Source organism: Triticum aestivum, chromosome 6D (genome assembly GCF_018294505.1).
Source record: "Triticum aestivum cultivar Chinese Spring chromosome 6D, IWGSC CS RefSeq v2.1, whole genome shotgun sequence".
In the NCBI taxonomy this organism is placed as follows: domain Eukaryota; kingdom Viridiplantae; phylum Streptophyta; class Magnoliopsida; order Poales; family Poaceae; genus Triticum; species Triticum aestivum.
The window spans coordinates 470,650,216-470,721,793 of record NC_057811.1 but is presented as its reverse complement, the minus strand read 5'-3'; the positions used below and the strand labels follow the sequence as shown (position 1 = coordinate 470,721,793).

The 71,578-nt window shown below is 46.1% G+C and overlaps 3 protein-coding genes across 6 annotated transcripts; all 3 read right to left on the bottom strand.

Moving 5' to 3' along the window:
* Window positions 1–29,609: 29,609 nt before the first annotated feature.
* Window positions 29,610–32,802, bottom strand: LOC123142086 (uncharacterized). 4 transcript variants are annotated; one of them, XR_006470522.1, is made up of 6 exons: window positions 32,560–32,802; window positions 31,710–32,417; window positions 31,501–31,612; window positions 31,039–31,191; window positions 30,773–30,946; window positions 29,610–29,901 (listed from the first exon to the last, which is right to left on the bottom strand). XR_006470522.1 is itself a non-coding variant. In XM_044561106.1 (4 exons), the coding sequence occupies exons 1-3, from the start codon at window positions 31,768–31,770 to the stop codon at window positions 30,776–30,778; spliced, it is 594 nt and encodes a 197-aa protein (XP_044417041.1). In that variant the 5' UTR covers window positions 31,771–31,893; the 3' UTR covers window positions 29,610–29,901; window positions 30,773–30,775. The 4 variants fall into 4 exon arrangements, 1 of the variants encoding a protein (XP_044417041.1); XR_006470521.1 differs by having other exon boundaries at window positions 31,501–31,594; XR_006470520.1 differs by having other exon boundaries at window positions 31,501–32,417.
* A 5,130-nt stretch (window positions 32,803–37,932) lies between these two features.
* Window positions 37,933–41,026, bottom strand: LOC123142085 (FBD-associated F-box protein At5g18780-like). Its single transcript, XM_044561105.1, has 5 exons — window positions 40,734–41,026; window positions 39,757–40,636; window positions 39,282–39,434; window positions 38,949–39,167; window positions 37,933–38,246 (listed from the first exon to the last, which is right to left on the bottom strand). Exons 2-4 carry the CDS (start codon window positions 40,612–40,614, stop codon window positions 38,997–38,999), a joined length of 1,182 nt encoding a protein of 393 aa, XP_044417040.1. The 5' UTR covers window positions 40,615–40,636; window positions 40,734–41,026; the 3' UTR covers window positions 37,933–38,246; window positions 38,949–38,996.
* A 19,228-nt stretch (window positions 41,027–60,254) lies between these two features.
* Window positions 60,255–66,466, bottom strand: LOC123145991 (probable cinnamyl alcohol dehydrogenase 5). The gene is made up of 4 exons (XM_044565547.1): window positions 66,245–66,466; window positions 61,740–62,367; window positions 60,856–61,009; window positions 60,255–60,689 (listed from the first exon to the last, which is right to left on the bottom strand). Exons 1-4 carry the CDS (start codon window positions 66,340–66,342, stop codon window positions 60,469–60,471), a joined length of 1,101 nt encoding a protein of 366 aa, XP_044421482.1. The 5' UTR covers window positions 66,343–66,466; the 3' UTR covers window positions 60,255–60,468.
* Window positions 66,467–71,578: the final 5,112 nt, after the last annotated feature.

Sequence of the window (71,578 nt, the reverse complement as noted above, 5' to 3'; positions counted from 1 at the left end):
GCGCCGGTTCATCCTCCTCCGCTCCACCCAGTGGCTGGAAGTCAATGGTTGCCCAGTCAATCCCAGATAAGGCTTGGAAGACAGCTTCATCACTTATAAGGGTGGACGGTTCAACATCACGGGCGTAGGTATGCTTACGGATTGGCGGGATAAGATTTTGCACATCATAAGTTGGTGTGTTAACCCATTTGTTGTTGGCATCATAAATCGACTGGTAGTATGACAAATCAGTGTCTTCAGCCAATTTTCTTGCCAGTGGACGCATTTCCCTCATTAGGGCCCTGAGGTCGTCATTATCAAAATCTGACCCGTCCTCTTTTTGGCTTGGATAACCGTTTCCAATATCCTCTGGATCAAGGTCAGATATCCATGCCTTGGTCCGAGTCAATGCAGTAAGAGCGCCGGCACTAGCAGCTGATTTCTTCAATTCCTCAAACCGGGCAGGCATCATAGATAACCTTTCCAACGTTTCCTTGATTAAAGTTGGGGTGGTTTATTATGTGAAGCTGTGTAGATGACCCGCTGAGCGCCGGTATATAATTGCTCTATTAGTGTATAAGCAGCCTTCGTTTTTGCGCATGTTCGAGCCAAGATGAGTAACGCGGCTACCTGCAATGGTCAAAATATTGGTAAACCGACAGTTTCATGGATGTTGCTTATTAAAAGCTTATGAAGAGGATATTTATCGAAGACAGCAGTGGTCATAGCATTGATTTGCCGCTTCAAGCCAGTCAGTTCTTCTGCTACCGGATTAAGGGCTGCTTCGGCATCTTCCGCCCGCTTTAGTAGAGTTGCTTTTTCAGCGTCCCATCCTGCCCATTCGCTTTTAAAGCTTTCCTTCAGTTGTTCCATGGCTGTTAAAGCGCTGGTCAGCTCTTCTTTAGCCTTGGAAGTTTCTGCTTGCTGGGACTTGATATTTTCTTGAAGGTCGGTGATTTGAGATTCCTTTTTGCTCAGATCAGCCTGCAAGAGGCATTTAATGAGTTGGTAGTGCATATTTGAAGTCCCAAGCACATAACAAGTTATACACTTGGCACTTGGGGGCTAATGCATATTGCTTCTTATCCACTGTCATTTTAAGTCCCAAGCACATAACAAGTTGTACACTTGGCACTTGGGGGCTAATGCATATTTTCTCAAGTCAAGGTTATGGATTTTTCCTCCTCAATCGGATTACAAAGATGATTATCAAGAATTTTGGAAGCTTCATGACAAAAAGGTACTGGTTCATCCTAAAGGTATAAACCGGTCCCTGGGGGCTATGCAAGCAAAATTAAATATTGTTCTGCTACAAGTCCTGGTTCACATTAATATTATGAACCGGCCCTTGGGGGCTACTGGAATTGATAGTCTAAGCCGGTCATAAGGAAAGAAAGCTTATGCAGAGTGAGTGATATTTACCTCATACCGCTCCTTCATCAGGCCCACTAAACCGGCTTCGTAGTCGCGGCTTGTGTACGGGCGGTTTAAGAATCCAGAATGAGATATCTTGGGCGTTGAGGTGGGCATAGCTTGATAAATCTGTTTTCCACTTGCCCTTGTCCATAGCAGAAAATTCTTCCTTGGCACTATGCTTTGATAAAGCGATAGGATTGCCAGGGGTGGTGTGGCAGATGCCGGCAATCATAATAGTGTCCGTGTTGTCATTAGCAGCTTTGGATGGACTTGGCGGTTTATCAGCCGTTTTTGCTGGGCTTGGCGGATCAGCAGCCTGACTCGTCAGATCTGTCTCCACCGGCTCAACAAAAGTATCCTAATCTTGTGGTACTGGATCATCCAAGATAACATCAGCGTTTGGATCCAGTGGTTCTGGGGTCTTCTCCGGTTCACTGGCCGGGTTATCATCAGTCGGTTTATTCAGTTTGGCCTTTTTGCTGGGTCTGGCCTTGGCACTGAAAGGAACATACATAAAGGTTATTATAATAAACAAGTATTAGGCATAAAGGGCTAAGTTTAATATTCTCACCCAGGAACAGTCTTGAGGGGAGGTAGTTGTGTGGCCGTTGACTCGCCGGATGATGAATGAGGTGTTCCCTGATAGTTTGAATCACACGGATTAAGAGGTTGTCGGAAATAACCCGCCTTGGGATAAGAAGTATCAGAAATATATGAGACCTCTGATCGACGTTTCCAGACTGGAGTATTTGGTAAACCGGCTGAAGTAACTACATGGCCGCTGTGTCGGGTTGTGCGGCGAGCTTCGTGTTGCTGCTTCTTCAAAAGAAAGTTTGGGTCCAAGTGAGCTAGGGGGTGAGAAAATCTTACTTTCCGGTTTGCTTGACGGGTTTTCTGTGTTGGCAGAGGATCTGAACCGGAGGAAAGAATAATTACCTCTATATCATCAGCATGGCTGGCTTCAGTGTCATCCTGATAATAGTCATTGTCAATGAGGTGTATGAAAAAAGAGCCAAGAGAATCAAGTTCTACCTATGATTCCGGATTATCCAGATCATCATCAACGTTTAATTCGGAGAACTCAGCGGTTTTCTTCTTGGCAGGTTTTTTGGTAACCTTAGTCTTGGGGCGAGGCGTCTTGGCCGGTTTATCCTGTGGTTTCTTCTTCCAGAACGGATCATCACCCTGTCAAAGATTGACAAAATTTTGCGGGAATATTTAAAAGAATCGGATTAAAGCAAGAGTTATATGATTCTTACAGCTGGCGGTTTATTGGAAGCGCAGAAGGGACTTAGCCCTGTCTTGCTGCAGACAGCCTCCGGTTCATTCAATATCTTCTTGACAGATTCAGTAATTTCAGCTTCTGTTAGCTGAATGTCAATGTGTCGTTGAGGGTCTTTTAAGTCCTCTGTGTACTCACACATTAAACCAGGGTGTAGGCTTAAAGGCAGAATACTCCAGGAGATCCAGCAACGAACAAAATCAATGCATGTTAAACCGTTCGCAACAAAGGCCCGAAGCTTTGAAAGCTGTGGTGCATACTTGGATCGTTCTTTGGCGCTAAGTCGTTGGGGAAATGGATGTGTATTGGTAAGCCAGTGATGACGATAACCCGGCAGAGGGTTCTCATCAGTTGGAGACGTATCTCGGCAGTAAAACCAAGTCTGGTTCCAGTCCTTGGGGTGACTATGATGCTTGGCATGAGGGAAACTGACATCTTTCCTGTTCTGGATTGAAACCCCGCCAAGTTCAGTATTGGGCCCATCTATAAACTCAGTACGGCGGTTTAAATAGAAGAAGTCTCTGAACAGTTCAACAATGGGTTCTTCCTACAGATAAGCTTCGCAGAACACTTGAAAAATACAAACATTGGACATAGAGTTAGGTCCAATATCTTGAGGGTGGAGTTAGAAGCTAGCAAGCACATCACGGAAATTTTTTGATCCGGGAGGGCTAAACCCTCGACCCAGATGATCAGCGAACACGATTACTTCTCCATCCTTGGGCTCAGGAGGATTTTCTGGACTAGGGGCCCTCCAGTGGATAACTTCCTTTTTTGCTAAAGCGCCGGTCACGACATATCCGTTTAGTTGCTCTTCAGTAACCCGGGAGGGGACCCAGTTGCAAGCATAGAATTGTTTGGCCATTTCAATGAAAAGCTGAAAACAGATCAATGCCGGTTTAAGATTCATGACTGACAAGTATAACGCGTCGCAAGGTCAGAGGGAGAAGACGTTGAGGCATATATACATGTTAAACCGGATTCTGACATTGGCAGGGTTACAAAAATGACGAATCGGCGGTTTAAGAGAGGGCTAATGGTACCTGGCGGATTATAACTTACTAAAATTTAAACCGCCTACATTGGTATGGAAGGTACAGATCTGAAATAACTAAGTGATGGAAAAACAGGTTTCACAAATTGGCATTACAAATCTGGATCTACCGTGTGTCAGAAAATGGAAAAATATTCAGGGTTAAATGTTCTGGCATTGGAACAGTTGAAGGATCCAGATGGGGTTTCCTACTTAAATGAGATGCACTAATGGAAAGGAAGGATCATGGCTATCTCTATACAGTATAAACATCAAAGCTTAAATCAAGAACTGTTGTGCAGAAACGAACAATGACGAACACTGATAAACACCGATGGATACAGAAACCCTAATGACAGATCTAGGGTGGAAGGAAAGAGGACTTACGGGGGTCGCAGGAGCAGCAGAGAGGCGCCGCGATTCTCTGGTAAGCTCAGGGTGATGCAGCGGCCGGAGTTGAGGACGAGGACGAAGACTTGGCGGCGGCGGCTGAGCTCGAGCGCTAGGTCGACGCGAGGAAGAAGAGGAAGTGGAGAGGCACGAGGGGAAAAGGTGAAAATGACACTCGGCCTTATTTATAAGGCGAAGGGATAAACGACAGGCGCGATAGTCGAGGAGCCCTAAAAATGGATATGTGACAGAGCTATCGCCTCGATTTTCGGAGGCTCATTAATAAAAATGAGGTATATACGGTTTTTTAATAAACAGGTGACGTCATGATGGTTTACTATAATCTTTGGAAGATGACATCATGGCGGATTACAAGGTTTACGCGAAGCTGCTAAAGAGGAAATTTTCCTAAGTGTTGAAGATTGACATGAACAGGTTCAAATCAATCTGGGGCCTAATGTTGGGGATATAACTACTGAGTATAAACCGCCCAGGAGGGGCCAGGTTATACCCGTAATGAGTAATCCATATTGAAGCCTAGGAAGACAAGGAGTATGGCGCTTTACTGTAGAGATCTAAAGGCCCAGGGCCCAAAGGCGGATTAGGGCATGTAGACATAAACCGCCATATGATGTGTAACTTGTGTTGTAAGATAGGAAAGGGTAGAAACCGAGCCGGACACATTTATGAGCTGGCCGGGATTCTGTAAACCGCCGGGTGTCAACCTGTGTATATAAAGGGACGACCCGGCGGCGGTTCAAGGACAAGAAACAACAACTCGAGAGCCAGGTCAAGCGGATTCGCTCCCTGGTCATCGAAACCCTAGCAATTCCACATCAACTGGATTAGGCCTTTACCTTCACCGCAAGGGACCGAACCAGTATAAACTCCTTGCATCCTTTGTACCGCTTTAACCCCTTTAAGCTAACACGTCGTGATGGCTCCACGACTAAGTCCTCACACTAGGACATCTGCCGTGACTAACCCACGACACTCGCCCCATCGACCATCCTCTAAGAGCATCTCCAGCCGCAGCCCCAACATACCCCCAAGGCCTTTTTTCCTCGCCAGCGAGAAAAATTCGACCCAGTCGCGCCCACAGAATCCCACTTTTCGCCGGTTAGGGCCGATTTTGGCACCGGCGGACCCAGGCCGAACCCGGGGCGCCCGGGGGGCGCCGGGGAACGTTTTTTGGCGTGAAAAGGAGTGGGTCCGCCGAGTCAGAGACTCGCCGCCTTCGTCGCCTTCACCGCCTCGGTTCCCGCGGGAATCAATGCCAAAGTTGCCGCGCTGCCACGTCGGTCAGCCTTCCATTGATGCCTCACGGGCGGCGCAGTGAAGGCGCGGCAACGCGCGCCCCTCCTGTTCCCGCCACGCGGCACACGGCGGCAGCTCTCTCACCGCCCATCTGCGGCTATAAAAAGGCGTCTTCCCTCGCCGGTGAATGCACAAGCTCCCGCCAGCAACGCCCTTCTCTCTACCTCTCGCCACCGACGCCTCTCTCCTGCCCTCGTCCCACGCCGACGACAAATGATCGAGCGGTTCCCAGGAGATGGCGCAGCGACGAACGGCTTCGGTCGCCGCCATCTAAATGAGGATGAGGCGCGCCTCCTCTACGAGGCCGACTACCCGGCGCCCCCAGGCATGCGGGTGACGGGCACTTGGAGGCTCAGCGCCGGCGGCATCCCGGTGCCGCCCGCGCCGACCGGAGTGGCCTGACGAGCCGAAATCGCGCATATCCGGTCTTCACTGCCGGAGCCGCAGCGGAACCAGCCGATGTTCGCCCCCGACAACAACGCGCTGTGGATGGCGTACTTCGAGCGGCGCCACGAGGAGCAGATCACCGCCACCAACGGCGTCGAGCCGCGCGGCCGCCACAACTCAGAGGGGAGGCACCAATGGTGGGGCTCCCACGCCGCACCCTCGAGGCCGTCCTCGAGCACATCGAGGCCGGCAACACGCCGCGCCTAGAGTACCCGCCCCCACCTCCTTCTCTCGCCGTCGCGGCAGCTCCTGGATATCACGCCGAATGGAGACGGCGACATCGTCGTCGTCGGGCTTTGGCTCTCTGTCCTCCGTCTCGCCAGTGCTTCGCCCCGTCGAGCCGAAGCCGCAAGAGACGCCACTGGGGCGCCGCACCCGCGGCGCGGCGGCGCCCATGTCATCAACGAGGGCCGCCCCTCTCCTTCTTCCTACCGCCTCATCCGGCTAAAGGCCGAGCCGGGTTTGCTCCCCGTGAAGATGGACCATGAGGCCATGCATGGCCGCCACCGACGAGACCGCTCTCAAGTGGGCGAAGGCCGACTACGTCCGCGAGAAGATGGAGCGCCAGCGCCGAGCCTTCGAGGAGATCATCGCGCGTTGCCGTGGACGCGAGGTGTAGTGACCCGACCTCAAACGGTCAAGTCTCTGTGCTTCAGTGTCATCCCTGGATCGGTAATGCTGACACACACAGTACTCGAAGGATTTATAATAGAGTGGCAATCACACACTTATTACATCGAATGTCTCAAAAGAGAACTTATTACAATAAATATGGCTTCAGGCCATCTAATACGATAAAAGCGGAAGGCTTGGAAGATAAAGTGAGTCCATCAACTCCAACGGCATAGCTGAGCTGCACGGCAACGACCTAATGAACCTTACTCCTCGTCTGAAAAGTCTGCAACATAATACGTTGCAGCCGAAAATGGGTCAGCATATGGAATATGCTCGCAATATAACACAGTAGAGCAAGAACAGAATAATGCTATCACTACATGCATATTTGGCTGGTGGAAAGCCCTATGGTTATAGTTTTGCGAAAAGCCAATTTTTTCCTACAACAAAGGAATAAGTTTTATTTAACTATCATGGTAGTTGAAACATCATTGAGAAGGTTCCTCCAACTCAATCCCAATTAAAGTGATTATCAACCCAACAATATTAATTAAGAGTGATGAGATACTTAGGATACTCCAAGTACTAGATACTCAAGATTGTCCATAACCGGGGACACGGCTAACCATGATTAGATTGTACACTCTGCAGAGGTTTGCGCACTTTTCCCCACAAGACTCGATCTCCTCCGTTGGATTTCTCGCACTACATGGTGTTTGAGAAATGGATGACCGAGACACAGTCTTTCAGAAACATTAACTCTTTACTCCGGGCAGACCATACCAAACCTACATCCCTCTACCTGTTGATCCACCTCTTCAAGAGCTCATGCAACTTACTCAACTATGCTAGAGCCCATAATAGCTTATGGCTGCACACGGAATTTTCTAGCATGAAAATATCTCAGTTCCCTTTGAGCCTGGGTGGCGGACCTTAGGATGATCACACGAGTACTCCGAGATATCCTAGGACAACACTGGATTCTCCAGGTGCCCGACAAGCAATCCACCCAGATGTGTATTAAAGTTGCCACCTTAAGTTGAACCATTAATTAACAATCTCACATCTGTCATGGATTTCACCCACCCAATCCACGTCTACGAGCATAGCATAGCAATATAAGCAATACGTAGAAGTAACTCCCACGGGTTTGAATATAACAGGGCAATAGGTTCTACCTCATCAACTACTTCCCAACCCACATGTTAATCACATCCTAACCATGCAATGTTTGAGGATTGGAACTAATGCATAAAAACTGGGTATGAAATAAGTATGATCAATGTGTTACTTGCCTTGCTGACGATCTGCAAAACCTAGGGACTCGTAGTAGCACGCTTCGCACTCCAGGAATTCTATCGCAAACAAACAATAGCATACATAAGCAATCAAGCAAAGATGCACGGGCAAAACTCAAATAAGAAGAATTGACCAGAAAGTTCGACTTAAGAACTCCGGTTTGCAAAAAGAATCAAATCAAACGGAGCAACGAAACTCAAACAGCGAAACAAACAAGATCCGTTTACTAATCTGAACTAAAGCCAAATTTTACAGTACCAAATTCTTGTTCAAGTTGGTTAAACAGAAATAGGGTTTCGAGACGAAGATCTAGGCGCTTGAATCGCCTGATTCCGATAAACGAGCGAAAAGATAAACTAAAACGAAAATCGGATAAAAAATCGCGATCGAAAATAATCGCGGAAAAACCGAGAAAAAGAAAACTGACGAACAGGCTAACGAACGAATGTTCGTTGTCTGTAACTAACGAATGAAAACCGTTCGTTAAAACGAACGTACGGACGAACGACCGCTGAATAGACTAAACCGCGAAAACCGGTGAACCGATCTAAAAAAATGAACTAGGGTTTTTTCAAAAAAACAGAATCGGTTTTCTCAAAAAAAGACGGCGGCGGCAACGGCGGCTTTACCTCCGGCGAGGTCCGGCGAGGCGGGGCTGCGGCTCCAGCGGGCGGGGCTGCGGCGGCAGGCGGAGCGGGGCGGCGGCGGCAGGCGGAGCGGGGCGGCGGCAGGCGGCAATGGCGAGCGGCGGCAGGCGGCAAGGGGCGGCGGCGCGGCTAGGCGGCGGCGTGCGGCGCTGCGGGGCGGGGCGAGGCAGGCGGTGGGGTTGGTGGTGGTGGGGGTCCGGGGCGGGGTATTTAAAGGAGGGGGGCTTGCTTGGGGGAGGGGGCAAGGCGGCGGGAGTCCTGGCCGGACTCGGCGTCACGGCGGCGACGGCCTCCCGGTCTCCTGGAAGGAGACGGCGGCGCGGGGCTAGCGGGCCGACTCGGCTGGGCTTCGGCCCAGTCGGGCGCTGAGATTTAAAAAAAAATCACCAGAACTTAAATAAATCCTAGAAAATAAAATAAAAATCTAAAAATACCAAAACAAATTTCACCGTCTAAATAAAATATTTAGAACGAGATGAACATTTTCTTGGCCCTAAAATGCAATTTTGAAAAACGTGCAATTTTTCTAATGCAAATAAAATAGCAATAAAATCCGAATATAATCAAATATTTGATTTTAATATTTTTCCCACAATATTTCTATTTTGGAGAAGTCATATTATCTCCTCTCATATATTTTAATATGAAATATTTTTGGAGAGAAAGATAATTAAAACCAAAATCCTCGTTTCAATATTTGATAAAATTCAAATATGAAAACAATGAAATCCCCAACTCTATCCGAGGGTCCTTGAGTTGCTTAGGATTTCGAGGATCGCGAAACAAAATGCAATAAAATATGATATGCATGGATGATCTATGTATAACATTCCAAATTGAAAATTTGGGATGTTACAAACCTACCCCCCTTAAGATGAATCTCGCCCTCGAGATTCAGGTTGGCTAGAAAATAGGTGGGTGGTCTTTGCGAAGATCATCCTCTCGTTCCCAGGTGGCTTCATCCTCGGTATGGTGGCTCCACTGAACTTTGCAAAACTTGATAACCTTACTGCGGGTGACTCGGCTGGCAAATTCAAGAATCCTGACTGGCTTCTCCAAGGGTATTGTATCTCTTAACGGTATATCGGCCATCTCAGCATGACACTTCTTCAGCTGTGAAACATGAAACACGTCATGAACTTCTGACAGTCCTTCAGGTAACTCCAACTTGTAGGCAACTTCTCCCATATGTTCCAAAACACGATACGGTCCTACAAATCTCGGGGCTAACTTTCCCTTAACTCCAAAACGTTTCACTCCTCGCAAGGGTGACACTCGCAGATATGCTCTGTCTCCAATTTCATAGGTTACCTCCTTGCGTTTCGAATCTGCATAACTCTTCTGCCTGGACTGAGCTACCTTCAGTCTATCTCGGATTAACTTAACTTTCTCTTCAGACTCCTTGATCAAGTCTGGTCCAAACAACTATCGGTCTCCAACTTCATCCCACATCAATGGTGTTCTGCACCTTCGTCCATACAGGGCTTCGAACGGTGCCATCTTCAAACTGGCTTGGTAGCTATTGTTGCATGAGAACTCTGCGTAGGGCAAATTGTCATCCCAACTAGATCCATAATCTAGCGCACAAGCCCTCAACATATCCTCCAGAATCTGGTTAACTCTCTCGGTGTGTCCATCCGTCTGCGGGTGGAATGTTGTACTGAACTCCAATCTCGTTCCCAAAGTCCGGTGCAGTTGATGCCAAAACTTTGAGGTAAACTGTGTTCCTCTATCTGATACGATGGTCCTCGGAACTCCATGCAGACATACGATCCTGGTCATATATATCTTGGCCAACTTCGCACTTGTATAGGTGGTTTTCACAGGGATAAAGTGAGCCACTTTGGTCAAGCGATCAACTACTACCCATATTGAATCATATCCTGATTTGGTCCTGGGCAATCCAGTGATAAAATCCATGCCAAGTTTATCCCACTTCCATTCGGGTATCGGCATAGGTTGTAACAATCCTGCTGGCTTTTGATGTTCTGCCTTCACTCTCTGACATACATCACATACGGCTACATACTCGGCAATATCCTTCTTCATACCAGTCCACCAGAAACGTTCCTTCAAATCCAAATACATCTTGGTGTTTCCGGGGTGTATCGAGTATGGTGAGTCATGAGCCTCCTGAAGTATTAACTTCCTGATCTCTGTGTTATTGGGCACATAAACACGGTCCTCAAACCATAAGGTGTCGTGCTCATCCTCATGAAAACCTTTGGCCTTTCCTTTGCTCATTGTCGGAGTAATTGGACACGGGTATCCCGAAGACGGCAAGACAATATTTCAAGACATCGGGGCTAGCAAAGCCCCTCAGTCCGACTGCCCGTCCGCTCCTGCCGGCTCCCCGTCTGACTGCTCCACCCGGCCGGCTGCCAGCTGACCGACTGCCCCGACCAGCCGGCTGCCGACTGCAGCCCGACTCGACACCGACAAGACACCGACGAGACGGTCGTACCCGAGCACTATTCATGTGTCACCCCAGCCATCATGTATAGTGTCACTTGTCCCCTGGCACTATTCATGAAGTGACCTAGGAGACAAGTATGACACTCACCCATGCCCCCCATGCCACTAGCTAGCTTACATACAAAGCTACCTCACACTATAAAAGGAGCCATCCATCCATCCATCCAAAGACACTCACTCTCACGCACACTCACGGCCATGAGCATGGCCGGCCACTAGCATGCCCTATATGCATATACCAGATCAGTTGCACTTGGCACTGATCTCAGATACAGCTCCAGGAGCAACCCTGTACCAGATATACTACAGATACACAGACATGCAGGAGTAGGGGTATTATCTCTCCGGAGAGCCCCGAACCTGGGTAAACTAGCGCGTGCTACTCGCATACCCGCTCCCGGTCCTATCAGCAGCAGTCTTACCCTCACACTAAGCCCTTGTGGCATCTGTCGCCTCGCACCCCCCCCCCCGTGAGAATACCACGACACTCATTCTCTCTTTTATCTCGGCAATCTCTTTGTCATCCTTCTGAGCTTCCCGAATCTTTCCTAACAATGTAGACTGAACCTCCATTGTTGCAACAAAACCTCTAGGAACAATCTCCAATCGAAGTTCCCTGAGATCCTCTGCTACCTCCTTTGGCAATCCCGTGCTTACTAGGGTATTAGCATAACTCTTCCGGCTCAAAGCGTCTGCTACAACATTGGCCTTGCCTGGATGATAGTGCAGCTTCATGTCATAGTCCTTTATAAGCTCCAACCATCTCCTCTGCCTAAGGTTCAGCTCCTTCTGTGTGAAAATGTACTTCAAACTCTTATGATCCGTGTACACATCACAACGATTTCCAATAAGGTAATGTCTCCAAGTCTTCAACACATGCACTACGGCTGCTAACTCCAAATCATGCGTGACATAATTCAATTCGTGCGGTTTTAGTTGTCGTGAGGCATACGAAACAACTCTTCCATCCTGCATAAGCACACTTCCAAGTCCTAGGCGAGAGGCGTCGCAATACACTTGGAAATCCTTGCGTATATCCGGCAGAATCAGCACTGGGGCTGTAGTCAAACATTTCTTTAACTCCTGAAAGCTTGCCTCGCATTCTTCCGTCCATTTAAATTTAGTATCCTTCTTCGATAACTCCAGCATTGGCTTTGAAATCTTGGAAAAATTCTCAATGAATCTTCGGTAGTATCCCGCGAGTCCAAGGAAACTGCGGATCTCGCTAACTGAAGTGGGTGCCAACCATTCAGTGACTGACTGAACCTTGGTGGGGTCTACTGCTATACCTTCTCCTGATATAACATGTCCAAGGAATCCGACTTCCTTCAACCAAAACTCGCATTTGCTGAACTTGGCATACAACTGATGTTCCCTGAGTTTCTCGAGAACTAAACGCAAATGCTCCTTGTGATCCTCCTCGTTCTTCGAGTATACCATTATATCATCAATGAACACCACAACAAACTTGTCCAAATATTCCATGAACACTTTCTTCATCATGCTCATGAAGTAGGCAGGGGCGTTAGTCAGTCCAAACGACATGACCGTATATTCATAAAACCCATACCGTGTGGTGAACGCTCTCTTTGGTATATCCTTCTCTCGAATCTTTAGCTGGTGATATCCTGATCGCAGATCGATCTTTGAAAACACCTTAGCTCCTTGCAGCTGGTCAAACAAATCATTGATCATCGGCAGTGGGTATTTGTTCTTGATCATCACCTCATTTAACGCACGATAATAAACAACCATTCTTAGAGACTTATCCTTCTTCTCAACCAAAAGCACTGGGGCTCCCCATGGTGATGAACTCCGTCGAATGTAACCTTTCTCCAATAACTCCTTGATCTGCTTATTAATCTCCTCCAGATCATTTGCGGGCATCCGATAGGGTCTCTTTGATATTGGCCCTGTACCTGGCAATAGCTCTATCAAAAACTCGATGTCTCGATCCGGTGGCATGCCTGGTAACTCCTCTGGAAAAACATCCGGGTAATCCTTCACTACAGGCACTTCCTCCTGAACAACTCCCGTGAGGGTATTTACTTGGCTCCTCCTAGGCGCATGCCTAGATACATACTTAATCCTTTTTCCCTCCGGGGTGGTGAGATAAATCGACTTACTAACACAGTCAATGCTTCCTCCATACTTTGAGATCCAGTCCATGCCTAATATCACATCCAATCCTTGTGACTCCAAGATTATTAGGTCGGCCGGAAAAACATGGCTACCAATGGTTAAGGGTATCTGGTCGCACCACCGACTAGCCATATATGTAGGAGATATGCCCTAGAGGCAATAATAAATGTTATTGATTATCTCCCGGTTCATGATTATGTTTATGTTTCCATGCTATAACTGCTATGGTTCTCGAGTCTGCAATAACACGAGGCTCGAGGAAGACTCATATGCACGTGTGGAATAATAAATGGTAAGAAGTATTCTTAGTCTGGCCTCTAAGACTAGCTCAAGTGTTGCATGATGGTTCTGTTTTCCTGATCATGGGCATGTCAATGCCACCAACTTTGAGGGCGCAATGTTAAGAGAACATTTGTCTTGAATCGACCCGGATTGATGTTATGCTAAGAGATTTATTCGTCACAAGTTAATGGTACATAACACAGAGATGGTTAACGTTTGCATAATTCCTTAGACCATAAGAGTATCGAGTTTCTTCATGCTTGCTTCATGAACTTTGGGGTTTGTTAAACGTCATCCGTAAATGGGTGGCTATTACGGCGGCTTACGGGTTCATGGAAAAGTGTGTCAAGTAACTTGATAGCTCAAGATTGGGATTTTCTCCTCCGACGATGGAGAGATATTCTTGGGCCCTCTCGGTGTTATGGTATCCATCATCGTCTGGCCAGACACAGTGTGATTTGATCATAGGGATGCCGGAACACGGAAACGATAAAAGAGAACAAAACCAGTAACGAGGTAACTAGCATAGTGGACAAATTGTTGATCCACGGGAATGCAATAAATCTCACCTCGGGTGTTTGTGACATATCGCGAAGCAACAGGAATAGCTCACGGCAACTGGAGGTTCACTCGAATATTCATTCGTGTGGGTATAGGGGTCAATATGGGTGTCCACGGCTCCGATGTTGATCATTGATCGGAAGAGGTTCCAGGTCATGTCTATACTTCACCGAACCTATAGGGTCACATGCTTAAGGGTCATCTATCTGCTGAATACTAGATAGGGAGTCTGAAAGAAAGTTTTTGGAAAAAGTTCTTCGGAGACATCAGAAAAGTTCTGAAAAGAGAGGTCACCGGATGAGTTCTGGTAAAACCGAAAAAGTTGTTTTGGGGTATGCCATTAAGTCAAAATGGTTTCGGCACATGCCTGATAATTCTTGGAGGGTGCCAGAATCATTCTGGAAACTTTTTGGAATTTTCAGAAATAAAAACCGAAAATGTTTCGGAGCTGTCGGTACCGCTTTGGTTGTTTTTCGCAGATGAAATTCACTAATCTGAAATTGTTTCAGAACGAATCCAAAATCATTTTAGTGGGTACTGGAATTATTCTAAGACCCACGGAAATATTTTCGGATTTAGTGGACGCGAAAAATTGTCTTCATGAATAGTGAAAATGCATTCTTGTTTGCTTTTCGCAGATGAAAATCACTAAACCGAAATTGTTTCGGAACGCGTTGAAAATTATTTTAGTGGGTACTGGAAATGTTCTGAGCCCACATAAATATTTTCAGTTCGAACGGACGCTGAAAAATGTCGTCATGAATAGTGAAAGTGCTTTTTGCTTTGCTTCTTGGAGAAGCCACCTTGATGGCCTTTTTGGTATTTCCCCCCTTGGCTTCTTGGAGAAGCCACCCTTGGGCTTGGCCTGTAAATAGGGGTGGAGGGGGCTGCCTAAAGGATCATCCCTTGCTCTCATACACATGCCATGCATTATCTGGCTTCTTCTCTCCCTCCCACGAAAAGAGTTTTGTAGAGCCGTAAGGCTGTCTAGGTTCCGGCAGGAACTAGTTCTGTACGGCAAAGCCCTGCCAGATAGATGACACCGCATGTGTGCAACCCCGTAGGGAGGTCGTAGTTTCAATCCTTTTGCCCGAGGGGCTGTTTTGAGAGTGCCTCCCAAAGGGCTGTCCAAGTGACGGTCCGAGTTCTGTGAATCCTCCCGAAGGGCTGTCCGAGTGACCGTCCGGGTTTTGAGGGTCCTCCCGAAGGGCTGTCCGCGACACCGTCCGAGGGACTGTCCGACCACCTCCCGGAGGGCTGTCCGTGGGGCGGATGAGGGTATACATCCTCGCGGTTGGGAGGTTGTAAATCCTAGCTGCGGGATCTGCACCACCGTTCGTCATCGACTCTACTTCTGCTGCGCTACGAGTCGGTAACGAAAAAGATCAAACCATGTATGCAGTCTCCATAGTGGTCCTGGGTGGTGCGTAGGTCGGAATTTTTTTTGTTTTCTTTCACGTTACCCTACAGTGGCATCGAGAGCCGTGCTATGCGTAGATGCAGGTTTCGATCTAGAATACATAGAGATGTATGGGTGTTGCATAATATAATTAGGTAGTAGATGAGATCTGTTGCTGAAAATTATTTATGCAGGTGGCAGATGAAATCTGTTACCCGACGTTCTTGTTGCTTCCCTAGAATTTGCGTTTGCTCAATCTCGAGACAGCATGGTGGAATTTGACAAAGTTCTGGCAAGCCGTGATCCTGATTGATCATGGAAGTGCTATCAGTTCTTTGGGTTCTGCCATAGTCAAAAGAAAGATGAAATTCGCAGATGAAAGGGCATTGCAGATATGATCTGCACGGGGGTCATGCGTATGACGAAGTTTAGTATGGGGCTCGAGATTTAATTATCTCGTGTTTCATACACCCCGAGATGTTAATCTAGAAACTTGAATAATCATACTTGATGATAAAACGTTGGTAGCTGCGGTTTAAGTTAAAACCTTAGAAGCCACGTAAAATAAAATTTTGCATGAAACCAATTAGAGACGTCTAACTTGGTTTTGCAGGAGGGTTTGCATGTGCATATGATGCGGTATAGCAGTGCTCATAATAATTTGATTATGTATGAGATGACTATATGATGTAAATTGATTAAACATGACCTGTGTGTCATGATTCGGCATGATGGCTGGAGCCATATGATTGCACTTTAATGACCTGCGTGTCAACCTTAAGTAATGCACTTATTTTATTAGCTATAGAGATAGAAATATTATCTGGTGCATCAACAGGGTGGTGGCAATCTCCGTGAAGGTGAACATCGACGCGAATGCTGAAGATGAAGGAATGAAAGACTTCTTCGTCAGAAAGGGCTATATCATATCATGCTATTATGAATTGCCTGAGATGTTTATCCCTTTTTGTGCACCCTTTTTGATTGCGCAGTAGTCGCTTTTTATTAGGGATATCTCTCACTTAAATATCAAGTAGTTAGTGTTCTCCCAAGTGTAGCACCGTCACGGCACCTATCTTTCCGGGGTGCGCCATGGATGCATGGGTACGAACGATTAGAGAAGTGTGAGGCGGGTGAGGTCAGACCTCGCAGCAAGATCACTTGGTTGTCTTGACGTTCATGGCAGGATCGTCCTGAGCTCGGAACACATGCATTGAAAGATGAGCAAGAATCACATAGAGATGTGATCGTCAAGTTGGCCTACCGATTAAAATTCCCGTTATGAGATGATGATTCTATGGCGATGAATTGAAGTCTGGATCTTGTGTCACTCATAATCAATTTTGAGATATATTGATTTGAGTGGGAGCGTACTGTTGAATTAACATGTTTAATTCTCAGTGCAATTAATTATGAACACTGTCTAAGTGTTTCTTGCCAAATAGTTGTAGAATAATGGCTCGCGTTTCCACCTTCCCTGTTAAAATTGAATAGTTGTTAAATATCTGGTTAAAACTTTATGATTGGTAACGTAATGTGAGGATTGTCCTCAAAAGTGCCGAGAAGGACTTTGTCCTATCGCATGCTTTCCGTATCCTCCCGCTAATGCTATGGATCATGTGACTCTCGTCCTTCGATCCAAAAGCTAGAAGTCTGTTATGGTCAAGTGGAATATGTTTGCTTCCATGAAACCCAAACTTCGAAAGTTGGGATAGTTATATGATATTCATGGAACTGAAATTATTTTCAGATACAAACAAAGCAATGTTTGTTTGCAAGTATTAGTAAAAGTGTTTACTATGCATTTGATTGTTGGGAAAGGGATCCAGAAGAACGCCTGTCATATAATGAAAGGTGAATAAAACAATAACTTAAAGAGAAAGGAAGTGTCCCAAGGGTGTTAGTATGACTTACACGCCTAGGAAGTTCGGGGCTAACGCCACTCTTAAGTAGGGTGCTTCTTTTGCGAGTAGGAGAAATACTAAAAGTTAAACTGTTAGAAGTATAAAGGCAGAAAGGAAGATGACTGGAATATCCAGCTCATGTATGAATGTCATACAAGTTTTTGATGTATAGTAGGCTGGTCAAAGATATAGTTCTTGGGAATTATGGTTAAACATGTTAATCACTAATTCTTGGGTATTGTGAGTTAATCACAAAGATACCCGCTCGATTGCATTCTGTTGTGAATCAATGTAAGAGCTACTATGGCCTAAAAAGACTAGCCAGAAATGAGGTTAAGGTATACACAGGGAACATAGTAAATGTTACTATACCTTCCATCGGTGTATTGCCATCTGTATTTATTTTCATAATTAATTTAGAGTTTACAAACTCTAGCCCATTGCATAAGGTATCTTGCAAGAAGGTTGTTCATAAGAGAACTTTTTATGTTCGATGTTATGAATAACACAAGGGCCATACTTTCATTATGAATGAGATGTATGTTATGAATATTGATAATAATACAATACCTTTGGGTTTACTTTCATAATTCATTTTAGAGTTTCATACACTCTAACCCATTGCACAATGTTTGTTGCAAAAGAGTTGTTCAGAAAAACAACAATTGTTGTTAAGTATTATGAATAACATGAAGGGCCATGCTTCCATCCAAGATGGGATGTATGTTATGAATATTGATGGTAATATGATACATCCATAACACTGACGCTAAATGTCGCAATACTAAAAGAATACCACACAAGTGTGGCACTACATTTGGTCACATTGGAGAAACCCGCATGGAAAATTCCATTATGATGGATTTTGAAGTCTTTTTGATTTTGAATCATCTGACACTTGCAACTCTCCTCAGAAAAGTGAAGTGATTAAAATACCATTCACAGGCCATAAGGAACGAACAACAAACTTATTAGTGATCATACATTTGATGTGTGTAGTCCGATAAGTGTTGTTAGTGGTGGATTTATTTATCTTCAGAAATGACTCAAGTAGATATATGGATATTTACTTGATGAGATGTAAGTCTGGATCTTTTGAAATCATTCGAAAGGTTTTCAAAAATGAAGTAGAAGTTATTGTAACAAGAAAATTATGTTTCTGCAATTTGATTGCACAAAGGAATATTTGAGTTACATGTTTAGCGAATGTCTAATGAGTTGTGAAAGGGGTTTCATAACTTGCACCTCCCGGAACACCACTGCAAGTGAAAAGCCCGTGGAGATGTAATCTAACCATTTATGACATGGTAAGGTCATAGAAGACATAAATAAATTTGCCATTATCCCTTTTAAAGTGATGCTTTAGAGACTGTGGCTTTTACACTGAAAAGAGCTACATCGGGTCTGTTCAAATAAAATGTATGAACTTCGGTCGAACTTGCAACTGAACCACGTAGGCAAGGCTCGTGCAAACCTCTCAGGTGCGCAAACGAGATATTGTTGTTAGACAACATTATACCTATGATACACAAGGAAGCGTTGATGGGCCCTGACTCCGGAATTGGCTAAATGCCAATACAACCCGAGTTAGTCTCCATATAAGTGATTCAAGATTAAAACCTTGATACACCTTTCGGAAGACTTAGAGTCTAACGAATATTTATGGAACTTAAAACTGATACGGATAAAAATGTTTTATCCATAAAGCTCGACTTGTTGAAATAACAAGTTCAAGAGTTGACTACGATGAGGTTGTTTTCATCGTAGCGATGCTTAAAGTCGGTTCGGGTTGAACTAGCAACTAATACATATTTCAATCATGAGATATGAAACATGGATGATAAAAGGATTTCCATCTGATGGAAATGAAAGCTAGGACTTGTACATGATACAGTCCAAGGTAATTTGTCGATCTAGAGGATGCTAGTAGGTATGCAAACTTCAGAGTTCCAGCAATGGACAGAAGAGAGCAAAATGGAGTTGGAATCTTCGTGTTTTGATGAAATGGTCAAAGGGGTTTTGATTTCATCAATGGGTAACCAAGATGCTTGTAATTCAAGAAAGTAAGTGGGAGTGTAATAATTTTTCTAAAAACCTTGTGTGCTTGACACATTGTTAATTGGAAATAAATTTCTTGACACGAATTAGGACTTCATTTGAAATTGTTTTTGATGAAGTGCTTAGGATAAATAGCCTCAATATTAGGCATGATGATCTATGGAGATATATTTACCTAATATGGCTAAGCAATGAATACATATTGACAAACTGCTAAAACCTATTTAGCATTTAAAACGCCAAGGAGTGATTCTTGACTAAGTCACATGGAAAGAGTTTTTACAAGACTCGATGTCCCAAAACACTGATGAGTAAAATACATGATGGAGATTCCACACACACCTTCGTGTTTTGGATTAATCATGTATTCCATGGTATGTAAAAACAACCAGATATGTCCAATACTCCCAAGCTGTTGCGAGTATAGATACCAAAGTGATCAAAAGTACTGATCATGGGAATACAGTGAAAAATGATCATTGAGTACTAAAGTAGCACTGGTGACATGTTTTCTCGCAAGTGGAGATCATGAAGAGTTCGTTGTAAAAGGTTACATCGATAGAATCTTCATCATTTCTCCATGCGATTTTCGATTTAAATTGAGGGTTTTGTGTAACACACAATATGGTGGTGCAGTTAGTTGGAAATTGTTCCAAACAAGTTACTGTGGCGAATTCTATAACAGAGGCGAAGTATGTTGCCGCTTTAGAAGCGACAAAGACAAAGACGTTGAATCATATAGTTCATTCATGAACTTAGTATGGTTCCCAGAGGCTTTGGTCAATGGGACACTATTGCAGATAGTTGCTCCATAACTCAGTCAGAGGAATCAGGTTTCGACCAATGATTCACATATATACAAAGCCAAGTGCGCACAAAATATGAATTTTGTGAAAGCGTGAAAACGCGAGGATATGCAGAGATACACACGGAGCTGAAATTGTCAGATCCGATGGACATCAGGCTATACCACATGCGAAGCATTTTTTACACCAGTATGCCATAGGTGTAAAGTGCATTAGCATTAACTAGATTATTGACTCTAGTGCAAGTGGGAGTCTATAGGAGATATGCCCTAGAGGCAATAATAAATGTTATTGATTATCTCCCGGTTCATAATTATGTTTATGTTTCCATGCTATAACTGCTATGGTTCTCGAGTCTGCAATAACACGAGGCTCGGAGGAAGACTCATATGCACGTGTGGAATAATAAACGGTAAGAAGTATTCTTAGTCTGGCCTCTAAGACTAGCTCAAGTGTTGCATGATGGTTCTGTTTTCCTGATGATGGGCATGTCAATGCCGGCAACTTTGAGGGCACAATGTTAAGAAAACATTTGTGTTGAATCGACCCGGATTGATGTTATGCTAAGAGATTCATTCGTCACAAGTTAATGGTACATAACACAGAGATGGTTAAAGTTTGCATAATTCCTTAGACCATAAGAGTATCGAGTTTCTTCATGCTTGCTTCATGAACTTTGGGGTTTGTTAAACGTCATCCGTAAATGGTGGCTATTACGGCGGCTTACGGGTTCATGGAAAAGTGTGTCAAGTAACTTGATAGCTCAAGATTGGGATTTTCTCCTCCGACGATGGAGAGATATTCTCGGGCCCTCTCGGTGTTACGGTATCCATCATCGTCTGGCCAGACACAGTGTGATTTGATCACAGGGATGCCGGAACAGAGAAACGATAAAAGAGAACAAAACCAGTAACGAGGTAACTAGCATAGTGGAAAAATTGTTGATCCACAGGAATGCAATAAATCTCACCTCGGGCGTTTGTGACATATCGTGAAGCAACAGGAATAGCTCACGTCAACTGGAGGTTCACTCGAATATTCATTCGTGTGGGTGTAGGGGTCAATATGGGTGTCCACAGCTCCGATGTTGATCATTGATCGGAAGAAGTTCCAGGTCATGTCTATACTTCACCGAACCTATAGGGTCACACGCTTAAGGGTCATCTATCTGCTGAATACTAGACAGGGAGTCTGAGAGAAAGTTTTTGGAAAAAAATATTCGGAGACGTCAGAAAAGTTCTGAAAAGAGAGGTCACCGGATGAGTTCTGGTAAAACCGAAAAAGTTGTTTCGGGGTATGCCATTAAGTCAAAATGGTTTCGGCACATGCCTGATAATTCTTGGAGGGTGCCAGAATCATTCTGGAATTTTTTTGGAATTTTCAGAAATAAAAACCGAAAATGTTTCGGAGCTGCCGGTACCGCTTTGGTTGTTTTTCGCAGATGAAATTCACTAATCTGAAATTGTTTCAGAACGAATCCAAAATCATTTTAGTGGGTACTGGAATTATTCTAAGACCCACAGAAATATTTTCGGATTTAGTGGACGCGAAAAATTGTCTTCATGAATAGTGAAACGCATTCTTGTTTGCTTTTCGCAGATGAAAATCACTAAACCGAAATTGTTTCGGAACGCGTTGAAAATTATTTTAGTGGGTACTGAAAATGTTCTGAGCCCACATAAATATTTTCAGTTCGAACGGACGCTGAAAAATGTTGTCATGAATAGTGAAAGTGCTTTTTGCTTGGCTTCTTGGAGAAGCCACCTTGAGGGCCTTTTTGGTATTTCCCCCCTTGGCTTCTTGGAGAAGCCACCCTTGGGCTTGGCCTGTAAATAGGGGTGGAGGGGGCTGCCTAAAGGATCATCCCTTGCTCTCATACACATGCCATGCATTATCTGGCTTCTTCTCTCCCTCCCACGAGAACAGTTTCGTAGAGCCGTAAGGCTGTCTAGGTTCCGGCAGGAACTAGTTCTGGACGGCGAAGCCCTGCCGGATAGATGACACCGTATGTGTGCAACCCCGTAGAGAGGTCGTAGTTTCGATCCTTTTGCCCGAGGGGCTGTTTTGAGAGTGCCTCCCGAAGGGCTGTCCAAGTGACGGTCCGAGTTCTGTGAATCCTCCCGAAGGGCTGTCCAAGTGACCGTCCGGGTTTTGAGGGTCCTCCCGAAGGGCTGTCCGCGACACCGTCCGAGGGACTGTCCGACCACCTCCCGGAGGGCTGTCCGTGGGGCGGATGAGGGTATACATCCTCGCGGTTGGGAGGTTGTAAATCCTAGCTGCGGGGATCTGCACCGCCGTTCGTCATCGACTCTACTTCCGCTGCGCTACGAGTCGGTAACGAAAAAGATCAAACCATGTATGCAGCCTACATAGTGGTCCTGGGCTGGTGCGTAGGTCGGAAATTTTTTGTTTTCTGTCACGTTACCCTACAATATACTCTGCTCCAGGTGAACTCACTAACAGAGGGGTCCTAAGGGTTTGGGTTGGTAGTTTAAACTTATCCATGAATCCCCTTGATATGTATGAATGCGATGCACCAGTATCAAGAAGAATAAGGGCGGTAAAAGACTTAACCAAAAACTTACCTATAACCGCGTCTGGCTGCTCGTCAACCTCCTCCACGTTAACGTGGTTCACTTGTCCTTTGTTGAATGGATTGGGCTTCTTCCCAGTGCTCCCATTGCCGTTTCCATTCTTCGCTTCAGGGCACTCCATGGCATAGTGTCCAGTCTTCCCGCACTTAAAGCAAGTAATGTAACTTAGATCTCTCTTGGTGGGTGTGGCTGGATTGGGGCGGTTCTGATTGTTGTTTGTTCCGTTCCCAGTCCCATTCTTAGCACCATTGTGGTTATGCGAACTTCCTCCGGTGTGGTTATGACCTCCATGGTTATGAACCAGTCCTCCCGAGTTCGGGGTTAGGCGAGGCTTCTGCTGAGCTCCCGAGTTATACCTCCCTTGCCCATACTTCCTCTTACGGCTCTCAATTTGCTGCTGCTTCCCTTCAATCATAAGAGCCTTATCTACCAACTCCTGGTAGTTGTTGAATGTTGCCACCATCAACTGCATGCTCATCTCATTATTCAGCCCTTCCATAAACTTCTCTTGCTTTGCGGCATCTGTGGCCACATCATCAGGGGCATAGTGAGATAACTTGCTAAACTCATCCACGTATTGAGCTATAGTACGGTTCCCCTGGCGTAAGTTGCGAAACTCACGCTTCTTCATATTCATAGCTCCAGTTGAGACATGGGTTGTGAGGAAAGCTTGCTGAAACTGATCCCAAGTGATGTTGGCTATGGGGAAAGTGGCCGTATAATTCTCCCACCATGAGGCTGCTGGTCCATCCAATTGATGTGCGGCAAAGCGCACCTTCTCAGCATCTGTGCATCCTGCGGTGGTCAACTCCCTTCCAATACGGCGTAGCCAATCATCAGCAACTATAGGCTCGGTGCTACTGGAAAACACCGGCGGCTGCAACCTCAGAAAGCGAGCTAAGTTATCAACTGGAGGCGGGTTGTTGTTGTTGTTGTTGTTGTTGCCTTGGTTCTGGACTAACAATTGCATCAAGGCATTCTACTGCTGGATCAACTGAGTGAGCTCCGGCGGGAAGGCAAATCCAGTGTCACGTCTCGGAGGCATCTGGTGGGTTTAGAGGGGAGAGATTAGAATAGAAAAGGGGTCTAGTGAGAAAGCACTACCCATATGCACATGAGACAAACACAATCATTTCACTCAATCAAGCAAGCAAGGGCATACAAACGGTCTAGAACTATCGTAAAAGTGCTCAACTACTACTATATACATGGGGGAATACTACTAATTATTTGGTGGTCATCTAGAAATTTTGATCGGTGGAAGACTCCATGATGTCTGCTCCAGCTTCGTCTTCAAAGTCATCATCACTGGGGTCGGAGTCGGTGTCGTCGATGATGATGTAGTTCTCCGGGCAAGTTGAATCGTCGTCCTTTCCTCCTGGCGCGGGATCTCCCATGAATACTCCGATCTTCTTTATCAGGTCGTCATTCTTCTCCAATAGTGTTGTAATTTCCTCCTCATATCCATCGCGTGTAGACTTAAGTTCTTCTTCCAGCTCAATGATCCTTGTCTTCGCCTTCTTCAAATCTATCATGTCTGCGAACATCTGATTCTCCTGGCGTCGAATGTGCTGGTTTAACTCCTGGATGAAAGCTGCAATGGATCTGTCCTTCTTGGTGCTGATCATCTCCCATTGCTCATCTCGACGCCCACATATCTGGTAGATAGTGTCCTTAAGATCCTTGTTGTAGACTTCTCCAATGCGTCCCATGGTAATGTGGGCTGCCATGCTCTTGCCTAGGCTCCAGGTGGGTGCTTCAAAAGAGAATTCTATGGGCTTAGTGGTTGGCGAGAACGTCCTTCCTCGAATTTGAACTTGAATCATCCAGCGCTCCTCTTCTGGTAAAGTGGCGTTGTAAGTCCCGGTGAAGCTTGGTATTCCGATGTTCAAGTACCTAGTGACTTCCTTCAAGTGGCGTCCAAAGGGTGTGTCTTCATCCGGTTGTGCAAACTTGTTCTTCAAATCCGCCATCCTAAGGAGTAGAAAATGGAGAGGAGTCAGAAATGAGTAGAGAAGAGTGACCTATGGCTTATCTTAGTGGTCGTGTCCTACACTCAGCGTGTGCTCTGATACCATCTTGTAGCGACCCGACCTCAAACGGTCAAGTCTCTGTGCTTCAGTGTCATCCCTGGATCGGTAATGCTGACACACACAGTACTCGAAGAATTTATAACAAAGTGGAAATCACACACTTATTACATCGAATGTCTCAAAAGAGAATATTACAATAAATATGGCTTAAGGCCATCTAATACGATAACAGCGGAAGGCTTGGAAGATAAAGTGAGTCCATCAACTCCAACGGCATAGCTGAGCTGCACGGCAACGACGAACCTTACTCCTCGTCTGAAAAGTCTGCAACATAATACGTTGCAGCCCAAAAATGGGTCAGCACATGGAATATGCTGGCAATATAACACAGTAGAGCAAGAACAGAATAATGCTATCACTACATGCATATTTGGCTGGTGGAAAGCTCTATGGTTATAGTTTTGCGAAAAGCCAATTTTTTCCTACAACAAAGGAATAAGTTTTATTTAACTATCATGATAGTTGAAACATCATTGAGAAGGTTCCTCCAACTCAATCCCAATTAAAGTGATTATCAACCCAACAATATTAATTAAGAGTGATGAGATACTTAGGATACTCGAAGTACTAGATACTCAAGATTGTCCATAACCGGGGACACTGCTAACCATGATTAGATTGTACACTCTGCAGAGGTTTGCGCACTTTTCCCCACAAGACTCGATCTCCTCCGTTGGATTTATCGCACTACATGGTGTTTGAGAAACGGATGACCGAGACACAGTCTTTCAGACACATTAACTCTTTACTCCGGGCAGACCATACCAAACCTACATCCCTCTACCTGCTGATCCACCTCTTCAAGAGCTCATGCAACTTACTCAACTATGCTAGAGCCCATAATAGCTTGTGGCTGCACACGGAAGTTTCTAGCATGAAAATATCTCAGTTCCCTTTGAGCCTAGGTGGCGGACCTTAGGATGATCACACGAGTACTCCGAGATATCCTAGGACAACACTGGATTCTCCAGGTGCCCGACAAGCAATCCATCCAGATGTGTATTAAAGTTGCCACCTTAAGTTGAACCATTAATTAACAATCTCACATCTGTCATGGATTTCACTTACCCAATCCACGCCTACGAGCATAGCATAGTAATATAAGCAATACGTAGAAGTAACTCCCATGGGTTTGAATATAACAGGGCAATAGGTTCTACCTCATCAACTACTTCCCAACCCACATGTTAATCACATCCTAACCATGCAATGTTTGAGGATTGGAACTAATGCATAAAAACTGGGTATGAAAGAAGTATGATCAATGTGTTACTTGCCTTACTAACGATCCGCAAAACCTAGGGACTCGTAGTAGCACGCTTCGCACTCCGGGAATTCTATCGCAAACAAACAACAGCATACATAAGCAATCAAGCAAAGATGCACGGGCAAAACTCAAATAAGAAGAATTGACCAGAAAGTTCAACTTAAGAACTCCGGTTTGCAAAAAGAATCAAATCAAACGGAGCAACGAAACTCAAACTGCGAAAGAAACAAGATCCGTTTACTAATCTGAACTAAAGTCAAATTTTACAGTACCAAAATCTTGTTCAAGTTGGTTAAACAGAAAGAGGGTTTCGAGACAAAGATCTAGGCGCTTGAATCACCTGATTCGGATAAACGAGCGAAAAGATAAACTAAAATAAAAATCGGATCAAAAATCGCGATCGAAAATAATCGCGGAAAATCCGAGAAAAAGAAAACTGATGAACAGGCTAACGAACGAACGTTCGTTGTCTGTAACTAACGAATGAAACCGTTCATTAAAACGAACGTACGGATGAACATCCGCTGAATAGACTAAAGCGCGAAAACCGGCGAACCGATCTAAAAAAACGAACTAGGGTTTTTTCAAAAAAACCGAATCGGTTTTCTCAAAAAAAACGGCGGCGGCAACGGCGGCTTTACCTCCGGCGAGGCGGGGCTGCGGCAGCAGGCGGAGCGGGGCGGCGGCAGGTGGCAATGGCGAGCGGCGGCAGGCGGCAAGGGGCGGCGGCGCGGCTAGGCGGCGGCGTGCGGCGCTGCGGGGTGGGGCGAGGCAGGCGGTGGGGTTGGTGGTGGTGGGGGTCCGGGGCGGGGTATTTAAAGGAGGGGGTGCTTGCTTGGGGGAGGGGGCAAGGCGGCGCGGGAGTCCTGGCCGGACTCAGCGTCGCGGCGGCGGCGGCCTCCCGGTCTCCTGGAAGGAGACGGCGGCGCGGGGCTAGCGGGCCGGCTCGGCTGGGCTTCGGCCCAGTCGGGCGCTGAGATTTTTTTTTTGATAATTTCACCGGAACTTAAATAAATCGTAGAAAATAAAATAAAAATCTAAAAATACCAAAACAAATTTTTACCGTCTAAATAAAATATTTAGAACGAGATGAACATTTTCTTGGCCCTAAAATGCAATGTTGGAAAACGTGCAATTTTTCTAATGCAAATAAAATAGCAATAAAATCAAATATTTGATTTTAATTTTTTTTTCCCAATATTTCTATTATTTTGGAGAAGTCATATTATCTCCTCTCATATATTTTAATATGAAATATTTTTGGAGAGAAAAATAATTAAAACCAAAATCCTCGTTTCAATATTTGATAAAATTCTAATATGAAAACAATGAAATCCCCAACTCTCTCCGAGGGTCCTTGAGTTGCTTAGGATTTCGAGGATCGCGAAACGAAATGCAATAAAATATGATATGCATGGATGATCTATGTATAACATTCCAAATTGAAAATTTGGGATGTTACACGAGGAGGGCGGCGTGGTCGTCCTCGACAGCGACGATGAGGATGCGCCCGGGCCGTCCAACCCCCAGCGCATCGGCGACGCTGGTCAAGGGTGCAGTAGGGACGGCGGCGACACCCAGCACGGTGGCGGCGACTACACCTGGTTCTACAGGCTCCTCGGCATGTAAATGGCAGGAGGCGGCGGTGGCTGGGCATACTCGTTTTTAGTTTGTGTTTTTATTTTCTGTTTTTTAAGTTTTTTGTACAAATATCAATGAAATCGCCTCGTTTGGACGAATTTTTGTCGTGTTTGGCCGATTTTTATGTTCAAAAAACTGCGTCTGGGGGCGACCTGGGTGCGGCGGCTGGGAACCCAGTCGCCCCACGCCGAAATTATCGCCGGTTCGCCCCCAGAAGGCGCTATCTCAAGCCCCTGGGGTAGCGAACGGCTGGAGATGCTCTAACCCCTTCTCCGCTTCCTTTTTAGATGCCGAGGACCCCGCCCCCTCCCATCCCGTCAATTCCCGGACTTCTCTTCATCGGTGATTTTGCAGCCGATCCTATCGTCTCTGTCCCCGGCTCGCCCTCGATGGCTACATCACGACCGACCATGCCATCCCCGTCTCTAGCTTAGTGCTCCCCAGGGTCGTTTCCAAATTGACTTAAACACCAAAGATTTTTCAAGCAACTCAAGATAAGCAAAAACATGAATTAAAATCCAAGTTTCGACTCGCTTAATGTTTACCCTCTCCAAACAGTTTACTTACTCCCTAAGAAAAATATAAATAGTACACAAGTTTTCATGTTTTTCAGTTCACTAGCAATCCTTTTATTCCCCAGCAGGAAGTGTCATTTGTTCTTCTTTCCATATATCCGAGAACATCGAGCTAGAAGGGGCGTCAGCGCTAGTGGAGGTGACAATATCATTTGCCCTTCTTTCCATATTGGCATGCAGGGCTACATGACAATAAGAGGTACTGTGGCCTAGAAAGGTATGTTGAGTTGGAGAAGGCGCCCTTGATGGATGCATGATTGGACGTGAGCGGGAGGCATCAATGGCAAGTGCTAGGTCGGGGTTAAGGGTAGGAATAGTTAGAGAGATTGCCTTAAATTATGATGACATCCATTAAAAAGGATACCGATGGAGATAGAGAAAGAGGCAACTTGTCGTGCAAGAAGGTAAGAGAACGGTGGAGGGCAGGGGAGGTTTGCTAGAGGGAGCTCATCAGGACTACATGGGGATTGCTCAAAGGGTGCTGGCAACGAGCGATCATGAATGTTTGTGGGTGGGTGGAAGGGTGTATAGTAAGTGTCGTGCAAACTTAGTCGCTCTATTTTGATCACATGGCAAAAGCAAAATATTTGTTGGCACAAATTAATTAACTATTACATAAATAATTCGAAGAAAGTATTGTACTTAAATTTGAACCTTGGGCCACAAATAGGGGAGGGGGGAGGGGGGGAGGATTTGCACATTCGCTTCTTCGTCAGCAAGGATGGAAATAGCTTTAGAGGATCACCTTTTTTGCCACAAGTGATTAATGCTAGTTCGGGTATCATCTATCATACGCTGATATTTGGAATGAAAATGTGACCATGAAACAAGATGATAACGAGGTTTAACTAGACATTTCTCCGAAGCTTACAATGCATGCCAATAGAGCTCTAGAACCTGATAATATATCCAATCTGTTTTTTTTTTCCAGAAATGTAGACTATACTGAGTCAAAACATGGCTACTTCATGACTTCCAATGTCCAACCGCGCATGGCCAGATTGCAATAGCCATACAGAGGCTACCACGCAAATATCTAAGTGCAGTATACTACCATCTATGTACCGAATGGTAATCAACTTGTGTCTTGGGGTGATAACCCGCCACTGTCAGTATAAACAACAGGCGATTTAGACAAAAGGTTTTGGTCGGCCTTTGTTTCCCTCGAGAAGGTTTTTGTCTCTTAAGAAACATGAAAGCAAAGTGCATTAGCGCACATGGACACCCAGGATTTCTGGGTGATGTGCAATCAGGCGGCAAGCACTTGGTTTGAGCAGCGCAAAGGGACATGAAAGGATGCATGCACAAAAACTAAAATTCTGCTAACCAGACGATTCCGATATATATCGATAATCTACAAAATATGACAAGAACACAAACATGCCAATGCGCTTCCAAACTTCCATTAAAAGATATAGCAATGTTCTGACAGACATCATTTTGCTAAGTTGCACATTCCCAATTCAACAAAATTTAGACCATTTGTGCAAAGTTGCACAAAAGAAACCACAACAACAGATTTCCAGCAGAGACAATAGATGGGAAGGAGAAACTGAATATCACGGTAACAAGCTAACCACCAACGCATGGCACCATTACAGACGACGAGAAACATATATAAATCTGCAGACGAACATCATGACCGAGCTCACATCTTAGTCCCAATCAGTGGATGGAACCTGCACAAACAAGACAAGGCACAATAAGTTTGCTTCAGAGATGTACTCAGATAACATAGACAAAAATTTCAAAAAAATAATCTGAATAGGACTTTGATGTTGACGAAATAAACTGCATCCTGGCCAAATTTCGGTAGTTGTTAAAAATAGTTTAGCCTTGCGAGGCAACACTAAGACAAATATGACCATTCAGAGAGGCCTCAAGACCCAAGAGGGCTTTAAGCTTGAAACAAGTTGGAACCCATGTAATTTGACTACTAATCTCTGATAATCATACTGAAAACAGGCTCGGAAAACAATAAAAACAGCGAGACAAAGGCGGTCTTGCGGGATGGATGCAGAGCACTATACTGTGCTTTCTACCCACTATCAATTCTTATAAAATGTATTCTACCAAATGGAATACGAGAGAAAAGCTAAGCTGAATTTTAAGAGATACTCCCTCCGTCCCATAATGTAAGACGTTTTTTGACACTAATGTAAGACGTTTTTTGACACTACACTAGTGTCAAAATACGTCTTACATTATGGGACGGAAGGAGCACTATTTTCACCAGTAACTAAACAACAGAAGGATAATTGTAAATATTTGAAATGAAAATAATAAAAGGGTAAGAGTATAAAAAACTTGCAAGGATGGTACAGATTCATAGGCACATCAGAAATGTGTACTAACTACTGTAGTGTCACCAGCAATTACAGAATAATAAGTTGTGTTAAATTTGACATCTGTTTGACACTCCGTCAGCATGCAAACCCAAAATATGGATGGGTTTCAAAGGGTTGTCATACATTCTAATTGATGTGTAATTACAGCGGACCTGTTAAAGCAAGTAGGTAGGGATACCAAATATGGATGGAAGTAACTTACAATCTAAGTGCGATCGCGGCACTTGATGCTAATCTGCTCAGGAAGTATGCCACATGTACTCAAGACCTCCAAAATCTTGCGAACACCGTTATCAACTTTTCTACATTTAATGTTGACAACCAAATGAGGCGGACACACGAATGATTGCCTGGATCCTGTTGCTCCTAAAAAGTTCTACAAGATACAAAAACATTCATTGCGATAAAAAATCGTACAAGATAAAACCTACTAATATTAATATAGAGCAACATATTTGAATTAAATACCTCAGGGAAATCGATCTTAAGAGTGAGCTTCTCAAGATTTGGCGAGTGTTGGAGAATGCAAACTAGGTCAATAGCCGTAAACCAATCATTGAGTACCAGAGTCTTTAATTTGTCAAATTTAGGGCGCCATTCCAAATCCCTTTTGAAGATAAGCTGGAGAAATTGCAAAGGAACAGAAAAAAAACTCAGACTCTAATACAATATATTATGAAATATAGTTAGGTAATTTAATTACAAATTTAGGGAAAAGGAAAAAACTACACCATAGGCCCTGAACTGTCACATTTTATCTAATCAAGCAATGATGTTATCAAGATAAAATTAGCAAGCTGTGGCGATGAAAATAAACAACTTGACTATATGCAGCACTAATAATGGATATAGATACTGCAGCTACAAGAGAAACCACGGGTGGTAACTGGCAAATAACAGTAAGAGTAAGAAAGATAGTGCAAAGCATACCAAGTCAGGCGCAGCAATCAATTTCAAATCAACAGCATTGGACAATCCGTTGAGAAGCAGACACTTCTTGTTAGCACATCCACATGTAAGATCACTAAAATCCTCCTCGTCACTTTTACAGACATTGCAACACTCATCGCCAAGCAAAATAGATGCCTTTTCCAGTAATGGCATCTCTTCAAAGGAAGGAGACAAGTTCAGAAAATTACCTAGTTCCAGTGAGATAAGACGCGGGGCAGCAATATCAATGTGGATTTCATCAGAGAACATACAATCCGCAGTGAACCGCAAATGCTTTAGTGATTTAGAACATATCTTCCTTGTGCCAACGCAGCAACTTTCTATTGTTAGCTCCTGTAATACTGGGCAGCCCGAGAAATCTAGTGAGGAATCTTAGCTCCTGTAATACTGGGCAGCCCGAGAAATCTAGTGAGGAATCTACGAGATCAACGTTTCCAAATTCTATGGTCCTCAAGTGTAGGGAGATGAGACGTGCTTCAAGCAGCAATGGATCATGAACATATTCACCGGCGCAAACTAAGAGATCCTCAACCCGGCACTTTAGAACGTACTCAATCAACAGCTTGGTTTGTGAGAAATCGCAATGGCCCACATCACCACAGGGATTGATCTGGCAGTCGGTCAGAGGTGAGTCCCCCCTGAGGTGGATTATCAGCTTCACCAACTGATTGAAACGCTGGGTGCTGTAACTTGACCATTCGTCAAGGATGAAGCGCAGGCTGGTTTTGCGCCTCCAGAGGTCGCGCCACTGGGTGTTGAGCACGCAGGTCTGCATGGCATCATCCCCCAGCAGAAAGGACAGGATGTGGTCGAGCACGTCGTCGGGGAGGACGCGGAAGGGATCCTCGCGGGTGCAGGTAGCCTTCTTGTCCATTTCGTCGAACAGGTGGCGGGCGCTGCCGGAGCAGGAAAACAAAGATCGTCAGAAACACTGGAAAATAGAGGAATCCTTGGCCGCAATGCCGATTCGGCTCATAGAATCCGCGCAATGATCCATTCACTTTCTCTGTAAAGAAGAAAAGAAGAAGGCAGCATCACCTGAAATTGATTTGCGGACGACACCGATGGTCTCCGGCCCTCCTGCCGCCGCCGCAGCTCGTCCCGTCCGCGAGGAGCCCGTCGAGCGAACCGGCGCGCAAGACCAGGTGATGGCGGAGCAGTGGGGGGCGGCGGCGCTCGTGGGTCGCGGAGATGGGAAAACTCGCAGGGGGGAGAGGGGATTGGGGAAATGAACGGCGGCGTGATTCAAGATGGCAACGGGGACCCATCGGGTTTTGCTTGCCCAACGTAAACCCGTCCCCATCCCATCAACATGCCGGGGATTAAATATTTGCCTGTCCCTTAAACCCGTCGGGTTTTTAAAATTTACGGGAAACCCGTCCCATGAGCAGTCAATGAAAACATCAACATTTGAAAGAAAAATAGGAGCATGTTACAGCAGCAGGCGACGGATGGGGGACCTAGGTTTAGGTTTAGGTGTTGTGCTGTGCGGGAGAGAGGCCTGAAGAGCGAGCGACACTACAGTGACCGAGCAAGGGGTTGATTTGTACTCCAGGTCCTCGATATTGTGGGGCTCGACTGCTCGGGCACTGTGGCTTTGGACCACTTGAGTCAAGATGGATCGGTGCATGCTAAATAACGTATTTTCACGGGTTTTGTCGGGTTTCGGGTTCGGGTAGTACTCAAACGGGTTTAAACCCGTGAAACATGCCGGGTTTTATAATGTACTCACGAGCAGCCCCGTGGGGATAGAAAGTCGCCCATCCCGTCCCCTAATAGGGTAAAAACCCGCGGGGACACGGGTTTCGGGGCCCCATTGCCATCTTGAGGCGTGATACCTCTCTCCGGCTTCTCAACCGCCCATGAAAAAATTCGGTTCTGAATTTTGAGTTATGGTATTTCCGCAGGAGCCCAATAGACTCATAGTTCAAAAAACCGAACCGAAAATCGCGGAAAGGTTGTCGGTTCAGGTGTGTACCAGTTGGACCGCCGGTTCACCGGTTCAATTGTCGGCTTTTTAAGTAATAAAATAATATATGTGCTAATATAGTGTGAAACAATACATCAAATAAAATTATTTTCATGTAGCAGACAACAAAGTAGCACAGCCGAGTGGGTTATTTGGCCGTGGGCAGGCCCCGCGTACTGCTCACAAGACTTAGGACCGAATCCACTTCTCTCAATTTCTTTTAAAACATTTTTTTGGTTTTCCCCTGTTCAATGGCCCGGTTTTCTAGAAAGCCGGCCGGTTTGATTGCAGAACGGTCTTATTAGCTTAAAAACCGCTGAGGCCGCCGGTTCCGGTTTTTCCCGGTTCGACCGCCGGTCTAGTTTGATTTTTTAAACTAGGGATAGACTGTTGCGGAAACCCGTGCTCACTGCTCACGGCGCAAAGTGAAATTTCATACAAAATTAGATAAGTATAAAGTGTTTGAGTATTTTGTGTAAATTTCCATGAAAAAAAGTTGAGCCCTGAGCCATATCTAAATAAACAAACAAATTTGGGTCCAAACTTTTTTTTTTCCTTTCGAAGCTACCAAATTTGTTATTTTCCTCAGAACAAATGCTTTCTTTTTCTTAATTGATTAACAAAGTTCATAAGCGCATAGAAGACATGAATGCACATTTTCCTCTCAGAACAAATGTTTTATTTTCTTAATTTTTTTAAAATACTCTTTTCATCTCAAGGCCGTCGGGCCGCACGCGGCTCAGATATTTTTCCTATGGGGCGGCCAGGAGAACATGTTGTCAAGGAGTTTAATTTTGGGGTTCGTCTCCTTTGTCATCTCGCTAGGAATTTAATTGATACATGACTTTGAGTTGGAAACTCTAAGTTTGCACGTTTGTGCAAAGAATATGGATATCACTTTTGGACCTCCATGGCAATGGAGATGATGGCATGTATTACTCCCTTGGTTGTAAACTTTTACATGCTTAAACGAAGAACATGGATATCCCTTTTGGATTTTGGTTTCCGGCGTAAGCTTTATTGTTAGAAACAACGAGGTTGGTTAGCCAACCTTCTTGCTGGAGGACAAGCAAGGTTTAAGCTCGGGGAAGCTGATGGCTCTATATTTTACGCATTTTAAATCTCATTTGTTGCATATTATCTCCATATATCATGTGCCACTGATCAAAGTATATGTCCTTTGTGCATGTTTTTTGGTTTTCACTTTTTCATTGTGAGCATTGCATAGTTTGTAATTTTATTTAGTTCTTTTTAGTTTTCTTTTTTTTTTGTGTCTACATGTGTTTTGAAGGACCTATGATCAACCATGATGAAAAGGTCAAAGATGGGTTCGATACGGAGGATTTCTGGGCACCAGACTTACGCATTTGGAATGTCAAAAATGCCATTTTTTCAAAGTTCTCAAAGTCAGTATCCAACATCACATGTGCATCGGATTGTTCATATGATTCTAACGAGCCCAAGAATGTCAATATACGAGTTTATATGAAGAAATGGCGACCGTTCTACCGGAGGAGTCCAGAGCGTTCGACGATGCACGGTTTGGGAATGGATTTCTTCTCAGTTTGTTCTCACAACTTCCTTGACCAATAAGGGGCTGTTTGGGAATGGATTTGTCTCACCTAGAGCCTTTGGATCAAAAGTGGAGGATTGACATCAACAGAGAAAACCCAAGCAGGCCTCCTTTCCCTAGCCGCGGGAGATAATAATCCACATCACATCACAACTTCGGGTAGACGCCGGGAGGCTCTCCAATAGGTGGAGGCCTCTCAATCTATGGCTACATCTCACCACAAAGTCGCGCAGGAGGAGGCGGAGGAGGCGCCATCACCATCACCATTGCTACCGAGTGCTGGCCCTAGGTCATGCGCGCCGGCACCCATCTCCATCTCCATCCTCACACCTGTAATTTATAAGATTGAACATGTTGATGGCATCAAGGAAGCATTCCTCTTTGTGTCCATATTCATCTATGTTTGAGTGATTGGCCGGTTCTAGGTCGAGGTTTGATCTACTATGCAATATTAATTAGTCTCCGTGGCATCATCTAGTGTTTACTCCCTTTTACATTGCACGTAACATTAAGCGGGAGACGTCCTTTCACATGATCTTTGTGATCACTTGCGCATACATAGTATAGATGGATGAAACTACGTGATCCTTAGGGTTCGTTGTGAGTGACAGTCTCCGCAGTTGAAAATCATAAGAGATCGTTTAGTAATATAAGGAGCACCACATGTTATACTCGCTGCTACTTAGTCGCACCTCTAGTACCAATGAGACCGAAAGCTTAGACACCGCCTTTTGCTCTATTCAATCCTACAGTTACAACCCATTTTACTTTATGTTCTAGTTTAGTTTATTTTGCATTCTAGTTTGTAGTAGGATAAACTCTTTTTTTGTCGTTTCCGTAGCAACCAATAGAATGGACTATTTTCAAATAATGCTTTGGGTGTAAATGTAGTCGCATCGGTGACAACGTAATTGAGGGGTTGGTAATTGTCTGTGCAATTGCTCCCTATGGAATCAATATATTCTACTTATCACGAATTGCAATAGCCATGTGCACTCGTAGGCCATCACAATGTAAAATGATTTCCTCCATCGATGTTGCTATCGACCCGCCAGCTGCCATATGTGGCTCCGATGTCCCACCGCTCCCATGCCCAATCCGCCTCCTTCGTAGCCCCATTGGAAACCCTCTACCCCCCCCCCCCTCCACTCACTGCACTGACACCGGCAAATCCTTGGACTACTCTCCGTCATTGATGTTACAACCGACCATGTCGTTCCTATGCATGACCCATTATCGACTTGCCCTCGCTGCCTATGTCACATCAAGTCGCTTAATGCGCCAAAGATTTTTCAAGCAACTCAAGATAAGCCAACACATAAATTAAAATCCAAGTTTCTGACTCTTAATATTACCATCTCTAAATAGCAGTTAACTTACTCTAAGAAAAATACAAATAGTACAAACCTTTTTTTTTATGTTTCCCAATGCAGTAGCAATCCTTTTATCCTCAACAAGAAGTATCACTTTCCCTTCTTTCCATATCCGGCGACATCAGGCTAGAGGGGGCACCAGCACCAACAAAGGTGACGATATCATCGGATGCAAGGCTACATGCCAAATAAGAGACAGTGTGGCCTACAAACAGTGGCGGAGACAAGGGGACCAGCAGGGGCCCTGGCCCCCCTAACAGCAGAGATGTAGTGCTAATTTGTTGATGAATAGTGCTAAAATTAGTGATTATTTCCTGTCAAAAGCATGTTTTCCATTGGCTTGGCCTTCCCCAAGCAATTTTAACATCATTCGGCCCTGTTGATACTATTTTCTGGCGCGCCACTGCCTACAAAGGCATGTTGAGCCGAAGAGGATGCCATCGACTAATGCATGATCGGACGTGAGCGGGAGGCATCAATTGTGAGCGCTAGCTCGTGGTTAACAGTAGGAATATTTAGAGAGATGACTTCAATTTATGATGACATCCACTAACAAAGATACTGATGGAGACAAAGAAAGAGGCAACTTGTCGTGTAAGGAGGTGAGAGAAAGATGGAGGGGAGGGGAGGGGAGAGGAGGTTTGCTAGAGGGGCCTCATCAGGCCACATGGGATAAGTCGAAGGGTGCTCGCAATGAGTGATCATGAATATCTGTGGGTGGGTGAAGGGGTGTACAACATGCGATCTTGGTCGCTCGATTTTTATCACATGGTGAAAAGAAAAAAAGTGTTAAATTAAATAAATAAGCCCAAGAGTGTACTCCTATTATCATCGTCAGCAAGGCTGGAAATAGCATAATATGCTTATGACTTTGATGATCAAAATTTTTGACGCAAGCGGTTAATGTTAGTTCAGATATCATCTACCTACGCTGATATTTGGAATGAAAATGTGACCCTGAAACAAGATGATAATGTACTAGACGTTTCTCTGAGGAGGAAATTAAATATGCTTTCAATGGATGCCAATAGAGCTCTAGAACCTGATAATATCCAAGCTGATCTTTTTCAGAAATGTACAGTAAACTGAGTCAAAACATGGACCTCAAAAAAACAACTGAGTCAAAACATGGCTACATCATGACTTACAATGTCAAACCAGGCATGCCCAGATTGCAACGGCCATACGGAGGCTACCACGCAAATATCTAAGTGCAGTACTAACCATCAACAAAATCTATGTACGAATGGTTCTCAAATTGCGTCTTGTGCTCACCAGACTATTTAGACCCAAAAAGATATTGCCCAGCCTTTGCTAGCCTCCAGTAGTTTTTCCCTCAACAGACAGGAAGGCTACTGCATTAGCACACATGGACACCCAGGATTTCTGGATGTGGTGCAATCAGACAGCAATCACTGGGCTTGAGCAGCGCAAAGGGACATAAAGGATGTATGCACAGAAATTAAAAGTCTGCTAACCAGACGATTCCAATACCGACGATGCAAACATATCAATGCGCTTACCAACAAACAATAAAAAAACATAGCAATGTTATGACAGACATCATTTTGCTAAGTCTCACATTCCCAATTCAACAAAGTTTAGACCGTTCTGCTAAAGCTGCACGAAAGAAAGAAACCACAACGACAGATTTCCAGCGGAGTCCAAACATGGGAAGGAGAAACTGAACATCACGGTAACAGGCTAACCGCCAAAACATGGCCACCATCAGGACTCTTTAGAGAAACATAAATCTTCAGACAAACATCATGACCGAGCTCACATCTTTGTCTTAATTACTGGATGGAAGCTGCACAAACAGAACAAGACACAATAAGTATGGTTCAAAGATGTGCTCAGTTGACATATATACAGGAATTTAAAATATCCTGAATAGTAGTTTGATGTAGAGGAACTATACTGGATCCTGACAAATTTCTATAGTTGTTAAAAACAGTTTGGCCTTGGGAGGCAACACTAGACAAATATGAACAGTCAGAGAGACTTCAAGACTCTTGAGGCTTCGGGATTAAAACAAGTTGAAACCTACGTAATTTGGCTACCAATCTCTGTTTATCAAATCAACAACAGGCTGAGACAACCGTAAACGGAGCGAAGCAAGGGCAGTCCTTGGTGGATGGATGCGGACCACTACACTGTGCATTCTACCCTTTACCAATTATTAGTAAAATGTATTTCTGCCGAATAGAATAGGAGAAAAGAGCCATTATTTTATCAGTAACTAAACAGTAGAAGGATAATTGTAATTTTTTGTACCGGAAATAATTAAAAGGTAAATAGAATAAAAAAATAGAACATGTTTGCATGGATGGTGCAGATTCATAGGCACATCAGAAATGCGAGCTACTACTGTAGTGTCCAGCTGTGCAAACTCCATCAGCATGCAAACCCAAAATATGGATGGATTTCAAAGGGTTGTCATACATTCTAACTGATGCATAATAACAGTGGACCTGTTAGAACATGTAGGAAAGGGGTGCCAGTACCATACATTATAACTGATAATGGACACCAAATGTGGATGGAGGTAACTTATAATCTAAGTGCGATCTCGGCACTTGAGGCTAATCTGCTCACGAAGTATGCCACATGTACTCAAGACCTCCAAAATTTTGCGAACGCCCTCATCAACTCTTCTGCATTCAATGTTGACAGCCAAAATGGACGCACACGCGAACGATTGTTTGGATCCCGTTGCTCCTACAAAATTCTACAAGATACAATACTTCCATTTAGATAAAAAAAAGATAATACCTCTACAAATACAGCAACATATTTGAATTAATAACATAGAAAAAAATTATATATACAGTACATGATATACCTTAGTGTTGCCAAGCTGAAGATTGAGCTTCTCAAGGATTGGAGAGTTTTTGAGAATGCAAAATAGGTCAGTAGCCGTAAACCACTCATTGAGCGTGAGAGTCTTTAATCTGTCAAATTTAGGGCACCATTCCAAATCCCGTTTGAAGATAAGCTGGACAAATTGCAAAACAGAAAAAAAATCAGAGCCTAATTGTAGAAACATCAGTTAGATACTTTAATTTAATTTCTAAGGGAAATGAAAACTACACCATATGCGCATAACTATCGCATGTTATCCAATAAAGCCGCAATGTTATTAATTTAATGATTTGAGGTCCAGCAGGTAAAGATAAAGTTAGGAAGCTGTGGTGATGAAACTAAGCAACTTAACTATACACAGCTCTAACAATGGATACTACAGCTACAATAGAAACCATGCATGGGTGGCAAGTGGCAAATAACAGTAAGAGTAAGAAAGATTGTGCTAAGCATACCAATTTTGGCACCGCAATCAATTTCAATTCAACAGCATTGGACAATCCGTTGAGAAGCAGACACTTCTCGTTAGCACATCCGCATTCAACTCTTACTTTTCTCTTACTAAAATCCTCCTCGACACTTTGACAGACATCGTAGCACCAACTCGCAAGCAAAATAGATGCTTTTTCCAGTAATGGAATCGCTTCAAGGGAAGGAGTCAAGCACTGAAAACTACTTAGTTCCAGTGAAATAAGGCGCGGGGCAGCAATAGGAATGTGGATTTCCTCAGAAAGGACACAATCCCCGATCCACAGATGCTTTAGTGATTCAGAACATATTGCCCATGGGTCAATGTTGCAACCTTTTATTTTTAGTTCCTCTAATGCTGGGCAGGCCGAGAAATCTAGTGAGTAACCCAGGAGGTCAACTCCTCCAAATTCTATGGTCCTCAAGTGGCGGGAGATGAAACGCTCATCCAGTAGTATGCCTTCGTACCAAATGTCACCAGCACAAATAGAGAGCTTCTCAACCCGGCACTTTAGAACGTACTCAATCAACGGCTCGGCTTCGGTGAAATTGATATAGTACTCGCCACTGCAGGGATCAATCTGGCAGTCGGTCAGAGATGCCTCCCCCCTGAGTTGGATTATCAGCTTCACCAACTGAGTGAAACGCTCGCGGCTGAAACTTGACCAGTCCTCAAACATGAAGTGCAGGCTGGTTTTGCGCCTCCAGAGGTCGCGCCACTGGGTGTCGAGCACGCAGGTCTGCAGGGCATCATCCTCCGGCAGGAAGGATAGGATATGCTCGAGCAGGTCGTCGGGGAGGACGCGGAAGGGATCCTCGCCGGTGCCAGCAGCCTTCTTGCGCATCTCGTCGAACAGGTAGCCGGCGCTGCGGGAGCGGCAACGAAATCAGCAGAAACACGAGGAAAAAGGGAACCACAAAGTCGACCCGGGTCTTAGAGAGGAGAAAAAGATTGCAGCATCACCTGAGCACGACTCGTCGACACTCGACAGGCGGAAGCTCCGGCCGACGGCAGCCGCGGGGAAGAACGGGGAGGGGAATACGCCTCCTACCATCCCACCCCGACGGTATTTAACGAACCACAACAAGGGGAGAGCAGAGGGTTCGGCGCCGTTCCTCCACCTCGATTCCCCTCCCCGTGCGCCATTATTGCCGCGCTCATTCCCCAGGGAGTGAAATCGTACGGGAGTGGTTTACGAGAAGACCGCCGAGCCGTCCCGCCGGAGGGAGCGCCCGTGCAACCTTGGGCGTTTTGCTTGTGTGGGGCCGACTGTTCAGTTTTCTTTGGTTGCTTATCTATCTTTCACATTCACACATGGATCAAGCCGTACTACCATGTATTCTCACTCATGATTTCAAAAAAAAAAAAAGCTGTACTCCGTCTAGGTGTGTAAGTCACCTTACGAAAATCAGGTTTTCCCAAAACGTTTAGGCGCCGTTCATTAATTTCCCGTCTCAATTCCCTCCCAGTCTCGTTCGCCAGCGAACTTTGCCTCCTATGCCTCGTTATCTTCCAGCGAAAACTCATTTTCTCCTGTTTTTTTCTCAGGTAATGCCCAATGCATGCATTACATCTATGCGTTGATTAGGCAAGAAATTAAACCGGCTTTGCATGCTAGAAGTACGTGGGCCTACGTGGGTAGCTAAAACGTCATCCTCTTAATTGCTACGATTAAATGCTACATTTAGAAGAAAGAAATCTGCACTTTGATTGGAAGGAGGACCGGTCCAGATTTTTTTCTCTTCCAATCAGCTTGCACCTAGGTCGCGATGCACCTTCTAATGTGACTTACATACCTAGACGGAGGGAGTACCATGAATTTGTTCCCTTACTTGTGGGGTTTTATCAAAATTTAGTTGGTCATGGAGTTTCCTTTAAAGATTGCACTCACACAGGCAAACATGAAACATGCACACACTCGTATGATCTACAACAATCATCTTCCCTGAAAAAATCCTCTTGATAAAGACACACACCGCCAAAAGTTTGATCTCCAGCATGACTGGGCACAATCATCGCCCTAGCCACCCACTTAAATCTAAACTCCAACCTAGAAGCTTGACGGCATGGTTGGACTCGGACTCCGTTTCTTGGCACGAAGGCCTAGCCCAAAAAGCAGGCAAAGGACAAAAAAAAGTATTAGTGCAAATACAACATGATAGAAGTATAAATGGTCGCGCGCTTACGATGAAGGAGGGCGGAGATACGGCAACATGACGAGCAACATGGTAGAGTGCTTCAACAATGTTGTTAATGGTGTTCGTTCATTCTCGATGACTGCAATAGTGAAATATACCTTCTTAAAGCTCAACGAGTATTTTCTTAGGCACTCCCGAACCACCGCCAAATGGATAGGTGAAAAGAAAGAGTAAACCTCTCACGCCACTTCTTGTTGTCCACTCGTCCTGAGAGCCTGGCCATCGAGTGGAAGCCCTATGATCATAGTAAAATCCTCAAGCATCACCGTCATCTCGCCACAAGGGGGATGCAAGTTGTGTGTCTCCGACCGCCAACGATCAAGCAGGGTTGTGAGATCTGAATAGCACATCACCGGCGGCACACGCTTGAACTGAAGAACAAACGGTAGGAGCCCGGCACTCTCGAAGTACGGCTCGTAGCGCACGTTGTATTGCATCTGGTTAACCTTCGCGTGACCCCTCATTCACACTGCAGTAAGTCTCCGTCAAAATTGAACAAATATGTCAGAACCTTCCTTTATAAAAAATCAATAATATGAAAATGATTACGGCTTGGCTTGTTACCTCTCCACACTCTATAGTCCTCATCATCGGCCATCCTAATATAATTTATATTTTATATCAATTATTTGACATCTATACATATGAACGGAAAGAAACAATATATCCATACAAATTGCAAACATAGGTAAAGAAAAACTATATCAATATCAATAGGAATAGGAATAGAATAAATTTTAAAGCTCGTCGGCACAAGTTTGTTTCCGGTTGCGAAAAAAAAACACGATCAGACCACGCGGGCGGTTGCAGGTGGTTTAGGGCAGGCGGTGGTGGGCCGGCGAGTGCTGGACGAGGCCGGGGGCGAGGAGGCGAGGGAGTTCAAGGAGATGGTGGTGGAGCTGATGACCACGGCCGGGCTGGTGAACCTCGGCGACTTCCTGCCGGCCTTGGCGTGGATGGACCTGCAGGGGCTCGGCCGGAGGATGCGCCGGCTGTCGGCGAGGCTCGACAGGGCCGGTCGAGGAAGCTGCCGCCGTGGTCCCTGAGGAAGAGGCGCGCCGCGTCCGGCGTGGAGGCCACCACGACGCCCTGCCTGCCGAGGGTCAGGTGCATGATCGGGCCGTGCAGCCTCGCGAGAGCGGCGAGCGCCCGGCCCAGCAGCGGCAGCGCGCCGACTCAAGATGGCAATGGGGCCCCGAAACCCGTGTCCCCGTGGGTTTTTACCCTATTAGGGGACGGGGATGGGCATCTTTTCATCCCCGCGGGGCTGTTGTTGGGCACATTATACAACCCGACACGTTTCATGGGTTTACACCCGTTTCGGTAGTCCCCGAACCCGAAACCCGGCAATACCTGCGAAATTACATTATTTTTTTACCACCGTAGTCATCTTACCCCCGAAATCTTAGAGGCCTTGATGTGTTCACAAGATTGGATAAGAAACAAATATAAAGGTGTGTCTTTCTTTACATACAGCATAAAGTTTATCATTATCTTGCTGCAATGTTTCATAAGATGTTCATTACTACTTATTTACTTCTCATAGATGCTGACAATGAATAAGGACAAAGCTTTTGGAGTTGTCTTCAAGACATTCAAGAGGGAATGCAGGTGAAGTACAGGTACTTGCAAATTTCATATACTAATCTGCATATTTTTCTCATGTTTAACTTTAGCTTGAGCGAATTTTGATCTTCCCTAGGACTTGGCACTTTGATTTGGCATTGAAAGATTTGAAGATGGTCGTTTGGAGGCTTGGAGATGTGAAAGATGCCATGATGATTCCAACTTTAAAGTGATTTGTGAACTATAAGTTCTATTTCAGAACTTATATAGCTGTTGAACCATCTACAATTGTTTTTTGTTGAAATTTACTCAAGTTATGCTGCTGAAATGTGCTTGTTTTGCTGCTGAAATGTTATTCTTTGTCGCCACTATGTTTGTTTAAATATTTTGATTTTATCGTGGGTTACCCGTGGGTTTCCCGAAACCCGATGGGTTTAGGGGACGGGCAGAAAACTAGCCCCGCACACGGTAATGGGGACGGGGACGGGTTTACGATTTTCTCGTGGGGATGGGTTTGGGAAGGCAAAACCCGATGGGTTTCGTCCCCGTTGCCATCTTAAGCGCCGACCACCGGGTAGCCCCGCGGGCCGGGAGGCACACGCGCGCTTGGTCCGGAGAAAAATGGTGCGCGTGAGGTAGTGGAGAAGGACGTAGAGGATCGCTAGGACTACAAACTCTTGAAACATGCCCGACTCCATGGTCGTCGATCTCGTGTCGTGGTGCACTACCGAACCGATCGACGTACAGATTGAGAAGAAGTGAAGGCTTTTATAGTGCAAATTTGACTGTGCGACTCCCTCGTAAAATCTACCATTCCTAGACGACTTTGGTCAATCTACCGTTCCCTGTCGTGGCCATGCCGTCGATATACCATTCCTTGTTGAAACAGCCAGAATCCAAGTACCGTACGTACTTTACTTTGAGAATTGCTGCTTACCACAGTGACCGGCCGTGTCAGAGTCGGAGTAAATAGAAAGCATGCATTATCCATTGGAGGGAAGGAAAATGCAGAGCTAACTAACTATAAGGCGAGAGGGAATGGTAGAAACTCCCTCCGTTTCAAAATAATTCAAGTTTTAGGCTTGTTTTAAGTCAAACTTTGTTAAGTTCGATCGAGTTTATACAAGAGTATATCAACATCAACAACATCAAGTTTTATCATTAGATTCATTATAAAATATATTTTCATACTATATATATTTGATATTGTAGATCTTAGCACATTTTTCCATAGACTTGATCAAACCCTTTTCCCCCATACTATATTTTTTTTGACTTAGAACCATCCCAGTACTTCAATTATTTTGAAACGGATGACGTAGTTGCTAGCTAATGACCAGTGCCGATGCGAGCACATACACACATTGACAATTGGAATGAACAAATGCCATGACATAAGGCGGGGCCATCAAATCCTGCATGAAAGAAATATCCGGCGGGAATGAACTGAGGACCTGCGCAAAAGTATCATTCTTATCACGAACAATGCGGTAGAAAACTCGATATTGTTCTTGGAGGCTGGCTTTGCCTAGCCCGTTGTCCTCCCAGAAACGAATCTCCGACACATCTTTTATTGCGAAGGATTCAAAGCGGAAAAAACGTTTCTTCGGTACCAGTAGACTAGTCCCAAAGTGTGAGTCACCATGTTTTTTTGCCTGGTTGCACCCTCTGCCGGATGCAAGGGAGGAGAGAGGGGAGACGCGCTCGCCAGGGTTGGGGTGGGGGGGGGGAGGTAGGATTCCCTCCCGATCGCAGGGAGGGGTGACGGGCTGGGGGTTGGTTATGTTTCAGAGCATATTTGTTATAAAATATATATCATATTTTAAAAACATTTATTTATCATCCGGGAGAATGCGAGCTCGGGGCCATTTGAATATCTGGTTCAGTATACATTTCTTAACTCTTATTAAAAGGGGTGGCATGAGTTTTACTTATAAAATAAAAAGAAGGTGATGGAGGTTAGATGTTACAACTGCCGTCCATGCATGTAGTGAGATTCCCTCAAACAGATTTTATGCAAGATAGAAGTATCTTGGATTTTATACGAGACCATCACGAGCTTCATCCAGCAAAGAGGGAGAATTAAGTTTGGCAAATTTCGTACCTAGGGGACTATGGCAATTAAAGTGGGAAGTGATGTAAGACCATTTAACCCCCAAAAAAGAGTTGCATCAAGGTGATCCACTCTATCCAATCATTTTCAACATTATACCAACATGTTTGCATCCCTTATTGATCGGGTTAAGACCAACAAGATAATTAGCATGGCATTCCAACAGTATGTCATGAATCATTGTTTTAGAACATGATGCTGAAAAAAAAAGCTTCAACCTGGCACTTCAAGCAACTTCCAAGTCCAAAATGAACTTCCTTTAGGGCCTCTTTGATTTGCATGATTTCAAAAACATAGAAATAGCTAGAAATATATGGTTGCAATGTCATGGTAATATGAATTCCATAGGACTTTTGTTTTGTTTGATTGATTCACATGAAAAACAAATGAATCTCTTCAAGAGGTTTGAGTGGATGGTAAAATCCATATGGACTTTAGTACAAAGGATTCTTAGGAAAAATCATATAGAATTCAATCTTACGAATCAAATGAGTAATATACTCCCTCTAGTTCTAGTTCGAATTAATTGACGCAACCTCTATACAATGTAAGATGACACTGTATGGAGGTTGCGTCAATTAATTCGGATAGGAGGGAGTAGCAAAATTTCCTACCAAAATGTTCACAATTTCTGTGAAAATCCTTTGAATCAAAGAGATCCCTTAAAGTAGACCGTGTGCTTCAACGAAGCTAAAGATGGTGCATAATAACAATCCATCTTTGTGCCATGAGTTGGGATAGTTGCGCTTTCGGTGACTCGGGATCAAATTCGTCATCGGATACCATCAGGTCGGATAGGAAGGAAACTGAAGAATATTTCAGAAAATGGTCATATAATTGCTGTTGGAAATATGCCCTAGAGGCAATAATAAAATGGTTATTATTATATTTCCTTGTTCATGATAATTGTCTATTGTTCATGCTATAATTGTGTTATCCGGAAATCGTAATACATGTGTGAATACATAGACCACAACATGTCCCTAGTGAGCCTCTAGTTGACTAGCTCGTTGATCAACAGATAGTCATGGTTTCCTGACTATGGACATTGGATGTCATTGATAACGGATGACATTGGATGGATGTCAAAACGGCATTCCTTAACGGCTTTCTTAAGGAAGAATTGTATATGATGCAGCCGGAAGGTTTTGTCGATCCTAAGAATGCTGACAAAGTATGCAAGCTCCAGCGCTCAATCTATGGGCTGGTGCAGGCATCTCGGAGTTGGAACATTCGCTTTGATGAGATGATCAAAGCGTTTGGGTTTACACAGACTTATGGAGAAGCCTGTGTTTACAAGAAAGTGAGTGGGAGCTCTGTAGCATTTCTCATATTATATGTGGATGACATACTATTGATGGGAAATGATATAGAATTCTTGAAAAGTATAAAGGCCTACTTGAACAAGTGTTTTTAATGAAGGACCTTGGAGAAGCTGCTTATATATTAGGCATCAAGATCTATAGAGATAGATCAAGACGCCTCATTGGTCTTTCATAAAGTACGTACCTTGACAAGATATTAAAAAAGTTCAATATGGATCAGTCCAAGAAGGGGTTCTTGCCTGTATTGCAAGGTGTGCAATTGAGCACGGCTCAATGCCCGACCACAGCAGAAGATAGAGAAAAGATGAGTGTCATCCCCTATGCCTCGGCCATAGGGTCTATTATGTATGCCATGCTTTGTACCAGACCTGATGTAAACCTTGCCGTAAGTTTGGTAGGAAGGTACCAAAGTAATCCCGGCATGGAACACTGGACAGCGGTCAAGAATATCCTGAAGTACCTGAAGAGGACTAAGGATATGTTTCTCGTTTATGGAGGTGACGAAGAGCTCGTCGTAAAGGGTTACGTCGATGCTAGCTTCGACACAGATCTGGATGACTCTAAGTCACAAACCGGATACGTGTATATTTTGAATGGTGGGGCAGTAAGCTGGTGCAGTTGCAAGCAAAGCGTTGTGGCGGGATCTACATGTGAAGCGGAATACATGGCGGCCTCAGAGGCAGCACAAGAAGCAATCTGGGTGAAGGAGTTCATTACCGACCTAGGAGTTATTCCCAATGCGTCGGGCCCGATGACTCTCTTCTGTGACAACACTGGAGCTATTGCCCTTGCCAAGGAGCCCAGGTTTCACAGGAAGACCAGGCATATCAAGCGTCGCTTCAACTTCATTCGTGAAAGTGTTCAAAATGGAGACATAGATATTTGTAAAGTACATACGGACCTGAATGTAGCAGATCCGTTGACTAAACCTCTCCCTAGAGCAAAACATGATCAACACCAGAACTCTATGGGTGTTCGATTCATCACAATGTAACTAGATTATTGACTCTAGTGCAAGTGGGAGACTATTGGAAATATGCCCTAGAGGCAATAATAAAATGGTTATTATTATATTTCCTTGTTCATGATAATTGTCTATTGTTCATGCTATAATTGTGTATACGGAAATCGTAATACATGTGTGAATACATAGACCACAACATGTCCCTAGTGAGCCTCTAGTTGACTAGCTCGTTGATCAACAAATAGTCATGGTTTCCTGACTATGGACATTGGATGTCATTGATAACAGGATCACATCATTAGGAGAATGATGTGATGGACAAGACCCAATCCTAAGCATAGCACAAGATCGTGTAGTTCGTTTGCTAGAGCTTTTCCAAATGTCAAGTATCATTTCCTCAGACCATGAGATTGTGCAACTCCCGGATACCATAGGAGTGCTTTGGGTGTGCCAAACGTCACAACGTAACTGGGTGGCGATAAAGGTGCACTACGGGTATCTCCGAAAGTGTCTGTTGGGTTGGCACGAATCGAGACTGGGATTTGTCACTCCGTATGACGGAGAGGTATCTCTGGGCCCACTCGGTAATGCATCATCATAATGAGCTCAATGTGACCAAGTGTTTGGTCATGGGATCATGCATTACGGTACGAGTAAAGTGACTTGCCGGTAACGAGATTGAACAAGGTATTGGGATACCGACGATCGAATCTCGGGCAAGTAACGTACCGATTGACAAAGGGAATTGTATACGGGATTGATTGAATCCTCGACATCGTGGTTCATCCGATGAGATCATCGTGGAACATGTGGGAGCCAACATGGGTATCCAGATCCCGCTGTTGGTTATTGGCCGGAGAGTCGTCTCGGTGATGTCTGCATGTCTCCCGAACCCGTAGGGTCTACACACTTAAGGTTCGGTGACGCTAGGGTTGTAGAGATACTAGTATGCGGTAACCCGAAAGTTGTTCGGAGTCCCGGATGAGATCCCGGATATCGCGAGGAGTTCCGGAATGGTCCGGAGGTGAAGAATTATATATAGGAAGTCCAGTTTGGGCCACCGGGAAAGTTTCGGGGGTCACCGGTATTGTACCGGGACCACCGGAAGGGTCCCGGGGGTCCACCGGGTGGGGCCACCTATCCCGGAGGGCCCCATGGGCTGAATTGGGGAAGGGAACCAGCCCCTAGGGGGCTGGTGCGCCCCCCTTGGGCCTCCCCTGCGCCTAGGGTTGGAAACCCTAGGGGTGGGGGGGGGGGGCGCCCCACTTGACTTGGGGGGCAAGTCCCCCCCCCCTTGGCCGCCGCCCCCCCCTTGAGATGGATCTCTGGGGGCCGGCGCCCCCCTGGACCCCTATATAAAGAGGGGGGAGGGAGGGCAGCAGCACCCAAGCCCTGGCGCCTCCCTCTCCCTCCCGTGACACATCTCCCTCCTCCCGCAGCGCTTGGCGAAGCCCTGTTGGAATCCCGCTACTTCCACCACCACGCCGTCGTGCTGCTGGATCTCCATCAACCTCTCCTTCCCCCTTGCTGGATCAAGAAGGAGGAGACGTTGCTGCTCCGTACGTGTGTTGAACGCGGAGGTGCCGTCCGTTCGGCGCTCGGTCATCGGTGATTTGGATCACGACGAGTACGACTCCATCAACCCCGTTCACTCGAACGCTTCCGCTCGCGATCTACAAGGGTATGTAGATGCAATCCTCTCTCTCGTTGCTAGATGACTCCATAGATTGATCTTGGTGATGCGTATAAATTTTTTAATTTCTGCTACGATCCCCAACAGTGGCATCATGAGCTAGGTCTATGCGTAGTTTCTATGCACGAGTAGAACACAAACTTGTTGTGGGCGTAGATGTTGTCAATTTTCTTGCCACTACTAGTCTTATCTTGATTCAGCGGAATCGTGGGATGAAGCGGCCCGGACCAACCTTACACGTACGCTTACGTGAGATAGGTTCCACCGACTGACATGCACTAGTTGCATAAGGTGGCTAGCGGGTGTTTGTCTCTCCCACTTTAGTCGGATCGGATTCGATGAAAAGGGTCCTTATGAAGGGTAAATAGAAGTTGGCATATCACGTTGTGGTTTTACGTAGGTAAGAAACGTTCTTGCTAGAAACCTATAGAAGCCACGTAAAAACATGCAACAACAATTAGAGGATGTCTAACTTGTTTTTGCAGCATATGCCTTGTGATGTGATATGGCCAAAAGGATGTGATGAATGAAATATATGTGATGTATGAGATTGATCATGTTCTTGTAATAGGAATCACGACTTGCATGTCGATGAGTATGACAACCGGCAGGAGCCATAGGAGTTGTCTTTATTTTTTGTATGACCTGCGTGTCATTGAATAACGCCATGTAAATTACTTTACTTTATTGCTAAAAACGTTAGCCATAGAAGTAGAAGTAATCGTTGGCGTGACAACTTCATGAAGACACGATGATGGAGATCATGGTGTCATGCCGGTGACGAAGATGATCATGGCGCCCCGAAGATGGAGATCAAAAGGAGCAAAATGATATTGGCCATATCATGTCACTATTTGATTGCATGTGATGTTTATCATGTTTTACATCTTATTTGCTTAGAACGACGGTAGCTTAAATAAGATGATCCCTCGCAATAATTTCAAGAAAGTGTTCCCCCTAACTGTGCACCGTTGTGAAGGTTCGTTGTTTCGAAGCACCACGTGATGATCGGGTGTGATAGATTCTAACGTTCGAATACAACGGGTGTAAGCCAGATTTACACACACAACACACTTAGGTTGACTTGACGAGCCTAGCATGTACAGACATGGCCTCGGAACACGGAAGACCGAAAGGTCGAGCATGAGTCGTATAGAAGATACGATCAACATGAAGATGTTCACCGATGTTGACTAGTCCATCTCACGTGATGATCGGACATGGCCTAGTTGACTCGGATCATGTTTCACTTAGATGACTAGAGGGATGTCTATCTGAGTGGGAGTTCATTGAATAATTTGATTAGATGAACTTAATTATCATGAACTTCATCTAAAATCTTTACAATATGTATTGTAGATCAAATGGCCCACGTTGCCCTCAACTTCAACGCGTTCCTAGAGAAAACCAAGCTGAAAGATGATGGCAGCAACTATACGGACTGGGTCCGGAACCTGAGGATCATCCTCATAGCTGCCAAGAAAGATTATGTCCTAGAAGCACCGCTAGGTGAAGCACCCATCCCAAAGAACCAAGACGTTATGAACACTTGGCAGCAGCGTGCTGATGATTAATCCCTCGTTCAGTGCAGCATGCTTTACAGCTTAGAACCGGGGCTCCAAAAGCGTTTTGAGCAACACGGAGCATATGAGATGTTTTTCGAAGAGCTGAAAATGGTTTTCCAAGCTCATGCCCGGGTCGAGAGATATGAAGTCTCCGACAAGTTCTTCAGTTGTAAGATGGAGGAAAATAGTTCTGTCAGTGAGCACATACTCAAAATGTCTGGGTTACACAACCGCTTGACTCAGCTGGGAGTTAATCTCCCAGATGACGCGGTCATTGACAGAATCCTTCAGTCACTTCCACCGAGCTACAAGAGCTTTGTGATGAACTTCAATATGCAGGGGATGGAAAAGACCATTCCTGAGGTATATTCAATGCTGAAATCAGCGGAGGTGAAGATCAAAAGGGAACATCAAGTGTTGATGGTGAATAAAACCACTAAGTTCAAGAAAGGCAAGGGTAAGAAGAACTTCAAGAAGGACGGCAAGGGAGTTGCCGCGCCCGGTAAGCCAGTTGCCGGGAAGAAGCCAAAGAATGGACCCAAGCCTGAGACTGAGTGCTTTTATTGCAAGGGAAGTGGTCACTGGAAGCGGAACTGCCCCAAGTACTTAGCGGACAAGAAGGCCGGCAACACCAAAGGTATATGTGATATACATGTTATTGATGTGTACCTTACCAGCACTCGTAGTAGCTCCTGGGTATTTGATACCGGTGTGGTTGCTCATATTTGTAACTCAAAGCAGGAGCTGCGGAATAAACGGAGACTGGCAAAGGTCGAGGTGACGATGCGCGTCGGGAATGGTTCCAAGGTCGATGTGATCGCCGTCGGCACGCTACCTCTACATTTACCTATGGGATTAGTTTTAAACCTCAATAACTGTTATTTAGTGCCAGCTTTGAGCATGAACATTGTATCTGGATCTCGTTTAATGCGAGATGGCTACTCATTTAAATCCGAGAACAATGGTTGTTCTATTTATATGAGAGATATGTTTTATGGTCATGCACCGCTGGTCAATGGTTTATTCTTAATGAATCTCGAACGTGATGTTACACATATTCTTAGTGTGAATACCAAGAAATGTAAGGTTGATAATGATAGTCCCACATACTTATGGCACTGCCGTCTTGGTCACATTGGTGTCAAACGCATGAAGAAACTCCATGCAGATGGACTTTGAGTCTCTTGATTATGAATCATTTGACGCCTGCGAATCATGCCTCATGGGCAAAATGACCAAGACTCCGTTCTCCGGAACAATGGAGCGAGCAACCAACTTATTGGAAATCATACATACTGATGTGTGCGGTCCAATGAGCGTTGAGGCTCGCGGCGGCTATCGTTATGTTCTCACTCTCACTGATGACTTGAGTAGATATGGGTATGTCTACCTAATGAAACACAAGTCTGAGACCTTTGAAAAGTTCAAGGAATTTCAGAGTGAGGTTGAGAATCAATGTGACAGGAAAATAAAATTCTTACGATTAGATCGTGGAGGGGAATATTTGAGTCACGAATTTGGCACACACTTAAGGAAATGTGGAATAGTTTCACAACTCACGCCGCCTGGAACACCTCAGCGAAATGGTTTTTCTGAACGTCGTAATCGCACTCTATTGGATATGGTGCGATCTATGATGTCTCTTACCGATCTACCGCTCTCATTTTGGGGCTATGCTTTAGAGACTGCCGCATTCACTTTAAATAGGGCTCCGTCGAAATCCGTTGAGACGACACCGTATGAATTATGGTTTGGGAAGAAACCTAAGCTGTCGTTTCTAAAAGTTTGGGGATGCGATGCTTATGTCAAGAAACTTCAACCTGAAAAGCTCGAACCCAAGTCGGAAAAATGCGTCTTCATAGGATACCCTAAGGAAACCATTGGGTATACCTTCTACCTCAGATCCGAAGGCAAGATCTTTGTTGCCAAGAACGGGTCCTTTCTGGAGAAAGAGTTTCTCTCGAAAGAAATAAGTGGGAGGAAAGTGGAACTTGATGAAGTACTACCTCTTGAACCGGAAAGTAGTGCAGCTCAGGAAGATGTTCCTGTGGTGCCTGCACTGACTAGAGAGGAAGCTAATGATGATGATCAAGGTACTTCGGATCAAGCTCCTACTGAACTTCGTAGGTCCACAAGGACACGTTCCGCGCCAGAGTGGTACGGCAACCCTGTCTTGGAAATCATGTTGTTAGACAACGGTGAACCTTCGAACTATGAAGAAGCAATGGCGGGCCCAGATTCCAACAAATGGCTTGAAGCCATGCAATCCGAGATAGGATCCATGTATGAAAACAAATTGTGGACTTTGACAGACTTGCCCGATGATCGGCGAGCGATAGAAAACAAATGGATCTTTAAGAAGAAGACGGACGCGGATGGTAATGTTACCATCTATAAAGCTCGACTTGTCGCTAAGGGTTATCGACAAGTTTAAGGGGTTGACTACGATGAGACTTTCTCACCCGTAGCGAAGCTGAAGTCCGTCCGAATCATGTTAGCAATTGCCGCATACTATGATTATGAGATATGGCAGATGGACATCAAAACGGCATTCCTTAACGGCTTTCTAGGAAGAATTGTATATGATGCAGCCGGAAGGTTTTGTCGATCCTAAGAATGCTGACAAAGTATGCAAGCTCCAGCGCTCAATCTATGGGCTGGTGCAGGCATCTCGGAGTTGGAACATTCGCTTTGATGAGATGATCAAAGCGTTTGGGTTTACACAGACTTATGGAGAAGCCTGTGTTTACAAGAAAGTGAGTGGGAGCTCTGTAGCCTTTCTCATATTATATGTGGATGACATACTATTGATGGGAAATGATATAGAATTCTTGAAAAGTATAAAGGCCTACTTGAACAAGTGTTTTTCAATGAAGGACCTTGGAGAAGCTGCTTATATATTAGGCATCAAGATCTATAGAGATAGATCAAGACGCCTCATTGGTCTTTCACAAAGTACGTACCTTGACAAGATATTGAAGAAGTTCAATATGGATCAGTCCAAGAAGGGGTTCTTGCCTGTATTGCAAGGTGTGCAATTGAGCACGGCTCAATGCCCGACCACGGCAGAAGATAGAGAAAAGATGAGTGTCATCCCCTATGCATCGGCCATAGGGTCTATTATGTATGCCATGCTGTGTACCAGACCTGATGTAAACCTTGCCGTAAGTTTGGTAGGAAGGTACCAAAGTAATCCCGGCATGGAACACTGGACAGCGGTCAAGAATATCCTGAAGTACCTGAAGAGGACTAAGGATATGTTTCTCGTTTATGGAGGTGGCGAAGAGCTCGTCGTAAAGGGTTACGTCGATGCTAGCTTCGACACAGATCTGGATGACTCTAAATCACAAACCGGGTACGTGTATATTTTGAATGGTGGGGCAGTAAGGTGGTGCAGTTGCAAGCAAAGCGTTGTGGCGGGATCTACATGTGAAGCGGAATACATGGCGGCCTCAGAGGCAGCACAAGAAGCAATCTGGGTGAAGGAGTTCATTACCGACCTAGGAGTTATTCCCAATGCGTCGGGCCCGATGACTCTCTTCTGTGACAACACTGGAGCTATTGCCCTTGCCAAGGAGCCCAGGTTTCATAGGAAGACCAGGCATATCAAGCGTCGCTTCAACTCCATTCGTGAAAGTGTTCAAAATGGAGACATAGATATTTGTAAAGTACATACGGACCTGAATGTAGCAGATCCGTTGACTAAACCTCTCCCTAGAGCAAAACATGATCAACACCAGAACTCTATGGGTGTTCGATTCATCACAATGTAACTAGATTATTGACTCTAGTTGGAAATATGCCCTAGAGGCAATAATAAAATGGTTATTATTATATTTCCTTGTTCATGATAATTGTCTATTGTTCATGCTATAATTGTGTTATCCGGAACTCGTAATACATGTGTGAATACATAGACCACAACATGTCCCTAGTGAGCCTCTAGTTGACTAGCTCGTTGATCAACAGATAGTCATGGTTTCCTGACTATGGACATTGGATGTCATTGATAACAGGATCACATCATTAGGAGAATGATGTGATGGACAAGACCCAATCCTAAGCATAGCACAAGATCGTGTAGTTCGTTTGCTAGAGCTTTTCCAAATGTCAAGTATCATTTCCTTAGACCATGAGATTGTGCAACTCCCGGATACCATAGGAGTGCTTTGGGTGTGCCAAACGTCACAACATAACTGGGTGGCTATAAAGGTGCACTACGAGTATCTCCGAAAGTGTCTGTTGGGTTGGCACGAATCGAAACTGGGATTTGTCACTCCGTATGACGGAGAGGTATCTCTGGGCCCACTCGGTAATGCATCATCATAATGAGCTCAATGTGACCAAGTGTTTGGTCACGGGATCATGCATTACGGTACGAGTAAAGTGACTTGCCGGTAACGAGATTGAACAAGGTATTGGGATACCGACGATCGAATCTCGGGCAAGTAACGTACCGATTGACAAAGGGAATTGTATACGGGATTGATTGAATCCGACATCGTGGTTCATCCGATGAGATCATCGTGGAACATGTGGGAGCCAACATGGGTATCCAGATCCCGCTGTTGGTTATTGGCCGGAGAGTCATCTCGGTCATGTCTGCATGTCTCCCGAACCCGTAGGGTCTACACACTTAAGGTTCGGTGACGCTAGGGTTGTAGAGATACTAGTATGCGGTAACCCGAAAGTTGTTCGGAGTCCCGGATGAGATCCCGGACGTCACGAGGAGTTCCGGAATGGTCCGGAGGTGAAGAATTATATATAGGAAGTCCAGTTTTGGCCACCGGGAAAGTTTCGGGGGTCACCGGTATTGTACCGGGACCACCGGAAGGGTCCCGGGGGTCCACCGGGTGGGGCCACCTATCCCGAAGGGCCCCATGGGCTGAAGTGGGGAAGGGAACCAGCCCCTGGTGGGCTGGTGCGCCCCCCTTGGGCCTCCCCTGCGCCTAGGGTTGGAAACCCTAGGGGTGGGGGGCGCCCCACTTGACTTGGGGGCCAGTCCCCCCCCCTTGGCCGCCGCCCCCCCCCCCCCTTGAGATGGATCTCTGGGGGCCGGCGCCCCCCTGGACCCCTATATAAAGAGGGGGGAGGGAGGGCAGCAGCACCCAAGCCCTGGCGCCTCCCTCTCCCTCCCGTGACACATCTCCCTCCTCCCGCACGCTTGGCGAAGCCCTGTTGGAATCCCGCTACTTCCACCACCACGTCGTCGTGCTGCTGGATCTCCATCAACCTCTCCTTCCCCCTTGCTGGATCTAGAAGGAGGAGACGTCGCTGCTCCGTACGTGTGTTGAACGCGGAGGTGCCGTCCGTTCGGCGTTCGGTCATCGGTGATTTGGATCACGACGAGTACAACTTCATCAACCCCATTCACTCGAACGCTTCCGCTCGCGATCTACAAGGGTATGTAGATGCACTCCTCTTTCTCGTTGCTAGATGACTCCATAAATTGATCTTGGTGATGCGTAGAAAATTTTTAATTTCTGCTACGATCCCCAACAATTGCAACGTAAGCATTTACCAATTTTGGTCGTAACTTTTTTTTGGACACCACACAGTTATAGCAGTGACACTAATTTGATTTCTAGTGACTGCAACTTCTCAGTTAACTCTAGAAATTTTAGTGAATAAGTTGCAATTTTTACAGCCGTAAAACTCACCATAGGAAACAGAAATCGAATATTGTGAACAGGGCATCTCCAAGGCGGACTCGTAAACCTCCCGCAATCGTCCAGACTGTGCTGTCTAGATTGCGGAAGCCATCCAACGCCGATCTGTATCGATCTGCGGAGCGGTCCGGACGTGATTTCTCTTACAAATTGGAGACAAAAATATGAGAGGTTTGCGGGAGTCCGGACACCCAAAACATAGGACATCCCAAAAGTGTGGGAGGTTTGAGGTAGTGGAGAAGGAGGACTACTAGCTCTTGAAACATGGCAGTAGCACTGCCCGACTCCATGGTCGTCGATCTCGTGCCGTACTACAGAGAAGAAGTGAACGATTTTATAGAGCAAAATTGACTGTACGACTCCTTCATAAAATCTACCATTCCTAGACGACTTTGGTCAACCTACCGTTTCCTGTCGTGGCCATGGTGGCAGTGTATCGTTCCCTCTTCAAACACCGAGAATCCAAGTATGCATTTTACTTTGAGATTGTTGCTTACTGTAAAGAGGAAAAATGAGAGAGGGGAAGGAACGATTGGAATGAACAGTCCCTTTCATGGATGAATTTGGGGTATATATACCCTTGGTACAAAGGCGGCTACAAAGAGGTGTGGTTGCCAAAAGGTGAACCGACATAGCAGGAATTAACCCTTAATTAATGTATTTAATTAATTCCTAACACTTACCACAGTGACCCGCCGTGTCAGAGTCGAAGTAGCTAGATAGAAAGCATAGCTAACTAACTTTAAGACAAGAGGGAATGGTAGATTGACGATCAAGATTTGTAAAAAGAAAAAACTGGCTGGCAAGGAGTTCTTAACGCCCGTGCCGGTGTGAGAATATATACAACTTTTTTTTTTTTGGAAATTCTGTCTGGCTAATGTTCGCCAGGAGGGTAACCCTGGCAAATGCGCTCCCCAGCCATCGCATGGACGTTGGCACATCAGCTGGAGGAGTTTGCTAGTTAAAAAAAACCGAAGGTGTTCGCTATGAAGCGTTTCTTGATGAACAGCCCCCCCCCCCCCCCCCCCCCCCCCAAATCCCATTATCATAGTAAATTTATAAATTAGAGAAGTGGCAGCTTTATAAAGTAGCATGGCAATTTTCCTATTTTTCAGAGCATGACATTTACAAATTTATGTTTTTCTCGTTTTTTATAAAAATTTTTTTGAAAAAGAGGTTAAAACCCTCAGTCTCTGCATCAATCGATGCATACGGTCATCATTATTTATTATTTCACCAAGGTCTAACAAGAACATACATCAAGTCATCCGAAGCCACCACTCGCACCTACAAAACTTGATAACGTGGAATGCTCTCACTCCCCATATCTAAACCGGTCTCGTCGCCGATCCAGCCACATAACTTATCGGAAGAATAGCAGGTGCAGCAGACCTAAATCGTACACCACATGCACACGTTTTAGACGCCGCCATCGTCATCGGACCAGTGACCCATCTTCAGGAGAGAGATCAGCATCATTATTGCCAGTCCGTCCATCCGTTGACGCCACCACAGCGCCCAACGGCGCCACCACCCCGCGCTCGTCCATCCAAGCGCGAAGATTCTGGAAGATCTATCGTGCGTAGCACCTGTCGACCAGGCATGACACAGCGTAGCACCTGTCGGCCAGGCATGACTTGACATCTCCACCGAAGCTCCGCGCAAGACGAAGCCGCTCCACCTCCTGCCTCTGTCTTCCAGCGCTGCTCCACAAACGATGCTCCCAAGAGAGAAACGACACCGCAGTACCGCCATCGTTCGATCTGGAAGACCAGATCCTAGGGTTTCCCTCGAAGCAGCACGAGTGGGTTGACAGTCGTTGCACGACGATGCCTTCATCAAGGTAACGGCGCAGAACGCCGCCATCGCCTGCCATCGGCTCGGTTTTCACCGGCAACTATGTCTTACCGACTCACAGCCGGAACTAGATGACGAGTCCCGAGATCTGATCATCCAGCCTCAGGCCGACCACCTCCGACGGAGGAGATGGCCACCATCGCCGGCTGCACCAGCCATATCAGATCTGACCGGACGTGCCGCCAAGCCGCCAACCAGGCCCTCCACGCAGCTGCCGATCCGAAGCCGGATGACGCGCCGCCGCAGCATAAGTCGCTGTCGCCCGAGCCAGACAAGTCGCCGCCCGCTACCGCCCGTGACCGGGCTGCCCAACGCGCCGCTTTCGTCGTCGCCCGCGACAGGGCCAGCAACCGCTGCCATCGCCGCCGCCGCCAGATCTGTCACGCCTCCGCATGCGCAAGGGCTCCGCACCACCCGTGAGACGCGGGAGAGAGGAGGATCTCCGCCAGCGCCGTCGGTCCGCAGGCGCATCCCGGCAGCGTCCTTCGGCGGCTGCGGGGTGAGGGAAGGTGGATTCAGGAGCGGTGGTGGCTAGGGCTGAGGACCCGCCCGAGTCGCCCGAGCGGGGGCGACCGGGGGGTCAGGGTTTTTTATAAGTAAATGTGTAATTTTTTGTTCATGATATTTTTTATCTAGAGGGTGGCAGTTTTAAAGTTTAGCATGGCAATTTTTTTCTAGATCATAGACCTTCCTTTTTTTCTTTTGATCATACACATTGTAAATTTATAAATTAGATTAATAAAAAAAATTATAAAGTAGCATGGAATTTTTTTATAATTCAGAGCATGCCATTTCAATCTTGTGGCCATGCCGTCAATCTACCATTCCCTGAGGTGCATTATCAGCTTCACGAGCTGACTGAAACGCTTGCGGTTGAAACTTGACCATTCGTCAAAGATGAAGCGATGGCTGGTTTTGCGCCTCTAGAGGTCACGCCACTGGTTGTCGAGCAGGCATGTCTGCAGGGCTTCATCCCCCGGCAGAAAGGACACGATGTGGTCGAGCACGTCGTCGGGGAGGAGGCAAAAGGGATCCTCGCCAGTGCCAGCAGCCTTCTTGTCCATTTCGTCGAATGGGTGGCGGGTGCTGCGAGGTTGGTGAAGAAAATCAGCAGAAACATGAAGAAAAAGGGAGCCAGCCACAAAGTCGATCACGGTCTTAGAGAAGACAAGGGAGGTGAAGGGGCTCCATGACGCTGCCTCCAAGGAGGAAACAATATCCTAGGACGGGACGTCGTCATCATCGGCATCCAACGAGGTCGAGCTAGGCTTTCGCCCAGAGTATAGTTAACTACAAGTACATTTATAATGTGGGTCTAGCGTGTGTTTCCGCACCCGCCCATTCTATCAAAGCGATGATATAAATATCAGTGAAATTTTGAAAAGACTGTACCTTTTTAAATGTATGTTACTCAGCATATTAGCCAGAACGTTGCGTAGATCAGGGAGAAAGAAAATATCATCTAAATCATCAGCAAAATCCAACCTTGCTTGTACTAGAAAAATGTTAGGCAATAAGATGACACAACTGATGGTGTATAGAAGATATGACTTCTTTGGATACCATGCAACATCTGCCATACGAAGAATAATTCATGTACTGCTACTATCTTCCTTCATTTACATTATTACATATAAATACAAATACGGTATCCCGTACACGTACGGGTTTACACTTTCACACCCAAAAAAAGAATTTTTGATTGTTTCTTGCTACTTCCTGACAAAAGCAGAGAGGTAGAGTCACTCTCACTCGGTGGTGGTGGCGGCGGCCTTGTCGAGGGTGTTGCCGATGTCGATGACGAATCGATACCTGACATCGGCCTTGGCAAGGCGCTCCATGGCCGTGTTCACGTACTCGGCGCCGATCACCTCGATGTCCGCCGTCACGTTGTGCTTGGCCGCGAGGTCCAGCATCTCCTGGGTGTCCCTCATGCCTCCAATGAGGCTCCCGGCCAGGGTCTTGTTCGCTGTACATACAATGCGCCACACGTACGTCAGTATGTGTACCAGTCAGTTACGCACACAACTAAATGCCTGTGGTCGATAATGCAATGCATGGTTTCTTAAAATTGTTAGACAAAGAGAGTATATATATATAGCTAGGCTTGTGAGTTGTGAGGTTCGAGGACTTACTGGCAACCAGAGCAAAGGGGGGGATCTCCATAGACTTCTCTGGGAGGCCAACCATGATCATCTTGCCGTTGGGTTTCAGTAGCCCCAAGAGAGGGGCCATGGGGATGTTTGCAGACACCGTGTTTATGATGCCATCCATGGTACTCATCGCGGCCTGCAAAGGTGACACATTTAAATTTAAATTAATGCAGTAAGCAGTAAGCACATATGAACTGAAAGAACAATCTATAGTCTTGCTTGATTAATTGGTGATTGGAAACAATTTAAACAAAAGACCCGTGAAGAAACCTTAGCCACCAAAAAAATCCTCTTCACTCCGCTCCGGTCGTCGTTTATGACGACGGGGTGGAGGGGAGGGGATTTTCGTCTCTCGCCTTTTCTGTAGCAGGTTTTGGTCTCGCGGCGACATCACTCCAATGGATGATGGCATCATCTAAAATAAAAGTCGCCCGACTACAATCCGGTCTCGATGAAGCTTCTTGCGGCATTATCAAGGAGCCTAGAAGACTTTGTCCTTGTTGTTACTCGTGGATGATGGGTTAATTTTTTGTGTTGTTTGTCGGCGCGCTTCATGCGCATCGGCTGCGGCAACATCGTCTTCGAGCGATAGTAGCACAGATGTCTGCCTAGATCAGGGTGATCCTCGTGCCGATATGCTTGGTGTTGTTGCAAATCTCCATGGTATGCGGCGGTGTGCTATTGTGGCAATTCTTCCTTTATAGGTCTTTGCAAGTACTTCAATGGTCATAGGTCCTTTCTTTAGGCCTTAGGGTTGTTCTTGTGTCTGTGAGTTTAGTACCATATATCTTGGTCGTGTCCGATATTCTACTGGTCTATAAACCAATTTGAGTTGAAAAAATTGGTGATCGGAAACATTTGCATACCTTCATCTCCTCGTCGTTCTTGCTGACAATGAACGCGTCGGCGCCTAGCCTCTCGAGGGCCTCCTGCTTCTTCCCCGGCGAAGAGCTGATCACTGTTACCTTCATCCCGAAGGCTTTGCCGAACTTAACAGCAACATGGCCCAGCCCGCCCAGTCCCAGCACACCGAGGTGCATCCCAGGAATGTTTAGACCGTGGTACTTCATGGGGCTGTACACGGTGATGCCAGCGCACAGCAGCGGCGCGCCCTTTTCCAGTGGAATGGTGTCGGGGAACCGGACCACGAACCGCTCGTGCACCACCACCATGCTGGAGTAGCCGCCGTAGGTGATGGTGCCATCAAGGTCAACCAAGTTGTAGGTGGGGATTATGCCTAGGCAGAGGTTCTCGAAGCCCTTGTTGCAGCTCTCGCAGGACTGGCATGAGTTTACCATGCACCCGACGCCCACACGGTCACCGGTCTTGAACTTGGTCACATTCTTGCCGACCTCATTGACCTCGCCAGTGATCTCATGCCCAGGGACCATGGGGTATTTGGCGCTCTTCCAATCGTTCTTGATGCTGTGTAGGTCAGAGTGGCAGATTCCACAGTACAGAATCTTGATCACCACATCGTCATCTCCAGTGCTTCTGAAGCAAGAATCATAAGAAACATGAACATCATGAAAAATAAACGCTATTAAGGCATATCCAAAGTTGAGCCGTAAATGTCTCCAGTATATGTTTGTTTTTATGTCCGGGCGTGGTCCACGGACATGATGCAGGAGGGAGCCATCCAATGCTAATCACAAAGTATCCGGTTGAAAAGAGAAAAAGTAGGTGGGGACCATGCATGTGATGGGATATTTGTGGTTTAGTGTCTGGTTGGGAGAAGAGAGGGGCCATGCATGTGATTGGTCAAATGCATGTCCGGACTACCGGTATCCATACGTACAGACTGCTAAGCGGACATATACAGATTCCCGTTGGATGACAAAAGTGGTCCGGACATATAGTAGAGGTCTGAGGGTCCTCTTTGGAGATGCCCTTACGTACTACGTACTTCTATTCTTGAATATTTTGAGTTCTAGGTTTGTCTGACCAAGTTATAGGAAAATTTTCTGATAACTACACAAAGTCAAAAGTACGTAGTATGAAAATATATTTTATGATGAATCTACATAAACTAAATTGTTTTGAAAATGTTGGTATATTTTTTTATAGATTTGGTTAAACTTAAAGAAGATTGACTTAAACATAGAACTTCAAATATTTTGGAATGGAGGGAGTACATTCAAGTGTGTAAATCAGGCCAATAAATCATGGTTTCGTCTATCAACTCAATTCAGTTCTCGCTAATGCAACTAGTCTCAGTTTATTTATTTATTTTTATCAAAGAGGCAGATGCCTGGTTTAGATAACTGAATCCCTCAAGAACAAGGTTCACAACACCACTCACACACAGACCGACACTGTCAACAAGGTTCAAAATCCAAACAATCAGTCATACATGCAAAAGGATCAATTTTTGTTTTCCTGTTTTCCTTGTCTAATCAAGCTGCTGAATTTTATCATTCATACAAATAATTTTACTCCTTTGAGCAAATCACATAATTTGGCATATTATTACTCTTAAGAAAAAAAGAGGTTTGAGAAAATAATTTGCAAAGCAAACTCTAGGAAGGCAGATCCTAAAACCATCCATCAACCACCTTATACAGCTCATACCATACTAGCGCGGTTACGATAACAACATAAAACCACTAGCACCATCTACAAATTACAAGAGTCATTCATTTCCCACTGCAAACTATTGCTTCGTAATGGGCATGGTATGCCCACATGTTGGTAGCATTGCTTTATACGAATATGTAAGTAAAATAAAAATATCAAAACATTTTTATGACAAACTTGTGACGGTACCTTTGCATGATTGCATGAAATGAGCCTAAATAGCTAGGTAATCACTATTGACGAAAGATGTGATGATGATTAAATTGCATAGCTTATTCTTTAGCAAAAGTTCAGGTAGTTTCAATCCAAACAAGCTAATGAGTAATACAAAAAAAACAAAATCGCTACAACCTCTTTGCCGACCAGTCAAGTCCTAGTAAAGTACTAATCAATGAAGTTGTAGAAACAGGTGTGCCATTGAGATTTGCCCACATGACTACATGAGCCACTCGATTCATACACGACATAGGAAGAGCAAAGACCACACGCACAAAGGCAAAGGAATTGTACTACAAGCTAATAGTGACAAGTAACTGAGGGTGACGCATCACATGTATGTGCCTTTACAACTAACAGTAGGATCACCTAAAGATTACAACATGGAAAAAAAGTTGGTGTCGACGTTAATGGAAAATGTATTCACTATTTCTTTGCCTCAGTCCATATATAGCTCATATTGAAATATCCAAGACATCTTACAATAGTGAACATGGAGAGGACTAATCAATGAAGTCATCGAAACAGGTGTACCGTTGAGGTTTGCCCACATGAGCCACTTGATTCATACCACACATAGGAAGACTACGAGCCACAAGCGCGCAGAGGCAAAGGAATTGCACTACAAGCTAAGAGCATGTCCAGCCGCGGCCCCAACAGGCCCTCCCCAGGCGTTTTTGCTACGCCGGCGCCCAAAATTCGGCACGCGCCTCGTCTTCCCCAGAACGCCTCGGTTTCCCGCGGGGAATCAATGGCAAGGCTGCCCCCGGTCAGCCTTGCCATTGATTCCTCACGGGCGGCGCGTCACAGGCAGGTTGGCGCGGCGACGCCTCCCCTTCCGCCACGCGTTCACACGGCCTGGGGCTATATAAACAGAGGCTTCCCTCGCCGCTGGCCACATCAGCCCGAGTCCGCCGAGCCCAAACCAGCCGCCGTCCCTCCCTTTCGCCATCGAGCTCTGCCGCTCTCCCCTTCCCTCCCCTTCCCCTTCTTCTCTCCATGGTCGAACGCTTCCCCGGCGACGCCGCGGCGGCCAACGGCTTCGGCCGCCGCACGCTCCAGGAGTGCGAGTCGTGGCTTCTCTTCGAGGCGAACATCCCGGCGCCGCCGGACATGCGCGTCGGGCCGACGAGTGGAAGCTCAGCAACGGCGGCGTCCCCATCCCCCTAGTGCCCGACGTCGACGCGCGCCCTGGCCTCTTCGCCGCCGATGTCGGCCGCGTGCGGTCGTCCCTATCGGAGGAGCAGCGCGCCCTCCCCCAGTACGCCGCCGACAACCACGCGGTTTGGACGGAATATTTCCAGCGGCGGCTGGCGCAGAGGCTGGCGTCCACGAACGGGGCGCCGGTGGTCGGCGGCACAAAGAACAATGACGGCCGCCGCGTCTGGTGGGGCGTCCCCGGCCGCACCCTACACGAGGTGATAGCACACCTCGAGGGCGGCAACAACCCGCCGCTGGCGTACCCCGCCGCGGCGGCCGTGCCGGCCCCCTGCCGGAGCGCCGGGCCGTGGGTGCCGAGGAGGTTCGCCGGCTCCTCCTCCTCCTGCTCCTCCTCCCACTCTTCCGGCTCGGCGGCGCACTTCGGCGTCAAGGCAGAGCCCGCCGCGGAGACGCCGCTCGGCCGGCGCACCCGCAGCACCGGCATCGTCATCAACGAGGGCGGCTGGCGTGCCACCTCCTCGGCTCCTCCATGTTTCGTCAAGCCGGAGCCGGGGATCGCCGCCGTCAAGCCGGAGCCGGGGCTCCCCGTCGCGAAGACGGAGCCCGTCAAGGAGGAGGCGCTCGATGATGAAGCGGCCCTCAAATGGGCGCGCGACGACTGGGTGCAGACGGAGAGGGAGCGCCAGTGCGCCGCCTTCGCGCGGTTCGAAGCTCGTCGCCGTGGCCGGGACGAGGGAGGCATCATCGTCCTCGACGACAGCGACGACGACGACGTGCCGCCACCGCCTGTCCGCCATGGGGATGCCGGGCAGGGGTCCAGCAGGGGTGGCCGCGCCATCAAGAAGGAGAAGGCCGACGACGTCGGTGACTTCGCCGCGCTGATCGACTTCCTCGCCCCGTAGATTCCTTTTTTTATAATTTATGTAAAACGACGAACATGTTGAATATGAATGTTAAGTTTGCCGAATTTTTGTCGAACTTTGCCGAATTCAGATTTTTTTTTTTAAAAAGCGGGTCTGGGTAACCCTGGGGTGAGCGGCTGGGAACCCGCTCGCCCCCACGCCGATTTTAGCGCCGACGCGTAAAATCGCCGCCTGGGGGCCAACGGCTGGAAACTAGAGGAGGTGGCTTTTACAACTAACAGCGGTGTCCCCTGAAACTCCAAAGACGAAGAAAAAGATGGGTGTCGGCGTCATGGTTTTAGTACTGGACACATGATAATTTACACTAGTTGTTACTGTTGTAGTGGACACATGACAATTCGTACTATTTGCAAATCAAGGCCGAATTTCATATTAAAAATAACACAGAAAGCAGCCCGATAACCACCATGTATGAATCTAGGGAAACAATTTTGGATTACATGCCACAGAGACTAAGAATCTGCATCGGAACAAAGGAGATATATACGGCGTACCTCCGGGTGATGGCGAGCGGGGAGAGGTGGCCGGAGGCGTCGCGCGCCGCCAGACCCACCGCCTTCCTCGTGTGCTGCTCCGCCGCCGTGGGTGCCATCCTGACTGACGCGCTCGAGGTCCGGCCGGCCTGAGAATTAGTTCTTGCGTCTCTGTTGTGGTGTCGTGACTGCAACGGCGAGCGATGAGGCGAAAGGAGGTTCCATGGCCGCCTTTTATACTACAAGGACCGCACATTTCGGATTTGCCAAGCGCGTCATCGCTGAGCCGGCCGGCCCAGGTGTAACAGTGCCGCCGTCCCGTCGGTGTGCAGGAAACGATGGTTGTGGTGAGCGCGGGGTGGGTGTAACAGTGCCGCTGTCCCGTCGGTGTGCTGTCCATGCCGAGACGAAACCATGGTTGTGGTGAGCGCGGTGTTGGTGTAACAGTGCCGCTGTCCCGTCGGTGGGCTGTGCATGCCGAGAGGAAGCAAAACACTCGTGTTTTTTTTTTAACTTTCGATCTATTCATCTTCCATCATGATAGTACAACGGACACTACAAATAATAATAATTATATCCAGAACCGTAGACCACCTAGCGACGACTACAAGCACTGAAACGAGCCGAAGGCGCGCCGCTGTCATCACCCGTTCCTCGCCAGAGCCGGGCAAACATTGTTATAGTAGACAGTCGGGAAGTCATCGTGCTAAGGCCCCATGGAACCAACGCACCAGAACAGCAATCGCCACAGATGGAGAGTGTAGATCAAAAGGATCCAACCTGAAGACACACGAACGAAGACGAACGACGAATAGATCCGAGCAAATCCACCAAAGACAGATCCGCCGGAGACATACCTCCACACCCCCACCGATGATGCTACGCACATCACCGGAACGGGGACTAGACGGGGAGACCTTTATTCCATTTTCAGGGAGCCGCCGTCGTCTCGCCTTCCTGAGCAGGACACAAACCCTAACAAAGCTCGAAAAAAGATATGAAAACGGAGCCCTCCCACCGGCAAGGGCCGAGATCCACTCCACCTCCATGGCCCTAAGGCCATCGGAGACGGGACGGACCGGCGCCGGCGCCGATGGGAGGCAAAGAACCCTAGTTTTAGGGAGGCGGCGGCTGGCTATGTTGAAGGCGGCGGCTGGGTACGTTCCTTAACAATATCGTCAAAAAAAAACACTCATGCTTCATTGGGTCTCCCAATGCCATTGCCAGACTTTTCTTCCTCCTCCATCTCGAGGGGGTCAAAACAAAACAAGAGTGCGACGTTTCCGTTTTCCTCTTGACGATCAGCTCTCGGAGGACCTGGACGAATGGTTCGTTTTGTTGGCATCTCCCACGTCGACACTTAAACTGCCCGCAATCATTCGGATTTCACGGTTCGGACGTCTTTTACCATTCAATGCGATTCTCTGTAAGTCTATAATCCAATCCAGTCTAGTCCGGACGTGTATTTTTCCCTAAAGCGGGGGTTTTGGCAAGCGGCCGACCGCTGCCACGTTCGATCATGACTACCCTGGCCCATCAAAAACTCTCATCCCTCGCCTGCGTGTGTTCCCGCCCGACGTAAATTTCCGCATTCATGCCATTATAGAGCGAGCGCCCCGCATTGACACAGGGCTAGAGCGGATGTGACCTCGGCCGCGCCGTGCCTATTCAATGCAGAGAGATGTTTACTGTATGGGACAGAACGAATATCTATCACGCCCGTTCAATGTTCATCCGTTCGTATGCCGCCATTAAGCAGGCTCGTCGGCTGAGGAACCAACTCCGGCGCCACGCATTGACGCACCCGGACGCTTAGCACCACCGAAATGCACTATTTAAAAGCGGTCACAACCGGTTAAACTCCACACCACAACACATCTGCTCAACATGCTCCTCCTTGCACCACATCCACCATGACCGCAAGTCATCGGAGCAAAAACACGAGGTGGCCGCTGATATATCATCATCGTCTATATTTTTTGAGTGTTTCATGCTAGTATAATTGTATCTATAATTCATCATGATATACCATCAGCTTGATAGGAAGGGAATAAAGTCGCAACTTTTACAGCCGAAGAACTCACCATAGGAAACATAAATCAAATAATTGTGATAACAGAGAATAAAACATCCTAAATACTTCCTAGTGCAGCTGCGCCCGTTCGCTGGCGCGAGCGCACGGACCGCAGCCGTCCGATGCAGCGTAGCGATCTCCCCACGCGCGACGCGTCCCGACCAGGTGCCCGTTACGGGATTGCGCAAGGCGTGCGGCGCGTGGTGGTCCCGGCCCTTTATTCCAGGCGAAAACTGCCCCGCATCCCCCGCTCGTCTTGTTCGAAACCGCCCGCACCCCCACAGATTTCATTCGAACTCCTATCCCTCTCCCTTTCCCCTCCTCTAGCAACGGCGCGGCGAGGCGGGGTGCTGCAGTGGTGGATCCGGCGTGGAGTCACCGGTGCGGGAGGCCGTCCGCGAGCGCCGCGAGTCGCCGGCTGCAGGCGGAGGTAAACCGCTATTTCCTCCTCCCCCGCTCCCCTGTTTTTCTCGCTCTGCTCCCCTGTTTGCGCTCCATGGAGTTAGGGTTTCGGTGAGGGGGCGGGCACGAGATTGTCCATGGCGTCCTCGGGCTCCGCGTCGTGAATGCTTTTGGAGGACGTGGCGTTGCTATGGCGAGGGGAGGGGAGGGGGGTGGGTTTGTGCTGGGGGTAGGCGGGATTGAGTCGCTGTAAGGGGATACGCGCGACCGAATCCTAGTGACTGGCGCATAGGATTCGTTTTTTCGATGTTGCTTGCTTCTCAAGACGCAGTTGCTCATAATTTCGATGGAGTTGCTTAGATTTTTTCCTGTAATTTGTGAGATGGGGGGCAGGGCAAGGGGATGCATCTGACTGGGGCAGTTGCTTCATAATTTCGGTGCTAGTTGCTTAGTTTTTTGCTGCAAATTGTTCATAAATTTGATGCTAGTTGCTTAGATTTTTTCCTACAAATTTGCGAGGGGGCGGGTCAGGGGATGCATCTGACTTGGGCAGTTCATGGAGGGGTCAGGGATGCACTGTTTTTTTGGGGGAAATGGTTTTGTGATTGGTTGATTTTTAGTTTTAGTTATTGTCTAGATTTGCAACACCAAGTTGATATCCTTTTTGTAGTGTTCTTTAAATTTACTGTATGAAACATGACGTTGCTTATATCAACCATCGAGCTGCGGTCCTTCATTGCAACTATGAATAGGAGATGAGATATCTCTCATGAATAAGCGGCAAAGCCTGAGTGTTTTTTGATTTTTTTAGCTAATGTGATGAAGATGAACATGTGACTTTTGTTGATGAGTAGTTTTTTTATGTGCTTTATTTTTAGTTGCCACAAAATAATGAGTAGTTGCATAGTTATCAATACCAAATTGCTTTTAGCAAGCACTAGCAATTCAGTTGTTGAGTTATCTCTGGGTAGGGAATAAATGGAGTTTTGTTCATCTCCAAATGACAGTGATGTTAGCTCCAAATGCAAGCAGTATCATTTGAGCAGTTGAGTTATAGGGCTTTTGTATCTGGTTGTATCTGTTTTCATGAACATGGTTTTTTTGTGTGTTTTCTTGTACAGAATGGCTCCAAAAAGCAAAAGCCATGCGGGTAGAACTGATGGTGAAAATGATGGAGAAGAAGTGGCAGCTCAACCAGCAAGGAGTAATGTTGGACGCAAGCGCAGGCGGGTGAATCAGGATCCTGTACGTGGTGGTCGGGCAGGGAAACGAGCCACCAATTCTGCCTGGGGTGGTCGGGCGGGGAAACGGGGCACTGATTCCGCCCCTCGTGATGAAGGAGGGAGAAATCCGAAACGTGCGAAGAAAGTTGCGGATGAGGTATTTTTCTTATGAAAAACTTGAAAGAAGGGAGGCATCCTTGAAATATGTAATGCTCAAGTCAGCATGGCATTTTTTTTGTATATGCACTCCTATCATTTTTGATAAGCAGTAGAATAGCAGTGTAGCAGTTGCCTAGTTTAGTACTAACAGTTGCAGTTCATTATAGATCTAGTTGCTTAGTTTAGTACAGTGAGTTGCTCAGCTTAATATAGTGGGGTTGCTCATTTTTTAATTTTGTAATGCAGATTGGTAGCAGTGGGCCACCACCGAGGAACAGGGCATCACCTTCAAGACTTTTTCTCCTAAACAGTGGCCTCGATGATACACAAAAGGATGCCATTGGTGATATAAGCTTTGGGGGTGTGCTTGATATCGGGACAAGAACAATGAAAGGAGATCTTGCGAAGTTTGTGACGAAGTGTTATGATCCAGAGTTGTCGCAGCTTGTTATCCCAGATAGGGGGAAGATCCCAGTTGATGCAGCAAGCGTAGAAAGAATCTGGGGTTTGCCAAGGGGGCAGGGAAGGTTGCATATGAAGTGGAGCCAGACGTAGTTAGGTTGTTCAATGAGATGTTCGACATCCCGACAGGGCCCGCGCCATCAGTGACCGAGTGGTGCAAAATGATAAATGATATGGGAGCTGTTGCGGACGACAAGTTCTTAAGTGCTTGGCTGGTTGTTGTTTATAGCTGTTTTCTTGCACCGACGACCAGCTTGAAGGTGTCACCGCGCGCATACTCAGCTGCGCTGAATCCACGTGAGGTTGTGAATTCAAATGTTTGCCAGTTTGTCGTCGACCAACTTAGGCTTGCTTTCATGGGTTTGGGAGACAAGAAGAATACTATATGCTGCTGCCTTTTCCACCTAGTGGTAAAAATGATCCGAGGCCTCCCCCTTGTTTTTTTTCGTTTTTCATTTCGCGTTATATGTTTCAAGCTGAAGTTCGATAGGTTTTTTCGCAACTGATATGTGTTCTCTATTTTTTTGAAACAGCTGCTATACCTTGACTCGCTTGACGTGGACTTTAGGACAGTCCATAAGGATTATGCGGATGAGAGGACGGCAACTGTTCTTCCAAGGGTCAAAGCATGGAATGAAGGTCTGATCAAAGCAGTAATTAAGAAGGACAGGATTAGGAAGGGTGTCTATGGAAATTTACGAGTAAGTGTCACTTTACTGTCTGAACAGAATTTTTTGTAGTTGCTTGATTTTTTTATGCAGTTGCCCACCTATAGGGATTGTGTTGCCTAATTTTAGGAAGCTAGTTGCTTTTCTGAAAGCTAGTTTCATGATAGTTTTTTTTACATGGTAATCTTCATCATTTTGTCTCCAAGTAGTCATACATGTCCAATTACATTAGTCTTTTCAAGCAACAGTTGCCAATAATTTATAGTTTCTGTAGTTGCTCAATTTTTATCGGGGGGTTGCTGTAGGTGCTGTAGGTTTTTGTGATGTCCATAACTGCAGTTGCCATCAATAGTGCTTGTATTTGCCC

What these genes read in the sequence shown, in the direction of transcription:
- LOC123142086 (XM_044561106.1), bottom strand. Translation starts at nt 31,770, where the DNA reads ATGTTCTCTGATGAAATCCACATTGATATTGCTGCCCCGCGTCTTATC. An exon ending in TGATTGCTGCGCCTGACTTG is followed by an intron (nt 31,192 to 31,500) that starts GTATGCTTTGCA and finishes CAATTTCTCCAG; the next exon opens with CTTATCTTCAAAAGGGATTT. An exon ending in TTAAGATCGATTTCCCTGAG is followed by an intron (nt 30,947 to 31,038) that starts GTATTTAATTCA and finishes TGTATCTTGTAG; the next exon opens with AACTTTTTAGGAGCAACAGG.
- LOC123145991 (XM_044565547.1), bottom strand. Translation starts at nt 66,342, where the DNA reads ATGGCACCCACGGCGGCGGAGCAGCACACGAGGAAGGCGGTGGGTCTG. An exon ending in AGAACGACGAGGAGATGAAG is followed by an intron (nt 61,010 to 61,739) that starts GTATGCAAATGT and finishes TCACCTTTGCAG; the next exon opens with GCCGCGATGAGTACCATGGA. An exon ending in CCCCTTTGCTCTGGTTGCCA is followed by an intron (nt 60,690 to 60,855) that starts GTAAGTCCTCGA and finishes TTGTATGTACAG; the next exon opens with CGAACAAGACCCTGGCCGGG.
- LOC123142085 (XM_044561105.1), bottom strand. Translation starts at nt 40,614, where the DNA reads ATGCGCAAGAAGGCTGCTGGCACCGGCGAGGATCCCTTCCGCGTCCTC. An exon ending in TGATTGCGGTGCCAAAATTG is followed by an intron (nt 39,435 to 39,756) that starts GTATGCTTAGCA and finishes CAATTTGTCCAG; the next exon opens with CTTATCTTCAAACGGGATTT. An exon ending in TTCAGCTTGGCAACACTAAG is followed by an intron (nt 39,168 to 39,281) that starts GTATATCATGTA and finishes TGTATCTTGTAG; the next exon opens with AATTTTGTAGGAGCAACGGG.